The following is a 72,089-nucleotide window of genomic DNA, read 5'->3' as shown; positions in this document are numbered from 1 at the left end:
GATGGCTATTAAATTATGTGCTATCAATTTTAAAAAATTATTTACCTGATGTAATTAGTTTGCCATTTCATTATTTTCAGCCTCTCTAAACTATTAGTTTTAAGTGTTGTGAGCAGCATAAGGTGTGTATGTACATATATACACACAAAAATATAGATTATAAAATGGGTGACAAAATGTATACACACTTTAAGAAAGGAAAAAACTGTATTAAAATTATAATACTCAGTACATACCAGTAACAAGATGAATACAAGCCACGTTGAGTATCTCTTGTAATTGCAGATGTCAAATGTGACGAGTATTACAAATTTAATATAGTTTTTTCCTTCCTTAAGTTGTATATACATTTTTTTGACACTGTTTATAATGTGTGTGTGCACACACATAGTCATCTGCTGCTTAAGGACAGTTTTGAGAAATGTTTTATTAGGTGATTTCATCGTTATTCAAACATCATAGAGTGTACTTAACACAAACCTAGATGGCATGGCCTGTTACACACCTAGGCTATGGGGCATAGCCTATTGCTCCTAGGGTACAAACCTGTACAACATGTTCCTATACTGAATACTGCAGGCAACTGTAACACAGTGGTAAGCATTTGTGTATCTAATCATATCTAAATATATTAACAAAAGGTAACGTGTTATACTACAATGTTAGAATAGCTACATTGTTGTCACTAGTGGGTGATAGGAATTTTTCAGCCTCATTACATTCATGTGAGACTACCATCATAAATAAAGTCCATTGATGACCTGTGGTGTGTGAGTTAGTTTGATTTATTTATATCAGCCTTTTAAACTTTCTTTTTGCAATGCTTTTTCTTTGCTTCTTTTTTTTTTCTTCTTCCCTACATTCTATTGGATAGATCAAGTGTTATTTATTTTCCTCTTTCTTCTTGGTTTGGAAGAATAAAACCCTATTGTATTTCTATTCCATTAGTAGTTACCCTTAAAATTTTAATACTTATGCTTGATTCAATAAGTCTAAAGTTTGTCAACAACTCTACTTTTCTCCTGAAGGATAGAAATGACTTTAGAACACTCAACACCAGTCACCTGCATCTTGTCTGACATGTTTTTGTCCTGTTATTTTTGTTCCTCTTTTGTTTTTATGCTCTTCAAATTAGTCATCACTATGGTTATTACTTTTAGTAGTGGAAGTGTTCTATGCAGTGAGTAGTTGCTCAAGTTTACCTACATAGTTGATATTTCTTTGGAGAGCTTTTTTTTTCTTCTGCTTCTTTCTTTTGGTTTTGATTTCTTCCTTCCTGAAGTACACCCAGTGTAATATTTTCTGAGGGTCTATGAATGGTAACTCAGTCTTTGCCTAAAAATTATTTTTTTGGAATCACAGTTTAGCTAGTTATAAAATTTCTAGACTGTTGATTATTTTCCCTCTACATTTTGAAGATATTTTTCTGTTGTCTTCTGGCCTCAGTTGTAACTACCCTGTTTCCCCGAAAATAAGGCAGTGTCTTATTTTAAGGTGTGCTCCCAAAGATGCGCTAGGTCTTATTTTCAGGGGACGTCTTATCTTTCCTGTAAGTAGGTCTTATTTTCGGAGGATGTCTTATTTTCTGGGAAACAGGGTATTAAATACTGGTCTGTTAACTTAATTCTTGTTCTTTATAGGTAATGTGTATTTTTATCTCTAGTTGCATTGAAGATCTCTTATGCTTTTATTCTGTAGTTTTGTCATATTATACCTAGTGTAGACTCACTTTCATTTCTTATGGTTGAACTCAGTGTGTGTTATGTCTCTCTCACTCTCTCTCTCTCTCTCTCTCGCTTATTTATTTATTTATTTTTTGCTATACTAGTAGCTAAAACTTACTATGTGCTGAACACATGTGTACTCTTCTGAGAACTTTACATATATTAACACATTTAATTCTCACAACAACCCCTTGATAGGTACATTAATATCTCCACTTGATAGAGACAAGACCCAAGGCATAGAAATATTAAGTGATTCACCCAAGTTCGCCTAGGCAGTAGTTGGGATTTGAATGCAGAAGTTTAGCTCCAATTTCTATGGTCACAACTACCATTCAACAGTAGCTTTCTGCAGATTAGTTAAAGGTTGCCCAGACTTTATTCAAAAAACTTTTTATTATAAAAAAGATAAAAAATTCAGATGTTGGTAAGTTCCTAGAAGGGACACAAAAATGTCTGACAGTGCCCAAAGACCCATAGAGGGTTGTCACTCAGAATAAGGTAGGTGGAGAGTGGCCCACAGGACATGCTGACCCAGCATGATATGGGACGCATCACATCTCGGTTATACTTCTCTCTGGGGTAATAAGCCCTGGGTTAGATGTCTCTTCCAAGCCAGGGTGCCCGGCAAGCCCAGAGATGCCATTCTGGAAAGAAAGAAGGATGTGGGAATATCCTGAACTGAGTGAAACCTATAATGCCTGAGAAAACATTGAAATGACTGAGTTTAGTTGGAGTTTACTTGATTATTTTTCTGCCATCACAAGAGGTTGTGTTACAGAAAAATAATGTTCAATAGCTTACCTATTTAAGTCTATGGCCTGTGAAAATCTTGCCCACCCAGCTGAAGAAGCAACATGAGGGAATTGACACTGTGCGGGTCAGTGTCTCTGTAGTCAGAGGGGAAGTGAGCTGGGTTCAGGAAAGACTGGGACTGGAAAGCCCTCGGGGCCTTTTGTTGCACATCTGCTTCTCTCCTCTCTCTCTGAGAACCACTTTTCTCCACTTCATCTGCCAGAATACAGATCCCTAAGTCATGTGACACAGTTCTAGCCACATCCGGACTCTAACATTCTGCATCTTGGCCTCACTCCCCAATACAAGGCCAGAGTTTTTTGAAACAACTAGGTTGTTTTTTTTAGAAACAACTAGTGTATCGGTTTGAGGAGTAGAGAAGGGGTGCAGATGGGAAATGGGAGGCCGAGGGCTCCTTAGTGTTTGCCAAAACCACCTGCCATAACTTCCTACCCCTCTTCCCTTCGTCCTCTGCCGTGGGCCCCAGCAGGGTCTCACCTTTTCCAGTGACCTCCCTCTCACTACTCCTTGAACCCCACTTGACTCAACCTCCAGTGACTACACAGAACCCACCCCTGCTCCAGGAATCTGGTCCACATTAGTACCATATCTGTCTCCCTTCATTCAATAAACGATGGCCGAAGGACCGCTGGCCTGTGCTACAGATGTGACCTCTGTGGATCCATCACCTTGGGTCAGGGCACAGTCCCCAGAGAATTAGAGATGGCTATGAGCTAGGAAGACTCCCTAAAAGATAATGACTTCTCGGTCACTGTGGGGCTGTGTCTCACTTTCCCCATCTACAAAATAAGAGGAATAATGTCTATAATATTCCTACTTTTAAGTTAAGGCAAAGCAAACTAATGTCTATTGACTTCTCTCCCTGTACCAGACATTGTAGGCAGCTAACCAGGTTATCTTAGCACCTCCTAAAAACATCACTAAGAGATGGGCTTTTTAACTTCCATACAGATAAGGAAATTGTTTAAAAGAGTTTAAATCTAGCTAGTAAGTGGCAGGACTCAGATCTGAACCCAGGGCGTCGCCTGTGGCTCAAGGAGTAGGGCGCCGGTCCCATATGCCAGAGGTGGTGGGTTCAAACCCAGCCCCGGCCAAAAAAGAAAAAAAAAAAAAAAAAAAAAAGAATATGACAGATCTGAACCCAGACAGAACCAGTGCTGCAGCTAGGAAACAGCTAGTGTAAGATTGAGATAATGTCTCAGAGCTGTGCATTACATTCTCAGCTATTAATACATTGCCTAAGATAGTATCTTACATGTAGTGAATGCTCAGAATTGTAAGTCTCATTAATAAGAGCACCTTACCCTTCAATTACAGCAGAAGTCTTACCATCACAGAGTGTTTCATTCACATTAATCCACCAGACACCTTTGGGAAGTGGGCAGCCATCTGCTTTAAGAGGTTTCTGCCAAGATTTATTTTATTAAAAATGAAAATGGAGATGAAAACAGCAGCTGATACCTGTTTTAACTGTAATTGACCTTCAGCCACCATTTGGTGCAATGGATTAGGAAGCTTAAAGCTTCCATCCTGCTTCATGGTATGGTGTGAATTTGTCAGCTTAGGAGCCTGTTGTCACAGACTTTAGGATGTATTTATGTACTCTGATCTTCTGACCTCCTGAAGCTAAATATAAATCTTTTCATTGGTACAGAGCTGACACACAAAGCTTAGGCTGTCTGTGAATGTTTGCTGAGTGAGAGATTTGTCAACACCTACTATATTCTCAGATTTGAAAATAATAAACCTCTAGGATATGATCCATGCCTCTGAGAGCAAGCAGTTGAGGAATCAGTCATTAGGGAAATGCAAATCAAAGCCATGAGATACCGCTTCATACTCCCTGGAGTGGCTATAATAATAATAACAAACTCCAGAAAATAACACATGTTGACAAGTGTTCAAAGAAAAATTTTAGACAAATTAAATTGAACAGACTTGGAACAAAGAACTATTTGCAAATGGGGCAAACACCAGAATCAGAATAGGTTCAGAGCAACTCTGGACAGAAAAAGGAAAGTGATGTATAGAAAACGGAAATGAGGTACAGAAATAGCTGTTTTGGCAACAGCTGGGCATTTGCCTTACTTGAACACAATTTGAACAGTTGGCTGCCTGTCATTGGCTGAAACTCTGATTGGTACAAGAGTAGGTTACAATCTGCTTTAACATCCACTTAGGTTACAGTTAAACCTTTGGGTAGACTTTAAAATATGTAAGGAGGCAGCTTTAGGCTAAATTTAATTTAACAGAAGGAAATGGAGAATTTGGAACCTTTGTATATTGCTAGTGAGAATGTAAAATGGTGCAGCTGTTGTGGAAAACAGTCTGGCAGTTCCTCCAAATGTTAAACATAGAATTACCATATGACCCAACAATTCCACTGCTGGGTATATACCCAAAAGAACTGAAAATAGGTGTTCAAACAAGAGGTCACCCACAAATGATCATGGCTGCTCTATTCTCAATAACCAAAAGGTGGAAACAACCTAAATGATAAACAAAAATGTGACATATTTGTACACTGAAATGTCTTCCAGCCATAAAAAGAAATGAAGTACTGATACATGCTACAAAGTAGATGCACCTTACAAACATTATGGTAAAGAAACCAGCCATAAGAGGCCACATATTGTATGATGCCATTTATATATTTAGAATAGGTAAATCCATAGAAACAAAAAGCAAACTAGGGCTCCGTGCTTGTAGCTCAGTGGTTAGGGTGCTGGCCACATACACAGGGGCTGGTGGGTTCGAACCCAGCCCAAGCCTGCTAAAACAACAATGACAAGAACAACAACAAAAATAGCAGGCACTGTGGTGGGCGCCTGTAGTCCCAGCTGCTTGGGAGGCTAAGGCAAGAGAATCACTTAAGCCCAAGAGTTTGAAGTTGTTGCTGTGAGCTGTGACACCTCAGCACTCCACCAAGGGCAACATAGGGAGAATCTATCTCAAAAAAAAAAGCAAACTAGGGCTTTCCAGAGTTTGGGGGAGGGGAGGAAAGGGAGGTGACCGTTTAATGGGGTATGGGGTTTCCATTTAGGGTAATGAAAATGTCCCAGAAGTAGATAACAGTGATGGTTGTCCAACATTGTTAATAAACTAAATATCACTAATGGTAAATTTTATGTTATGTATATTTTACCATAATTAAAAGAAAAACTAAGAACTGACTTTAAAATCATGAGTCAGGTCTAGTTTGGGTGACATTAATTCATGTTCACTTATGGGCATTTGTTGATATCCTTTCTATAATTCAGATTGGCTTGGTGGGTGGTGCACTCAAATTGGTTACAGATAATCAGGTCAAATAAGTGACTTTAAGAATTGTCAGTGAGTTTCTGGTCTGTTTTTATGAGGACTATTACCACAGGTAACATCATATCATTGATCATCCACACTGTGACAATTACAGCCAAGACAAATGCTAAGCCAGAAAGGGCACTAACACAGAAGGCCCAGCCTGTGGTCATCTCTGCTGGAGGAGCATGTCCAGAACTCTCCCACAGGTGTGTATGGCAGATTTAGGAATAAACCTCTCTACAAACATTACCAGCAATTTTCTTATTATTAAGGACATATGAATGAATGGACAACAATGTAATTTGAAAAGTATGTTCTAATATTTCACTGATTTTCTTAAAATTCTTAGCAGAAAATCTTTATAGCTAGGTGAGGTTGCTCACACCTGTAATCCTAGCACTCTGGGAGGCCAAGATGGGTGGATTGCTTGAGCTCAGGAGTTCAAGACTAGTCTGAACAAGAGTGAGACCCCATCTCTACCAAAAATAGAAAAACTAGCAGGTGGGGGGGTGCTCCTGTAGTCCCAGCTACTTGAAAGGCTGAGGCAAGAGGATCACTTGAACCCAAGAGTTTGAGGTTGCTGTGAGTTAAGATGTCACAGCACTCTACCCAGGGTAATAGAGCGAGAATCTGTCTCAAAAAAATAAATCAATAAATAAATAAAAAGGAAAGAAAATCTACCAAAATTCCTACTCCGTCTATAGCTCCAGCCCCTCATCCTGGGAAGTTATGTGGTTCTCTCATTGCATCTCAAAGAAGACTTTTCATTCAGTCTGGCCCGTTCACATTTATGATTTCTGGTTTTGTCTTTACCAAAGCCAATCCTGATGCGTTTTGTGATTAATCTGTTTTAGCTGTGCGGAAACAAGATACCTAAGACCTAACAGCAAAGCCAAGGGATGAGTACCATGATTAGACCAGGAAGCTGGAGTTCCACATGAAAAAAACATGCATTTTCCCCCTCTTTTCAGGTCTGCCTCTTTGAGCCATTCACAGTTTCATTTCCTTTTAGGGAGATTAGCCAGGAAGCAGCAGCTTAGGGTGGATATAGGAAGACAGTGGTCAAAAATACGAGAGAGGAATTTGGGCCCCTGTGGTAAGAAAGGAGTGGCCAAAGGTATAAAGAATTTAGTTTATTGATTCCCCTTCTTTTACACAGAAAATTAGCTGCCTGCATTTATTTATGATATTTAATCTTTCTATCTCTGCCAAAAAGCGCATTTTGGAGAGGATGCTATTTAAATTTCTAAAGCAGTAAATAAGCAGGGTCAAAGATCTAAAACTAGCAAATTGCTATTTCCAGGAAAAGACAATGTGGTTCTGTCCTGCACGTACCAGCCTGTTCATGCTTTTCGTGCCCAGGCCTAACATTGCTTATAGCCATTCTATAAAAGTTCTATCCTGGCTGTGCCAGGTGGCTCACACTTAGGACTAGCACTCTAGGAGGCTAAGGAAGAATGATCACTTTAGCTTAGGAGTTCCAGACAAGTGTGAGCAAGAGCAAGACCTCACCTCTACTAAAAATAGGAAAATTAGCCAGGTGTGGTGGCCCCCACATGTAGTCCCAGCTAGTTAGGAGGCTGAGGAAGGAGGATCACTTGAGCCCAGGAGTTTGGGGGTTGCTGTGAGCCATCACGCCATAGCACTCTAGCCTGGGCAACAGAGTGAGAATCTGTCTCAAAAAAAAGAAAGAAAGAAAAACTATTGGTGTGGTTACCACAGGGAATTATTGAGGAAGGCTGAATTAGGTGGGCCTCAGAGACGTGTAAAGGAAAGCAACATGCCAAGATTTATGTATATATACATAAAAACCATAAACCAAAGCTGTCACCAAAGGGATGAGGATGTCAGTGTGAAAATCCTTGTGATTCTGCCTGGGGGTCCATCAGATGGCCCCTCTTCTAAGAGGTAGAAAGAGAACACATAGATTTGGGAGCTGCTATAAGAAATTTGCCCATCTGGCTATTCTAATTGAATTTGGAAAAGAAATACCACTGGATCCATATACGGATCTTTCAGTGCCCTCACTGCCAAGTATGAGTAGATCATACAAGCCCCTAACACCATTTCACTGCTCTACATTTGGCTATACTTCCTGCTGTGCTTGTTCCCACGACTTCCTTAAATAGGTTATTATGACTCATGTTCAGCTTTCTATACTTTATGACTTCACTCCCTTCCAAGAAATATTTTTTAAATCATGTTTGTCTATCTAAAAGCCTTATAGTTACAAATTCTTTATGTTAGTACCTTGCTCTTATATATGTAGAAAAATTACCCTAACTGTTGAAATAAATACCTTTGGGGATATCTTCTCAGCTGACCCTGCTCTCCTGGCCATGAATGGACACTTGACTTGAGGTGAGCCAATCAGATTGGAGCTAGGATTCAGAGATGGTAGACAGCCTGTTAGCTGGAATGAGGGTTATGAAAACTGATAAGCAAAAGCTGCCATCATGGAAAAATATTCTCATTCTCAACCATATGTGTGGAGAGATCAGAGAATGTGGACATTTAAAGAGAAGAAGGGAATGGATATGCAAAGTAATGAACAGATGAAAAATGATCTGTCCAGAGACAAAGAGAGAGAGTGAAGGAGATGGATGGGAGGAGGAGAGAGAGATTGGAAATTTTAGTTCTTAGCACATTTCTAGCTCCTGATTCTCAGCTCTCGTGAGGCCTACTCCTATCCTTGGGTTCTTTAAGATACTCTGAATTCTTTTTTTAAAAAATTAAGATAATACTCTGAATTCTTTTTTTCTTTTTTTTTGAGACAGAGTCTCAAGCTGTTGTAGAATCGACAGAGTCTCAAGCTGTCTTACCCTGGATAGAGTGCCGTGGCGTCATAGCTCACAGCAACCTCCAACTTGGGCTCAAGCATTCCTCTTGCCTCAGTTTTTCTATTTTTAGTACAGACGGGTGTCTCACTTTTGCTTAGCCTGGTCTCAAACTTGTGAGTGCAAGCAATCCAACCCACCTCAGCCTCCCAGGGTGCTAGGATTATAGACATGAGCCACCCCGCCCAGCCCGATACTCTGAATTCTTATACAAGATTCCCCTGACTTTCCCCTACTTCAAACCAGCTTGAATAAACTCCCATTATTAACACCCAGAAGACCACTGACTGAGACAACTAGAACTTATTTCTGTCTTGCTCTGAGGCCGAAAACAAAATGAACCTTGATTAATGAAATATAGGTACAGATCCAACCCATTTCATTTTACAGATGAACCAGTGGTCCCCAAGGAAGTGAAGTAACTTACCCAGGGTCACACAGTTAAGGAATGATAGAGCCAGAACTAAACCTTAGGTCTTTTGAAGGCCACCCTTGTGACCTTTCCACTAAACAAAGTTGCCTTTTCATGAAAATATTTAGCATCATGCTTGGTGCAGAGAACACCTGCTTCCTATTCTGAATGATGTGGTAGATCAGGGAATCAAGGGGTTCCTCCTCGTCGAACACAGGGCTGGGCAAGGGATCTTTTTAAGGAAAATAATCAGATGGAGAGAAAGAATATAGATCTCTCATTTTTGAGGTCAGAGACATTAAGGATCATATGATCTGATAGCTGCTAGGGGTTGTCTTTTCAGCATGAGAAGATACAACACATAGAACCAGTGCAAGAGATGGAGAAAGACAGGTATCCCCAAAATTTCACTTGGGCATTTAGATTCAGCCATGTCTGCATTTATCCAGCTCCTGAACGTCTACCACCCACTGCATGTCCTTTTCTGCCTGAGCTAATTTGAGGTGACTTTCTAGTATATACAACTGAGTAAGGTACAATAGCAAAGCACTGATAATATTATACATGTTTGCTTCTTATTTTAATATGCTACAGAAAGGCTGTATGTTTGGATCACTATAAACGGATATTATATTGGTTAAAAGTTTAATTCATATGAGTTATTAAGACTAGGAACAATAGTAACAAAGAAATACAATTGTGTGTGTGCTTTTGTTTTCCAAGGAAAAAGAAACTTTGTGTTAAAGAAGTTTTGGCCAGGCGTGGTGGCTCGCCCCTGTAATCCCAGCACTCTGGGAGGCTGAGGTGGATGGATTGCTTGAGCTCCGGAGTTCAAGACTAGCCTAAGCAAGAGCAAGACACTGTCTCTACTAAAAACAAAAAACTAGCCAGGCATAGTGGCAGGTGCCTGTAGTCCCAGCTACTTAGGAGGCTAAGGCAGGAGAGGACAACAGAGTAAGACTTTGTCTCAAAAGAAACAAACAACAAAAAAGAAGTAGTTCTTGGACTTTTTTGTTGGCTATTTTCTGACCCCTTTTATACTCTTAGGACTGAGGACCCAAAAGAACTGTTATTATTTGGGTTGTAAGTATCAATATTTACTATGTTAAAAATAGAAACTGAAAATCTTTTAAAATATTTTGATTCGTTTGAAGATAGCAATGATGAATGCATTGCATGTTACTATAAATAACATCTTAGTATTATTATGAAATAATAAGACTTTGCAAATTCCCTGAAATCTGTTCCAAACAAAAAATGTCAGTTTATTGTGGAATAGGAAAGAGTATAATGGAAGACAAAGCTTGGAAATTGAGTTTTATTTGCCTAGTTTATATTGAATCTTAAAAGTAATTTTATGATGTGTTGAAGTCTTCGAAAAGTTTGCCTAATTTTGGTGGGCCTGTTTCCTTGGTTTACTGATTAATGCCTTTGCCTACATTGTAAAAGGTTACCCATTACTTGCTGTGTAATCTGCCTGGATAGCAAAGATTCTGAATCTTAGACAGAATAATTTCCTGTGCTTTATGTTGACTTTACAATATCCTTGATTATTTAAGGAAGAAAAAGTACAAATGTTTTTTACTTATGAAAGAGCAAAGGAAAAAAAGAAAGAAAGAGCAAAGGTTCTTTTTAATCATGTTACTCTCTTTTTTTCTTTTCTTTTCTTTTTTTTTAAAACAGAGTCTACCCTGGGTAGAGTGTCACGGCAGCATAGCTCACAGCAACCTCAAACCTTTGGGATCAAGCAATTCTCTTGCCTCAGCCTCCCAAGTAGCTGGGACTATAGGTACCCACCAAAATGCCTGGCTGTTTCTTTGTTGCAGTTGTCATTGTTGTTTTAGCTGGCCCAGGCTGGGTTCGAACCACCAGCCTAGGTGTATATGACTGGCACCCTACCCACTGAGCTATGGGCATCGCCCGTTAAAACATTTTTCAGTTGGGCTGCGCCTGTGGCTCAAAGGAGTGGGGCGCTAGCCCCATATACTGGTGGTGGCTCGTTCAAACCTGGCTTCGGGCAAAAACTGCAAAAAAAACAAAAAAATTTTTTAGTTATAAACAAATACATATTCACTAGAGAAAACAAACATACAGAAAATCATGTATAAGAAATTTTAAGGGGGAGACAAGATGGCGGACTGAAGCCAGCTTTCAACAAACGCTCCCGTCCAGAAGGAGAGTTAAGGGACAGGAATTTAGTAAGTATCCTGGTGGACTTGAGCCTCACCAAGAGAGAAGGCTGAAGAACGCACATCAACACCGCTGAGGCAAGTTGTGATCACAAGGACGCAAACAAAAGGTACAAAATCCACCACCAAGCGGACGGGAGTCCCCCTCCCCCATGAGACCGGCTCTAGAGCCCCACAATTGAACAAGCGGGCAGAAATTAAAGGCCCTCCGACTACACTCCACGGGAGAGACCTTCTAAAAACTGGACCTCCCTCCCCTACTGGGGTGCCGTGGCATTCTCCTGCCAGACATAGGGCTGAATAAAACTTTGGGAATCCTTTGCCGGCAACCCTGAATCCCCGGCGCTCCCCTCCCGCCCACTGAGGTCTGGAGGCCTGTCCCCCAGGACTTTGGATCCTTGGGTGATTTCTCAAGGGGAGTGGACAGTCCGCGAGTTGCAACTGGTCAGCATTGACTCTGAGGCGCACCGAGTGAGGAGAGAGCACCGGGCTGAGGGGGAGTCACGCCTCGCGGCACTTCCCTGCAGTGCAGTGCACCAACCCTCCCCGGGCATACGGGGCCCAAGACTGAATCAGACTCTGGCCTCCCCGCTGAGAGCTGAGAACCCCTACTCTCACTCGGGGTCTGAGGGCCTATCCCCCAGGAGTTCGGCTCCTTGGGTGATTTCTCGAGGGGAGTGCACAGTGCCTGAGCTGCGTCAGGTCAGCGCTGACTCTGGGACACGTGAGCGAGGAGAGGGCACTCTGCTGAGGGGAAATCAAGCCTTGGCGGCACTTCCCTGCGGTGCAGTGCAGGAGCCCTCCCCGGACCGTAGTATTGCGTGAAACTGAATGAAACTCTAGCTTTCCCCCACCCCACTCCCAATCGGGGTCTGGGGGCCCATCCCCCAAGAGTTCTGATTCTTGGGGGATCTCTTAAGGGGTGTGGACCCAGCACAAACTGCGGCCGCTCAGTACTGACTCTGGGGCGCGGGACAGAGGAGAAAAGGGTCGCCTGAGTGCCCACACCAGAGCAGCAGTTCCCTGGAGGTAGATCAACAGCCGTTTTTTCTTTAACGGCAGAACGCTCACTTCTGGATATTCTGAGGCCACACCCCCTGTCTCCCTGGGCAACCAGAGGAGGCCACCGGTGACACGGCTCACAAACCCGGAAGCCTCCAGGGCGGGGCCGACCCAGAGAGGTGTTCAGACGCAATTCTCCAGCAGCAAAGACGTTTGAACTCAAAACAGCCCGTCTACTGTAGGCGACGACAGGAACAGAGACAGAACCTCACAAAGTTGTCTGTTCTGTTCTGTTCTGTTAGCAGCATGCATCAGGGACGGGGCTAAGCCTGAGTGAACACCTCCTTCCCATCACCTGCATCAAACACTCAAAGATGTCAGGCCCCATCTCCTCCTGCTAGATAGCGGCAGTCTGCGGGGGCCTGGCAGACTTCCTTGCGATTCAGGCAGGTGCAAACCCCTGGAGTGTCTGTTCACTGCAGGCAACTGGGTTAGCCATCTGCAGAGATACCAGTGACTGGGTCCGACGGAGGGGCAAAGTGGAGAAGGAGACGTCAACCTTCCCAGACTGCTCTGTTTGCTGGGTGGCTCCTCCTGACTCCACGCTGCACTGGGGTGAGCTGTGTCAGAGGAGTCACCAGGCCCCTGTGATCCAGTTCCCAGAGACCTCTTGAACCCTTCCACCCGAGACAAGTGCCGATTGAGACAGTTGATTCGGACCTTTTGAACTGGGCTAATAGACTGAGGACTCTTCAGGCGGTGCCCTGGGTGTGCGATTGTAGGAAGGTTTGATTCTCCTTTTCCAACTGGGGCCAGAGGTGGGCAGGCGGGGTGACTTAATTGCTGATTTTTCCACACAGCTGAGACTTCAAGCCAGAGTAGAAGTTGCAATAGGATCGAACACAAACCAGCTGAAAACAAGACAGAACCACTTTGCTCCACCACACCAGACAGGGCCCCAGTTTCTCAGGCCACAACACTGTACGGGCCCTCGATAAAACCCCAGGGGAAAAACCAAAGGGAGTAAACCATGGGGCGGAATCAGCGGAAAAACTCTGGTAACATGAATAACCAGAATAGATCAACCCCCCCAAGAAAAGATACGGCAGATGTGATTGAAGATCCCATTCATAAACAACTGGCTGAGATGTCAGAAGTCGAATTCAGAATTTGGTTTGCAGACAAGATTAATAAAATGGAATTAGGAATTCGAGGAGAAATTCAAAAATTGTCTCAAGAATTTAACGAATTTAAAGACAAAACCACCAAAGACTTAGACACACTGAAACAAGAACTTACAGCCCTCAAAGATATGAAAAATACAGTAGAATCCCTCAGTAACAGAATGGAGCAAGCAGAAGAAAGGATTTCTGACATTGAAGATAAAGTCTTCGAACGCTCCCAATCTCTCAAAGAGGAAGAGAAATGGAGAGCAAAAACGGATCACTCACTCAGAGAGCTCTCAGATAATTCGAAAAAAAACAACATAAGGGTTATAGGAATTTCGGAGAATGATGAAGTGGCTGCCAAGGACACAGAGGCCCTTCTACATGAAATTATGAAAGAAAATTTTCCAGACATGCCTAGAGAATCTGAAATTCAGATAGCAGACAGCTTCAGAACCCCAGCACGATTCAACCCCAATAAGCCATCTCCCAGACATATCATAATTAGCTTCACTAAAGTTAACATGAAAGAGAAGATTCTCAAAGCAGCCCGGCGAAAGAAAACTATAACGTACAAAGGTAAGAATATTAGAATAACTGCAGATCTCTCTGCTGAAACTTTTCAAGCAAGAAGAGGCTGGTCATCAACTTTTAATCTCCTAAAGCAAAAAAACTTTCAACCCAGGATCTTGTATCCAGCTAAACTGAGTTTCATCTATGATGGAGAAATTAAATACTTCAATGACATTCATATGTTGAAAAAATTTGCCATAAGTAAACCAGCTCTTCAGGATGTTCTCAGACCTATCCTCCACAATGACCAACCCAATCCTATACCACAAAAGTAAACTCACTCAGAAACTTCGGATCAAACTCCAACTTCCACACTGGCGAAAGGATTAAAAATGTCCACTGGACCTTTGAAAAACTCGATACCCAAAATTCCACCAGACTTATCAATACTCTCCATCAATGTGAATGGCTTAAACTGTCCTCTAAAGAGGCATAGGTTAGCTGACTGGATACAAAAACTCAAGCCAGATATTTGTTGCATACAAGAGTCACATCTCAACTTAAAAGACAAATACAGACTCAGGGTGAAAGGATGGTCATCCATATTTCAGGCAAATGGTAATCAGAAAAAAGCAGGTGTTGCAATTTTATTTGCAGATACAGTAGGCTTTAAACCATCAAAAGTAAGGAAGGACAAGAATGGTCACTTCATATTTGTTAAGGGTAATACTCAATATGACGAGATCTCAATTATTAATATCTATGCACCCAACCAGAATGCACCTCAATTTATAAGAGAAACTCTAACAGACATGAGTAACTTGATTTCCTCCAGCTCCATAATTGTTGGAGATTTCAACACTCCCTTGGCAGTGTTGGATCGATCCTCCAGAAAGAAGCTGAGCAAAGAAATCTTAGATTTAAACCTAACCATCCAATATTTAGATTTAGCAGACATCTACAGAACATTTCATCCCAACAAAACTGAATATACATACTTCTCATCAGCCCACGGAACTTACTCCAAAATTGATCACATTTTAGGTCACAAGTCTAACCTCAGTAAATTTAAAGGAATAGAAATTATTCCATGCATCTTCTCGGACCATCATGGAATAAAACTTGAATTGATTAGAGGTTGCTGTGAGCCGTGTGACGCCACAGCACTCTACCCGAAGGCGGTACAGTGAGACTCTGTCTCTACAAAAAAAAAAAAAAAAAAAAAAAAAAACTTGAATTGAGTAACAACAGGAATCTGCATACCCATACAAAAACATGGAAGTTAAATAACCTTATGTTGAATGATAGCTGGGTCAGAGATGAGATTAAGAAAGAAATCACCAATTTTTTGGAACAAAATGACAATGAAGACACAAGCTATCAGAACCTCTGGGACACTGCAAAGGCAGTTCTAAGAGGGAAATTTATAGCACTGCAAGCCTTCCTCAAGAGAACGGAAAGAGAGGAAGTTAACAACTTAATGGGACATCTCACGCAACTGGAAAAGGAAGAACATTCCAACCCCAAACCCAGTAGAAGAAAAGAAATAACCAAAATTAGAGCAGAATTAAATGAAATTGAAAACAAAAGAATAATACAACAGATCAATAAATCAAAAAGCTGGTTTTTTGAAAAGGTCAATAAAATAGATAAACCTCTGGCCAACCTAATCAGGAAAAAAAGAGTAAAATCTCTAATATCATCAATCAGAAACAACAAAGACGAAATAACAACAGACTCATCAGAAATCCAAAAAATCCTTAATGAATATTACAAGAAACTTTATTCTCAGAAATATGAAAATCTGAAGGAAATAGACCGATACTTGGAAGCACGCCACCTTCCAAGACTTAACCAGAATCAAGTGGAAATGTTGAACAGACCCATATCAAGTTCAGAAATAGCATCAACTATACAAAACCTCCCTAAAAAGAAAAGCCCGGGACCAGATGGTTTCACGTCAGAATTCTACCAAACCTTTAAAGAGGAATTAGTACCTATATTACTCAACCTGTTCCAAAATGTAGAAAAAGAAGGAAGACTACCCAACACGTTCTATGAAGCAAATATCACCCTGATCCCCAAACCAGGAAAAGACCCAACAAGAAAAGAAAATTATAGACCAATATCACTAATGAATATAGATGCAAAAATATTCAACAAGATCCTAACAAACAGAATCCAACAACACATCAAACAAATTATACATCATGACCAAGTTGGTTTTATCCCAGGGTCTCAAGGCTGGTTCAATATACGTAAATCTATAAATGTAATTCAGCACATAAACAAATTAAAAAACAAAGACCATATGATTCTCTCAATTGATGCAGAAAAAGCTTTTGATAATATCCAGCATCCCTTCATGATCAGAACACTCAAGAAAATTGGTCTAGAAGGGACTTTTCTTAAACTGATAGAGGCTGTCTACAGCAAACCCACAGCCAATATCATATTGAATGGAGTTAAATTGGAATCATTTCCACTCAGATCAGGAACCAGACAAGGCTGCCCATTGTCTCCATTGCTTTTCAACATTGTAATGGAAGTTTTAGCCACCGCAATTAGGGAAGAAAAGGCGATCAAGGGTATCCATATAGGGTCAGAAGAGATCAAACTCTCGCTCTTCGCAGATGATATGATTGTGTATCTGGAAAACACTAGGGACTCTACTACAAAACTCCTAGAAGTGATCAAGGAATACAGCAGCGTCTCAGGTTACAAAATCAACATACATAAATCGGTAGCCTTTATATACACCAACAACAGTCAAATTGAAAAAGCTGTTAAGGACTCTATCCCATTCACAGTAGTGCCAAAGAAGATGAAATATTTGGGAATTTACCTAACAAAAGACGTGAAAGATCTCTATAAAGAGAACTATGAAACTCTAAGAAAAGAAATAGCTGAAAATGTTAACAAATGGAAAAACATACCATGCTCATGGCTAGGAAGAATCAACATTATCAAAATGTCCATACTACCCAAAGCAATATATAATTTCAACGCACTCCCTATTAAAGCTCCAATGTCATATTTTAAAGATCTTGAAAAAACAATACTTCGTTTTATATGGAATCAGAAAAAACCTCGAATAGCCAAGACATTACTCAGAAATAAAAACAAAACAGGAGGAATCACACTACCAGACCTCAGACTTTACTACAAATCGATAGTGATCAAAACAGCATGGTATTGGCACAAAAACAGAGAAGTAGATATCTGGAATAGAATAGAGAACCAAGAGATGAATCCAGCTACTTACCACTATTTGATTTTTGACAAGCCAATTAAAAACATTCAGTGGGGAAAAGATTCCCTATTTAACAAATGGTGCTGGGTGAACTGGCTGGCAACCTTCAGAAGACTGAAATTGGACCCACACCTTTCACCATTAACTAAGATAGACTCTCATTGGATTAAAGATTTAAACTTAAGACATGAAACTATAAAAATACTAGAGGAGAATGCAGGGAAAACCCTTGAAGAAATTGGTCTGGGTGAGTATTTCATCAGGAGAACCCCCCGGGCAATTGAAGCAGCTTCAAAAATACACTACTGGGACTTGATCAAACTAAAAAGCTTCTGCACAGCTAAGAACACAGTAAGCAGAGCAAGCAGACAGCCCTCAGAATGGGAGAAGATATTTGCAGGGTATAACTCTGACAAAGGTTTAATAACCAGAATCCACAGAGAACTCAAACGCATCAGCAAGAAAAAAACAAGGGATCCCATCGCAGGCTGGGCAAGGGATTTGAAGAGAAACTTCTCTGAAGAAGACAGGCGCACGGCCTTCAGACATATGAAAAAATGCTCATCATCTTTAATCATCAGAGAAATGCAAATCAAAACTACTTTGAGATATCATCTAGCTCCAATGAGACTAGCCTATATCAGAAAATCTCAAGACCAGAGATGTTGGCGTGGATGCGGAGAAAAGGGAACACTTCTGCACTGCTGGTGGGAATGCAAATTAATACATTCCTTTTGGAAAGATATATGGAGAACACTCAGAGATCTAAAAATAGATCTGCCATTCAATCCTGTAATTCCTCTGCTGGGCATATACCCAGAAGACCAAAAATCACAACATAACAAAGATATTTGTACCAGAATGTTTATTGCAGCCCAATTCATAATAGCTAAGTCATGGAAAAAGCCCAAGTGCCCATCGATCCACGAATGGATTAATAAATTGTGGTATATGTATACCATGGAATACTATGCAGCCTTAAAGAAAGATGGAGACTTTACCTCTTTCATGTTTACATGGATGGAGCTGGAACATATTCTTCTTAGTAAAGTATCCCAAGAATGGAAGAAAAAATACCCAATGTACACAGCCCTACTATGAAACTAATTTGGGACTCTCACATGAAAGCTATAACCCAGCTACAACTTAACAATAGGGGGAAGTGGGAAAGGGGGGGCGTGGGTAGAGGGAGGGGAATCGGTGGGATCACACCTGTGGTGCATATTACAGGGGTATTTGCGAAACTTGGTAAATGTAGAATGTAACGGTTTTGGCACAGTAACTGAGATAACGCCGGAAAGGCTATGTTAACCACTGTGATAAAAATGTGTCAAATGGTTTATGAAGTGAGTGTATGATGCCCCATAATCATATCATTATATACAGTTATGATTTAATAAAAAAATTGAAAAAAAAAAAGAAATTTTAAGTCATTTATGATTTTATCAGAAATAACTAGAATAAAATGTTGATGTCTGTTATTTTCATATATATATTTGTTTTAAATATAAAATTTGGAAGTCATTTTTTGTATATATATATATGTTGATTTTAAACATTTCTAATTTTCTATTATAAGACTATAGGTGCGAGCCACAGTGCTTGGCTATTTTTAGACAGTCTTGTTCATGTTCAAGCTGGTCTTGAACTCCTGAGCTCAAGTGATCCGCCCGCCTCAGCCTCTTAGAGTGCTAGGATTACAGGGGTGAGCCACCATGACTGGCCCATCTGAATTAATTTTAAGTGGACAGAAAATCAAGGTATCTTTTACACTTAAAACTATTGCTGAGGGCTGGGTGTGGTGGTTCATTCCTGTAATGCTAGTACTCTGGGAGGCCGAGGCCAGTGGATGGCTAGAGCTCAGGAGTTCAAGACCAGCCTGAGCAATAGTGAGACCCTGTCTCTACTAAAAACAGAAAAACTAGCCAGATGTTGTGGTGGGCACCTATAGTCCCAGCTACTGGGGAAGTTGAGCCCAGGAGTTTGAGGTTGCCATGAGTTACTACACTTTGGCACTTTCCTGGGATATTCTGCTTGAGAGTTTTCAATTGGCCCTTTAAAAAAAAATCAAAAAGTCTTGTTCTGTTACCTTATAAAAGGATGGGTGCTATGTTTCTTTGATGTGTTGCCATTGAGGGAGTTGCATGGAAGAGCTGTCAAATCATTAGAGATGCTCTGCCTTCCTTAGGTTAAATTTGTATAGATAAAATATTGTTGATATAAATATTTTAGAAATGGTATACAGATGTCCCCAACTTAACTACAGTTCAATTTAGCCATTTTTTGGCTTTACAATGGGTTTGTCAGGAGTTAAATGCATTTCTGGCTTATGATATTTTTGACTTACAATGGGTTTATCAGAATGTCAAGGAGCATTCCCTATGATCTGTTTTTAGCCTCAAGGAGAACACTGATCAAAACTCTTATGGAATCATTTTTTTTTTTTATAGTTATCAGAGTCCTGGTAATGCTCGGCCTGATAATACTAAACAAATATAGTAGGTTTGTTTTTTTTGAGACAGAGTCTCACTATGTCACTGTTGATAGAGTGCTGTGGCGTCACAGCTCACAGCAACCTCAAACTCTTGGGCTTAAGTGATTCTCTTCCCTCAGCTTCCCAAATAGCTGAGATTACAGGTGCCTGCCACAATGCCCTGCTATTTTGTTGTTGTTGTTGTCATTGTTGCTTTTAGCAGGCCTGAGCCGGGTTCCAACTCGCCAGTCTTGGTGTATGTGGCTGGTGCCCTCACCACTGAGCTATGAGTGCTGAGCCAAATATAGTGTTCTCAATCCTAATTTCAATCATTATTTACAATGTTGCCTTGGCCCAGTCACAGTCTTATATTTTTAATTTGAATCTAGTAACTTCTAGGCCAGTAGTTTTCACGTGGGGATACACATCAGACTTACCTGTGGAGTTTTATAAAACTAAAATACAAGGCCAGGTGCAGTGGCTCACGCCTGTAATCCTAGCACCCTGGGAGGCCGAGATGAGTGGATTGCCTAAGCTCAGGAGTTTAAGATCAGCCTGAGCAAGAGTGAGACCCCCATCTCTAAAAATAGCTGGGCATTGTGGTAGGTGCTTATGGTCCAAGCTACTCAGGAGGTTGAGGCAAGAGAATCACTTGAGCCCAAGAGTTTGAGGTTGCTGTGAGTTGTGACGCCATAGCACTCTACCAAGAGTGGCAAAGTGAGACTCTGTCTATAAATAAATAAGCAAACAAACAAATAAATAAATAAATAAATAAATAAATAAAATATGTAGGCCTTATTCTTGGATCTCCTCACTTCATATTTTTGATAAGTCTCATGATTATTACTTTACATCTGAAGATTTTTTTTCTCTATAAAACATTATGTTCCTCCATTTTCATAAATCAAGTTTCATTGATGATAAACTTAATTATTATCATTAGAGACTGAATTCATCTTTTTTTTTCCTTTTTTGGAACAGCTTTATTATGTTTTTTTTTCATGCCACAGAAGCAACCACTTTTCTTTTTTGTTTTTTTTTGTAGAGACAGAGTCTCACTTTACCGCCCTTGGGTAGAGTGCCATGACATCACAGGACTCACAACAACCTCCAGCTCTTGGTCTTCCGTGATTCTCTTGCCTCAGCCTCCTGAGCAGCTGGGACTACAGACGCCCGCCACAACGCCCAGCTAGTTTTTGGTTGCAGTTTGGCCGGGGCTGGGTTTGAACCTGCCACCCTCGGTATATGGGGCCGGCGCCCTACTCACTGAGCCACCAGCGCCACCCTTTAATATCTTTTTTTTTTTTTTTTGTAGAGACACAGTCTCACTGTACTGCCCTCAGGTAGAGTGCTGTGGTGTCACACGGCTCACAGCAACCTCTAACTCTTGGGCTTACGCGATTCTCTTGCCTCAGCCTCCCGAGCAGCTGGGACTACAGGTGCCCGCCACAACGCCCAGCTATTTTTTTTGGTGCAGTTTGGCTGGGGCTGGGTTTGAACCTGCCACCCTCGGCATGTGGAGCCGGCGCCCTACTCATTGAGTCACAGGCACCGCCCCACTTTTCTTTACTGATTGCATTACAGTCATTCACCCCTTGTCTGAACTTTCACATTTGAGGATTACGAGTTATAAATTAACCATAGTCATTTAAGTTTCTGCTATCTCCCGATACATCTTGTTTAACTCTGATACTTGCCTGAAGGCTCTGCTATAAGCCACAGGCCAGATTTTGTATCTTTAACCAAGGACAGTCTCAGAGCCTCATAGAAAAGGACTGTATCAGAGAGATTAAAGATGGCCGCTGAGTAACAGCTTCCCTCCAAATGGGAACAGCGAGTCTGGGGAGACAAGACTCCAGGCATCTCTGGCTGGTGGGATCTGCCTATAATCATCCCTTTGAGGATACAGGGAGCCAGCAAGGGACTTCTGGACCCCAAGAGGAGGACAAAAACAGTGGAAAACTGGCAAATGGTTGTGTGTGTTCGATCGACCTAATCACACCGGCAACCGTAAGTACAAGCACCAGTGAGACTGCAAACCGGAAAGGCCTTACCTGTGAACTGTTTCGTTGTTCTTGGACTTGGCACTCAGTTGAACTGCCTTGGGGAGAGCTTGAGCAGGAGTGTGGAGAACTCTGGGCATTGTCTGGGGCCCCAGACTGAGCCACTGAGCTGGGCGCAGGAAGCTATTGTGAGAGAACTGCCCAGGCAAGCTCCGCCCTCAGGGTCTCAGAGCAAGGATTGGGAGGGTCAAAGTAACCTATTGGCTGAGCAGCCTAAAGGCGGGGACTGAGCTGCCTTACAGCCTTAATCCTTAGGGGCAGAGTGAGATGGTTTTGAAACACTGGAGCCTTGGGCTGTTGCCCTAGGTAGAGTGCCGTGACATCACAGCTCATAGCAGCCTCAAACTCCTAGGCTTGGCACTGCCCACACCTCCATAAGAGCTGTGCAGCGACCCCTGACCTGTGAACCGCACCCACCGGGCCTCCACATTCCCTGACCAGGAACTGCGGGAGCCACGCAATCCTGTGTCCTCCCTCTTGTGTCCTCCCAGCTTCCACACTAGCCTGTTCATCTGGACAGGGACTCTGGTAGCTGCGTAACGTTTGGAGCCCTCTCTGCCTCTGCGCAGAACTCTTCTCCTGGCCAGAGACTACTGGAGCCTTGGGCTCTCTGTGCCAAAGTCACTGGGTGCCTGGCACTCCCAGAACCGTGCGCACCAGCCCCAGCCCTGTTGCTGGATCCGGGTGTGTCACAAACCGGAGCTACTTCCTCAACCAGAACTCCCTACCTAGAGCAGCCCCAGAGGAACTACACAGGGTTACTCCCTACAAAGATCCAGCAACAATAGAGTGATCCCGCTGGGGTCTAATCTTGGAGAGACACCTCCCCAACTCTGAGGACAGCCAGAGGCAACGGTGAAAAACAATCATGAGGTGAAATCAACAGAAAAACTCTGGCAATATGAATAATCAGAGTAGATCAACTCCCCCAAGGATCAATGGGGCAGAAATAGCACAAGACCCCATGCACAAACAAATAGCTGAGATGTCAGAAATTGAATTCAGGATCTGGATAGCAAATAAGATTGAATTAGAATTCCAAAAGTTATCTAAAGAATTCAATGGATTCAAAGACCAAATGACCAAAGATTTTGACACATTGAGACAAGAAGTTGAATCCCTCAAAGATCTGAGAAACACAGTAGAATCCCTCAGTAACAGAATGGAGCAAGCAGAAGAAAGGATTTCTGACATTGAAGACAAAGCTTTCAAATGCTCCCAAACCCTCAAAGAAGAAGAGAAATGGAGAGCAAAAACAGACCACTCTCTCAGAGAGCTCTCGGATAATTTGAAGAAAACCAATATTTGTCTTATAGGGATCCCCGAAAGTGATGAAGTGGCTTCACAAGGCACAGAGTCTCTTCTCCATGAGATTATGAAGGAGAACTTTCCAGACATGCCAAGAGATTCCGAAATTCAGAAAGCAGAGAGTTTCAGAACTCCAGCACGACTCAACCCAAATAAGACATCCCCCAGACACATCATGATCAATTTCACTAAAGTTAATATGAAGGAAAAAATTCTGAAAGCTGCCAGACAAAAGAAAACCATTACCTACAAGGGGAAGAATATCAGAATAACTGCAGATCTCTCTGCTGAAACCTTTCAAGCTAGAAGAGGATAGTCATCGACTTTTAATCTCCTAAAACAAAATAACTTTCAACCCAGGATCCTGTACCCAGCTAAACTGAGCTTCATTTATGACAGAGAAATTAAATACTTAAACAACATTCACATGTTGAAAAAATTTGTCACAACTAAACCAGCTCTCCAGGACATTCTTAGACCTATCCTCCATACAGACCAGCGTAATTCTCCACGACAAAAGTAAACCCACCCCCAAAATTTTTGATCAAATTCCAACTTCCACAGTTGCAAAAGGATTAAAAATGTCCACCAGTCTCTCGAAAGGCTTATCAATATTCTCAATTAATGTGAATGGTTTAAATTGTCCTCTAAAGAGGCATAGGTTGGCGGACTGGATACAAAAACTCAAGCCAGATATCTGCTGCATCCAAGAATCGCATCTTACATTAAAAGATAGATATAGACTCAAGGTGAAGGGATGGTCATCTATATGCTAGGCAAATGGAAAGCAGAAAAAAGCAGGCATTGCAATCCTGTTTGCAGACGCAATAAGCTTTAAACCAACCAAAACAATTAAGGATAAGGATGGACATTTCATATTTGTTAAAGGTAATACTCAATATGATGAGATCTCAATTATTAATATTTATGCACCCAACCACAATGCACCTCAATTTATAAGAGAAACTCTAACAGACATGAGCAACTCGATTTCCTCCACTTCCATAGTAGTTGGAGATTTTAACACCCCTTTAGCAGTCCTGGATAGATCCTCCAAAAAGAAGCTAAGCAAAGAAATTTTAGATTTAAACTCAACCATTCAACATCTGGACTTAACAGACATCTACAGAACATTTTATCCCAACAAAACTGAATACACATTCTTCTCATCAGCCCACGGAACATACTTCAAAATCGACCACATCCTAGGCCACAAATCTAACCTCAGCAAATTTAAAAACATAGAAATTATTCCTTGCATTTTCTCAGACCATCATGGAATAAAAGTTGAACTAAATAACAACAGGAACCTTCATACCCATACAAAAACATGGAAGCTAAACAACCTTATGCTGAAGGTTAGATGGGTTATAGACAAGATTAAGAAGGAAATCACCAAATTTTTGGAACAAAACAATAATCAAGACACGAATTACCAGAACCTCTGGGATACTGCAAAGGCAGTCCTAAGAGGGAAATTTATAGCACTGCAAGCCTTCCTCAAGAAAACAGAAAGAGAGGAAGTCAATAACTTAATGGAACATCTCAAGCAACTGGAGAAAGAAGAACACTTCAACCCCAAACGCAGCAGAAGAAAAGAAATAACCAAAATCAAAGCAGAATTAAATGAAATTGAAAACAAAAGAATTATACAACAGATCAATAAATCCAAAAGCTGGTTTTTTGAAAAGATCAATAAAATAGACAAACCTTTGGTCAACCTAACCAGGAAAAAAAGAGTAAAATCTCTAATTTCATCAATCAGAAATGGTAATGATGAAATAACAACAGACCCCTCAGAAATTAAAAAATCCTCAATGAATACTACAAGAAACTCTACTCTCAGAAATATGAAAATCTGAAAGAAATCGACCAATACCTGGAAGCACGCCACCTACCAAGACTTAGCCAGAACGAAGTGGAAATGTTGAACAGGCCTATATCCAGTTCTGAAATAGCATCAACCATACAAAATCTCCCTAAAAAGAAAAGCCTAGGACCAGATGGCTTTACGTCAGAATTCTACCAAACATTTAAAGAAGAACTAGTACGTATACTACTAAACCTCTTCCAAAATATAGAAAAAGAAGGAATATTACCCAACACATTCTACGAAGCAAACATCACCTTCATCCCCAAACCAGGGAAAGACCCAACAAGAAAAGAAAATTATAGACCAATATCACTAATGAACATTGATGCTAGAATACTCAATAAGATCCTAACAAACAGAATCCAACAACACATCAAAAAAATTATACACCACAACCAAGTGGGATTTATCCCAGGGTCTCGAGGCTGGTTCAATATACATAAATCTATAAATGTAATTCAACACATAAACAAACTTAAAAATAAAGACCATATGATTCTTTCAATTGATGCAGAAAAAGCTTTTGATAATATCCAGCATCCCTTCATGATCAGAGCACTTAAGAAAATTGGTATAGAAGGGACATTTCTTAAACTAATAGAGGCCATCTACAGCAAACCCCCAGCCAATATTGTATTGAATGGAGTTAAATCAAAATAATTTCCACTTAGATCAGAAACCAGGCAAGGTTGCCCATTGTCTCCATTGCTCTTTAACATTGTAATGGAAGTTTTAGCCATTGCAATTAGGGAAGAAAGGGCAATCAAGGGTATCCACATGGGGTCAGAAGAGATCAAACTTTCACTCTTCGCAGATGATGTATGATTGTATATCTGGAAAACACTAGGGATTCTACTACAAAACTTTTAGAGGTGATCAAGGAATATAGCAATGTCTCAGGCTACAAAATCAACACCCATAAATCTGTAGCCTTTATATATACCAATAACCAAGCCGAACAAACAGTCAAGGACTCTATTCCTTTCACAGTAGTGCCAAAGAAGATGAAATATTTGGGAGTATACCTAACAAAGGACATGAAAGATCTCTACAAAGAGAACTATGAAACCTGAAGAAAAGAAATAGCTGAAGATGTTAACAAATGGAAAAGCATACCATGCTCATGGCTGGGAAGACTCAACATTGTTAAAATGTCTATACTATCCAAAGCAATATATAATTTTAATGCAATTCCTATTAAAGCTCCATTGTCATACTTTAAAGATCTTGAAAAACTAATACTTCGTTTTATATGGAATCAGAAAAAAACCTCGAATAGCCAAAACATTACTGAGCAATAATAACAAAGCAGGAGGAATCACGCTACCAGACCTGAGACTGTACTATAAATCCATAGTGATCAAAACAGCATGGTACTGGCACAAAAGCAGAGAAGTAGATGTCTGGAACAGAATAGAGAACCAAGAGATGGATCCAGCTACTTACCGTTATTTGATCTTTGAGAAGGCAATTAAAAACATTCAGTAGGGCAAAGATACCCTATTTAACAAGTGGTGCTGGGTGAATTGGCTGGCAACCTGTAGAAGATTGAAACTGCACCCACACCTTTCACCATTAACTAAGATAGACTCTCCCTGGATATAAGATTTAAATTTAAGACATGAAACTATAAAAATACTTGAAGAAAGTGCAGGGAAAACTCTTGAAGGAATTGGCCTGGGTGAATATTTTATGAGGAGGACTCCCCAGGCAATTGAAGCAGTATCAAAAATACACTACTGGGACCTGATCAAACCAAAAAGCTTCTGTACAGCCAAGAACATAGTGAGTAAAGCAAGCAGACAGCCCTCAGAATGGGAGAAAATATTTGCAGGTTTTACCTCCGATAAAGGTCTAATAACCAGAATCCACAGAGAACTCAAACATATTAATAAGAAAAGAACACGTGACCCCATCTCAGGGTGGGCAAGGGACTTGAAGAGAAACTTCTCTAAAGAAGACTGACGCACAATCTACAAACACATGAGAAAAAGCTCATCATCCTTAATCATCAGAGAAATGCAAATCAAAACTACTCTGAGATATCACCTAACCCCAGTAAGAGTAACCCACATAATAAAATCCCAAAACCATAAATATTGAAGTGGATGTGGAGGAAAGGGCATACTTCTACACTGCTGGTGGGAATGCCCACTAATACGTTCCTCCTGGAAGGATGTTTGGAGAACACTTAGAGTCCTAAAAATAGACCTGCCATTTGATCCTATAATTCCTTTACTAGGTTTATACCCAGAGGACCAAAAGTCACAATATAACAAAGACATCTGTACCAGAATGTGTATTGCAGCCCAATTCATAATTGCTAAGTCATGGAAGAAGCCCAAGTGCCCATCGACCCACGAATGGACTAGCAAATTGTGGTACATGTATACCATGGAATACTATGCAGCCTTAAAGAAAGATGGAGACTTTACCTCTTTCATGTTTACATGGATGGAGTTCGAACATATTCTTCTTAGCAAAGTATCTCAGGAATGGAAGAAAAAGTATCCAATGTACTCAGCCCTACTATGAAGCTAAATTATAGCTTTCACACGAAGACTATAACCCAACTATAGCACAAGACTATGGGGAAAGGGCCAAGGAAGGGGAAGGGAGGGGGGAGGTTTTGGTGGAGGAGGGTAATGGGTGGGGCCACATCTATGGTGCATCTTAGAATGGGTACAGGAGATTGCACTAATGTACACAGCTATGATTTAACAATAAAAAAAAGAAAAAGAAAAGGACTGTATCAGATACTCAAACTACTGACACCTTAAAACATAGTGTTGAATGTAGCCTTCTGAGCTGGCATGTCTTTAGGTAACTTTAAGACCAGATCAGTGGATTGACTTGATATTTCCAGGACTTCTTTTACCCCAGAGGACCACTAACGCAAGGTCCTTGGAGCAAGAGTTAATGACCCAAGACTAAATGAACTGAGGAGGGAAATTTCATTGTGTGTGTTTTTTTAAATGTTGTTAGTTTTCTTTTTCTTTTTTCTTTTTTTTTTAGAGACAGAGTCTCACTTTGTCACCCTCGGTAGAGTCCTGTGGCATCACAGCTCACAGCAACCTCCAATTCCTGGGCTTAGGCAATTCTCTTGCCTCAGCCTCCCAAGTAGCTGGGACTACAGGCACCCACCGCAACACCTGGCTATTTTTTTGTTGCAGTTTGGGACTGCAACAAAAATGGTATGGCCAGGCTTGAACCTGCCACCCCCAGTTTATGGGGCCGGTGCCCTACTCCTTGAGCCACAGGCGCCACCCTGATCCTTCTTACTTTTTATGACAATGGAGTCATTATAAACATTCAATAGGAATCTGTTATCCTTCTTACTGGGATATAATTGAATGAATCATTTGTAGAACTAGCACCTCACCTTGAGTGTACTTTTGGAGAATGATGCTTATTTCATCAGATTTGACCAGCCAGTTTTAAGAAGCTGAAGTTGACTTTACTCAGGGAGCAGTGCTTACAAAGCCCTGTGGGGAAAACTGGCTGGTGTCTGATTTATTGCCCTCATAGGAGGCCGGTAATGTTACTTCCTCTTGGGCTAGGAAACTTAAATTGGGGGGAATTGAAGATGAAAGAAATGTACCCAGATTGATAGGTCCAGTAAAATTTGACAGTTAAAGTTTCTTAGTCACAGGATAGCAAATCTTTTAAAAGATCATCCTGGGCTGGGTGTGGTGTCTCATGCCTGTAATCCTAGCACTCTGGAAGGCCGAGGCATGTGGATTGCCTAAGCTCAGGAAGTTCAAGACCAGCCTAAGCCAGAGTGAGACCTCATCTTTAAAAATAGCCAGGCATTGGGCGGCGCCTTTGGCTCAGTGAGTAGGGCGCGGGCCCCATATGCCGAGGGTGGTGGGTTCAAACCCAGCTCCAGCCAAACTGCCTCCAAAAAAAAAAAAGCTGGGCGTTGTGGCGGCGCCTGTAGTCCCAGCTGCTCGGGAGGCTGAGGCAAGAGAATCGCATAAGCCCAAGAGCTGGAGGTTGCTGTGAGCGTGTGACGTCATGGCACTCTACCCGAGGGCAGTACAGTGAGACTCTGTCTCTACAAAAAAAAAAAAAAAATAGCCAGGCATTGTGGTAGGTGCTTATAGTCCCAGCTACTTGGGAGGCTGAGGCAAGAGAATTGCTTAAACCCCAGAGTTTGAGGTTGATGTGAGCTGTGATGCAATGGCACTCTACCAAGGACAACAAAGCAAAATGGTGATGTGACCATGTCTGGACTTACTGTGAAATGTGACTTCCGCAGAAAAACATGACCAAACATCAAAACTAAAGCAACATTTATAAGTTTTATAACTAGGAGCAAATGAGCTGCATATACTTTAATGTATTTTAAAATCTTTGTGTTTTAAATATTCCAGAAAATCTGTTGCTGTCAATATGAACATTATATGATATATAAAAGTGAGTTAAAATTTGCTTTTGTAAATAAAGCGTTTTGGTTTGTTTTCAAAAAAACAAACAAACCAACAAAAAACCCAACAAGATCATCCTGGAATTCCTTATGAAAACTTCTGGACAAAAGATTCTGTAATTTGATCAACACTATCTGAACCTGGATTTTGCAAGTTAAGCTTCAGAATAATCTTTCTTAGAGATTGTTATGATCACAAAAGGAGAAGGACACTGGGGGGGGGGGGGGGAATTGCGAAACACTTTGAAAGAGACCAAAAGGTTACCGGATATCTTCAATGGAAAACTATGCATTGTTTTGAAGCACACACTTCCAAGTTTTCTGATTCTATAAAGTATGTGCCTTTCATTATCTTTAATTATATAGAAAACTTACAGTAATGTAAATAGTTGTTGTCCATAGGAAAAAAAATTGTATTCAGTGAACTGCGATCAATTATTGTCCTGTGGATATCTGTACGTCCACTTCCAGCATTCCTGATTCAACTATGAAGTATAGTGCCTTGAATTCTCTTAATCTTACTAATTCCCTTAATTGAGTTAAATAAAATTTTTGATGTTTCATTTTGTATTTGTTATGTCATGATTTTACCTTTTAAGAAAAGTATTCTTTATCAGATATTTTTGTACTATTATTATTAAAATATCATATATTTTCCCATTTCTTTGCTTTCACACTTCCTCTGTTATAATTGGTATATCTCTTATAAACAGCATCTAGATGAGTTTTGTTTGATTTGTTCTATCTGACAATCTTTGTTTTCATCTTTGGGTGAAGGTCCACATTGATTCCCACATTCCTGGTGTTTATGATTACACTTAATCAGAATTATTTATTCTATCTTACTTTATGCATTTTTTATTTTCTTTTCTTCTCTTTCCTTCTTCTTGAGACAGAGTCTCACTTTGTCCTTCAGTAGAGTGTCATGGCTTTATAGCTCACAGCAACCTCAAACTCTCAGACTCAAGCCATTCTATTGCCTTGGCCTCCCGAGTAGCTGGGACTACAGGAGCCCGCCACAACGCCCAGCTGTTTTTAGAGATGGGGTCTTGTTGTTGCTCAGGCTGATCTTGATCTCCTAAGCTCGGGCAATCCACTGCCCTTGGTCTCCCAGAGTGCTAGGATTATAGGCATGAGCCACTGCACTCAGCCTAGAAACTTTCCCCTAAACACAGTGAAGACTGCACAACTCTTTTCCTTTTACTTCTAAACCATGGCTCAAGGCTATGACACAAGAAAGGGGGTTCAGCCCAGGACGGTGGCTCACACCTGTAATCTTACCACTCTGGGAGGCCAAGGCAGGCAGAATGCTTGAGCTCAGGAGTTCAAGACCAGCCTAAGAAAGGGTGCAACCCTCTCTCTACTAAAAATAGAAAAACTAGCTAGGCATGGTGGTGCATGCCTGTAGTTAGTCTCAGCTACTTGGGAGGCTAAGGCAGGAGGATCTCTTAAGCCTAGGAGTTTGAGGTTGCTGTAAGCTATGATACCACAGCACGCTAGCCTGAGGTAACAGAGTGAGACTCTGTCTCAAAAAAAGGGGAGAGGGGGTTTCAGGAGCTCTTGGTATCCCTTCCCCTGCTGGCTAAACAAAAAAACACTTACCTGAAGTTCTGGAATGACCGCTGCACTGTACACGGGGCCTGACTCCATCCCGACATGGGATGGCTCGCAGGACTCGCCCTCAGCAGGAGAAAGGCAGGATGAAGATTTATGGTCTTCTTATCTAAACTGGTGACTTTTACAGTTGTTTTAAAGAAACCAATGTTCAAATGACTTCTGTAGATAAATCCCCCAGGATGAATTTCAGCTGCTTTATGTGAGCACCGTAGTTAATAAGAATGACAAAAACAGACCTAGTATAAGACTTTTCTCCCTAAATCTATATGGTTCTCAAGAGGGGACAATTTTGCTCACCAGGGAACATTTGGCAATGTCTGAAGACATTTTTGGTTGTCACAGTGGAGACAGGGCAGGGGAAAGAGAGATTCTAGCAGGTAGCATCTAGCAGATAGATGCCAAGGATGCTCCTAAACTTCTTATAATGTATAGGAAAGCCCCACAGCAAAGAATCACTACACTGCTGTAAATACTTAGAGAAAATGAGATTTGCATTCATCTGTGACCAATACTTGCCATGCTATAACCCTCATGTCATTCCTTAATTTTATTTTTAAAATTCATCAGCTGGTCTTCCCACAAATCATTCCTAAGAAGCAGATTAAGAGTAATAGAATGTATAGAACTCCAAAGAATTTCTCCTTATTTTAGCCTTTCCAAGGAAACTGACAGTATCTGTTCAATTCATTGTGAAATTGCTTCACATCCAGAGTTCTATTTTTCATCATCAGAATTTTTCATTTTCTTTTTTGAGACAGAGTCTCACTCTGTCACCCTGGGTAGAGTGCCATGGCATCATAGCTCACAGCAACCTCAAACTTTTGGGCTTAAGTGATCTTCTTGCCTCAGCCTCTGGAGTAGTTGGGACTACAGGCACCCACCACTATGCCCACCTAGTTTTTCTAATTTTAGTAAAGATGGAGGTCTCACTTTTGCTCAGGTGGTCTCGAACTCCTGGGCTTAAGTAATCCCCCCACTTGGGCCTTTCAGTGTGCTAGGATTACAGGTGTGAGCCACAGTGCCCAGCCTAGAATTTTTCATTTTCTGGCAACAGGTATTTGATAAATAAATATAACTTTGTCCCAGGCACAGTGGCTCATGCACTCTGGAAGGCCTAGGTGAGTGGATTGCCTGAACTCAGGAGTTTGAGACCAGCCTGAGTAAGAGCAAGACCTGCCTCTGGGGGCAGTGGCAGGCACCTGTATTGCCATGTACCGTCTGCTAATCCTTGATGGCAAAAACTAGGCTGTGTGCACCTTCATCTGGTACCCAGTAAATGTTCATAAATGTTCACAGAACTGACTTGTTTTAAAGGAATATAGGAAGTTACAAAGTAGAGAAATTGTTACTACAAGCATTAACCTAGTTAAGGACGACTCCCAATAGGAAAAAGATCAGAAAAGTCTCAGTCCAAGATGCCTTGGGGCTGAGCACCATGTTAACCTCTTCCTCCACCAAGAAATTAAAGGGAATGTCTACTTTCACTATAGGAATGAAGTTTTGGTTCATTAAGGAGAGTCAAGAGAAAAGAATTCCTATTGCATAAATGTGCAAAGTGGAAAACTTTCCAGCATCATATCTATTCCATTGACTAAAGAGTATGTTGTTCAATGGTTTCATCGTGTGGGGAGTGTCCCTTGGCTCATCTGCCAGCTCTTTGAGGGTGGAGACACATGTTACTCATATTTATATCCCCAGGGCTAGCACCATGCCTGATTCAGAGGTCACACTTAAAAGAATGTTATAACGCGTCTCTACTTGCAGTATTCAAGTCCTGCAGGCGGGGACTCTTAAGACATTTTCTGTAATCCAGTAATGCCTGTCCCGTATCCAGCAACCAATGAGCAATCAACAGGTGCAATCGCTGGGCCATTATTGTTTGAAAATGTACTTTCTCCTCTTCCAAAACAGCAGTTGACCATTTTAGGTTATGGAATATGAATTCAAGCTGGGTAATAGTGAAGCTAGTCGTATGATGCTTACTTCTAAGAAATATTCAGCTTTATGTAACGCGAAACACAAACACACACATCCCTTCCTCTCCAAATGGACATTAATATTACTGTCTGGTAAATGCATTAAAGGGAGACATTCCCTTACATCAACTGGAGGACAGAACTTTGATTTCTGCAAAAATAAAAATTCTCTTTTCCTTAGACTTTTCTTAGCTTTTCCACTGCTAGCCTTAGACAAGGTCCAAGTTATTGCAGTTTTGTCGCCTCCATTGCCTTTCAAACGCACTCGGGAGAAAGCTAACTCCACATAATCGCTGCCCCGGTGTTAGGAGCCCACAATGTTTCGCGGAAACCTTCAGAGCCGCTGATTTCGGACCCGCGCTGTGACGTCACCGGCCTCGCAGGCCGCGGCGCAGGCCTCCGGCTCCGGTGATTGGCTGGGGTCCATGACGTCACGGTCCGAGGCGGCCCTGCGCCTGGCTGGGCCTCGGAAAGCTCCGGGTTGGTTTGAAAATAAAAGGGGACAGGAGCGAAGGAGAACGTCGAGAGATCTGCGGAGGTGCCGGCCGCCCCTTCCGCCGCAGCGTTGTCCCCCTTTGCCGCGCCAGCCTTGCAAGTGGCCCGAAAGGGGGCGGGGGAAGGCGGGGCAGGGGCGGAGCCGCGGGCGCGGCGCCGCGCTGTCCCCGGCCGCCGCCCGCTGGGGTTACACACCGCGTGTAAACAGTACCCCCGGGCACCAGCCCAGGCACCGCGAGGGAGCGGAGCTGCCCGGCCCGCCGCCCGCCGGGAGCCAGCGCCGAGCCTAGCCGAGCGCCCTGCGCCGCGCGGCCCGCCCGGGAGGAGGGCGCCGAGGAGCGAGGAGGGCGGGCGGCGGGCGGGAGGCGGAGGGGGCGGGAGCGGGCGGCGAGCGCCGAGCGCCGAGGCTGAGGGAGCGGCGGGCGCGGCGGGCCACGATGGATTTCCAGCAGCTGGCCGACGTTGCGGAGAAATGGTGCTCCAACACGCCCTTCGAGCTCATCGCCACCGAGGAGACTGAGCGCAGGATGGATTTCTACGCCGACCCTGGTGTCTCCTTCTACGTGCTGTGTCCGGACAACGGCTGCGGCGACAATTTTGTGAGTGCCTGGGGGAGGGACTGCGGGAGCAGACGGGAGTGTGGACGCCGCGGCCGCGTCCGGGAGCCGGAGCTCCCGCGTGGTGGGGAGGCTGTGGGCACCAAGGGGAGGGGGCGTAACCCTCTCGTCGCCGCACGCCGGGTGCTCCTGGTTCCGCCGGGGAAGCCCCCGGGCTCGGCGCGGCGGTGTCTGCGCCCAGATCGGGCCTTGTGAACCCTTAGGATCCGGGGAGCAAGGTTGAGTTGGGAGGTGTGGTGTCCCTCTGGGGTCCGCCCCTTACCCTTCTGCGGTGCTGTTTCGAGAACACTATCCTGCGGCCGGTGCTTGATGACTAGCTTGGAGCATCTCGGAGGTGTCCTCCCGCATCACACCAGCCCAGGTTGGTGCTCACTGACCCTGCCGTAGGATCCAAAGTCCGGAGCTTCCTACACCCAGGCGTCCGGTCCGGGTGAGGAATCCCGCTCCCCTCCCAATGCTCAGACACAACTCATCGAATTGCCCCTCCTGGAGGAGCCCAGCTTCCCCGACCCTGTGTTATTCACTGCGCTGCCCGTTTAGACACAAAGCTGTGTCCACACTAGCGGTGCCCGATCTCCTGGACCTTCTTTGCGGAATTACACCCCGGATCTTAAAAACGCACGCGCGCGTGCGCATACTTCCCAACACACACACACACACACACACACACACACACAGGCACGCCTATCCCTCTTTCCCCCTGTGCTCCCATTGCTCTTTTCTGAGCTGCAAGTGAGATGTGTGTGGCCAGGTGGGTCCTGTCCGGCGGAGGCGGTGGCCGAGGTCCTGCCGGAGATCATCGGCTTTTCCAGATAAGGGGAATCTCCCCACCCCTGGCACTGAGGGACCGAGACCTGGAACTGAGGTGTCCAGACCTTCCACTTTGCATCCTGCACCCACTTGGGCTCTTGACAACGGCAGTTTAGGAAGAGGATGCGGAGGGCAGGGCAGACATCCAAACTGGAGTCAGGATGAGGATGGCCCTCCATGAAGTGTTTATAAGGACGGGGAATAAATAATGGTCCCCAAATGTAAGATGGAGGCGGCTGTGGACGCGGGTTACCGTGTGGTCTCCGGCCTGAGCCTGGGGCTGGCACTGCTGCCGCCCCATGGACTGAGGTGAGGCGGTGCGGAGGCGTGGCCTGGTGCAGGCTCCTCAGGTGGGGGGAGACAAAGCTGGGCCCGTGGTCCCGGCAGCCGTATGCGCCTGACTGTCCACTGGAAGTTCGTGAAGGAGTTAGACAGCAAGACAGCCTTTCTTGGTCCAGGAGAGGTGAAGACTTGTGCACGCCTGGCCAATAAAAATAAACCATGTGCCTCCTACCACCCCGACCTGGTGGAGGGGAAGAAGACATCTGGGCCCAGGTGCAGGGTACCCTAGAAGAGGGATGGCCTTGGATGACAGCCAGATTTGAGTTTTGGCTCTGTGACTTTTGTCGGACGTCTTCCCTGAGCTCAGTTTCTACATCCAAAAAAACGGGCATAATAATATCAGCACCTAGGTGGGTTCGTGTAGATAAAAGCATGTAACAGTCCCTGACCCATAGCAAAGGCCCCACACATCAGAGACTTGGGGTCACCCAGAGTTTAGAGCTTGCCTCATCTTTATAAGAGCCATAGTTTTCTCACCTGTGAAATGGGGTTCATCAGAATGCCTCCATCACCGGAACCTTTCTTTTTTTTGAGGCAGAATCTCACTGTGTCACCCTCTGTACAGTACTGCGGCCTCACAGCTCACAGCAACCCCAAACTCTTGAGCTTAATCGATTTTCTTGCCTCAGCTTCCCAAGTAGCTGGGACTATAGGCGCCCACCACAACACCCAGCTATTTTCTTGTTGCAGTTGTCATTGTTGTTATGGCAGGCCTGGTCAGGTTCAAACCCACCAGCCCCATTGTATGTAGCCAGCGCCCTAACCACTGAGCTATGGCTGAGCCCCTCAGAGACTACTTAATGAACTGTTAATACCGGTGAGCTCATCTTCACTGTAGTTAAAAATAGGGGGAAGTTCCCTTTGTTACTGGAAGGAGTGGGGAGCTTTGAAAAGGGATCCACTCCAGTACAAAAGTGTGAGAAAGCCCCTGGGATATAGGGAAGGAACACCAGAATCCAGCTAACTAGTTTGATTAGGGTCCCTTTCAGTTTTGTCTTCCTTAGTCTGCTAGTGTCTTTTCCCCCTCTTTTTTGTGTAAAGTAGGGCAAGAGTCATGCATAGTTCTAGATTTGATGGAGGAGAATCCTACACAGACTTCCTGCTGTGACTGCAGGAGAGATCCCCAGAGAAATGACTTCAAAGAGAATAAGTGGGCTAAAGAAGACGCAGGCTCTTGTCTTGACTTTGTATATCAAACCATCATTTAGAGCCATCATTTATATCAGGCCTTTATTTTAAATATTTTCCCACCTGCAGGAAGAAAATGCTTCAGAGTGTTCAACTGTTCATTCACTGACAATTTAGAAGGAATAGATAGGAAGATAGATGAGGTGAGGAGGGCTGGATGTAGGGGCTTATGCCTATAATCCTAGCACTCTGGGAGACTGACATGGGTGGAGTGCTTGAGATTAGAGTTCAAGACCAGCATTAGCAAGAGTAAGACCCTGTCTCTAAAAATAGCCAGGCACTATGGCAGGCACCTATAGTCCCAGCTACTTGGGAGGCTGAAGCAAGAGGATCTCTTGAGTCCAAGAGTTTGAGTTTGATGTGAGTTATGAAGCCAGGGCACTTGCACTCTACTGAGGATGACAAAGTGAGACTCTGTCTCAAAAAAAAAGAAAAAAAGAAAAGAAAAGAAAAAAGATGGGATGATGGAATAATTACTTGCATAGAATGGAACTTTCTCAGATTTCCTGGAGGCAATATCATATAAGATGTCAGACGAGGGAATTTTCTTAGCTAAATTTCTTGAATCTCTCCCAGGCCAGGTTGTCAAGCTGCTGTTTGCCTCCAGTAAGTGTCCTCTGTCAGTTCATTGCCTTTTCCCAGGAAATTAGGTTAAGCATAAGAAAAAATTTGAGATGAGTGGAATTCTGTTATTTGAGGTGTTTATTAACAAGATGACTATCTGCTGGATGTGGTGGCTCACGCCTGTGATCCTAGCATCCTGGGAGGGTGAGGTAGGCGGATTGCTTGAGCTCAGGAGAAGGAAACCAGCCTGAGCAAAAGTGAGACCCCCATCTCTACTAAAAATAGAAAAACTAGCCAGGCATTGTACCTGGCTAGTGGTGGGTACCTATGGTCCCAGTTACCCAGGAGGCTGAGGAAAGAGGATCATTTGAACCCCAGAGTTTGAAGTTGCTGTGAGCTATGACAGCACAGTACTCTACCTAGGGCAACAGAGTGAGACTCTGTCTCAAAAACAAAACAAACAAAAAATGAAACCAATAAGAATATTTCTGCATAGCATTTCTGAATTTATGAAGTGTGTTCATATCATTCATTCAACAAACATTTACTGAATGTTTACTCTGTACCAGGCAAGAGCTATCTAGAATACAAGTAGGATCTCTGTTCTCACCCTCCAAGTGCCAGTTTACCTAGGTAGGAGGGAGGGTGGTGTAAAGGTTAGGCACACAGGCCCTAGAGTCAGACTACATGGGTTTGCACCCTAGCTCCTTGTTACTGCATACCTTGGTAAGGTTATTTAATTCCTCTAGGCCACAGTTTCTAAATCTGTAAAATGGGGAACATAGTATTAGTACTTCCCTTGCATTCCACAATGGCTATTTGAGGTTCGAGAATACTACCTAACGTGGGGAGGATGATGTTATACTAGGGACTCCCCGACAGGGTTGAGAACGATGGCTAACTTGTACTAAGTGTTCAATCAATGATAGCTCATCTTACTGTTTTTATCTCTCTGTAGGTCATCTAGTTGCTCAAGCCAAAAAAGTAAGGGACATCCTTAATTCTACTATATCACTTTCTGAAACCAATTCTTCAAAATTCTTTTACCTCCAAAAGATACATACATATTCAGTGTCCGCTTGTTTTTCTCCACCCCTCATGCTGTCACACTAGTCTAAGGTACTATCATTTTTTTCATCACTCCTTGCTTGTAACTCCCATCCCATTCTAAATCAGACTCCACTTAGTAGTCATGTTACCACTACTCTCCATCTTGCCTAAACTGACTTCCCACCATTTTTATAATATAATTGAACCTAAATTCTTGCCCTGCCCTCAATCCCCCACATGCTTTGCCTTCCTGCCATACTGGCCTTTCTAATTCTCAGACAAGCCAGCTCATTTCTGCCTCAGGCCTTTGCACTTTCTTTCTTTTTTTTTTTTTGGAGACAGAATCTCCCTTAGTTGCCCTGGGGTTGAGCATCATAGTATCATAGCTCACAGCAACCTCAAAGTCTTGGGCTTAAGCGAGCCCCTTGTCTCAGCCTCCCAAGTAGCTGGGATGACAGGTGCCCGCCACAACACCTGGCTATTTTTAGAGATGGGGTCTTGCTTTTGCTTAGGCTAGTCTCAAACTCAGTTCAGGCAGTCCACCTGCCTAGGCTTCCCAGAGTGTTAGGATTACCGGCGTGAGCCACTGTGCCCAGCCCACCTTTGTACTTTCTAATTTCTCTGCCTAGAATATTCCTGCCCCAGATCTTTATGTGGCTGGTTCTTTTAAGCCATTAAGGCTCAGAAGAAACTCTACTAACCATGTTTTCTCTCCTCACCCTCTTTTATCAAACACTTGTGGTACTTGATATTTTCCTTTTTGTTTTCTGCCTCCCCCACGAGACTATGAGGACAGGGACATTGTCTATGTTATCACTGTATCCCAGCACTTGTAACTGTGCCAGAACACGAGGGGTGCTCAATACATAGTCATAAGAATGAATGAGTGAATTATAATCTAGTAGAAACTAAAAGACAGATGTTAAATTTTAAGAATTCAACTTTGAGTTCGGCGCCCGTAGCTCAGTGGTTAGGGCGCCGGCCACATACACTGGGGCTGGCAGGTTCAAACCCAGCCTGAGTCAGCTAACCAACAATGATAACTGCAACAAAAAAAAATAGCCAGGCATTGTGGCAGGTGCCTGTAGTCCCAGCTAGTTGGGAGGCTGAGGCAAGAAATTCACTTAAGCCCAAGAGTTTGAGGTTGCTGTGAGCTGTGACACCACAGTACTCTACCAAGGGCAACATAGACTCTGTCTCAAAAAAAAAAAAAATTCAACATTGAATGACAATAATAACTACCACTTATGTTTACTTTCCTATGTATCAGATACTGTTCCTACATATCAAACACTGCATATATGAATTCATTTAGTCTTAGTAATCTTTCAAGGAAGTCTCTAAAATTATTCCTGTTTTACAAATGAGGAAGCTGAGGCATAGCAAGGTTTATTAACTTTCCTACCAGCTCTACTATATGGTAGAGAAACTTGAAGCATAGTGCTATACTGAATACATAATATCACAGGAGTGACAGCAGGGGACCCAACCCTGACAGGGTACAGGGGGCTTCTTATTGGGCCTCGCAAAAATTCAGTATGGTAGGTATAATTATCCCCATTTTATAGGCAAAGAACCTGAGGCTCAGTAAGTTTAAGGGATTCATCCAGGACTATACCCCTAAGAAGTGACAGAGCCAGGACTTGACCACAAGCCCAGAGGCCTGTCCTGTCTACTATGTAGAATGACCCCAGGCAGGAACAGTCCAGTAGCTCCAAGGGCCTAGGAACAGACTTCTTTTGATTTTCCCTCCACTTTGGTCTCCCTGGGGCGCTCAGACACTCTTTCTTAGTTTTGTTCACAGGCCATGCTGTCCATGCTGTCCCTTTCCACATGACCTCCCTAACTAGGACTGCTTCTTGTGGATGGCCCTGGTCAGGACCTGGGATAAAACAAAGTTGCCAGTGTGTGGAGGGAGTTCAGGGAACCCTCTCCCCACCTTGGCTCTACAGGCATGACAGGAAGGGCTCCTGGCCCTGTTGTGGGGGGGCCAAAAGCTCTCCCCTTTTCTGCCAGCTTGGGAGATCCTGAGGGCTAGGTCAAGCCTGGAATGGGGTGTCAGAAGCTACTCATGTGCCAGATGGACAGAGGGCACTCCTGGGTCTAGGAACACCAGCTGCATTTTTTCCTTGTCCTGGACCAGGAGGAATGGACTGTCTGAACAAAGAGCACCACCTGCCTCCTGCAGCCTGGACGCCAGTGATTAAGGGAGGGAGGAATTCTTACCGTCCTGCCTTTCTTTCCTGTCAGCCCATCAGAGGCATATTTGGATCTAACATTTTGTATAGCTTAATCCCTCTTCAATACAGAAACAAAGATAACAATCATTATACAGAAAAAAGGCTTTACTTATGGAAGGACTGTGTGGTCTAATTTTCTATGTGTTTATATATTTTCCCCCATATATACCTATGTAAATGTACGTATACATAAATAATATTTTCCTGAGCATGGCTTTATTCTAAACTAAGTGACCAAATAACCTTTTCATTTTGAAGAAAGTAAATATTACTTCAGGTTGAGTCATGTTTATATGGTGGTATAGTGGAGAGAAAGCACCTTCTTGCCTGACTTAAACTGTACCCTCAGTTTCCTCACCAGTCAGATGGGGCTAATTATGTTGTAGTATAATTCTGAGGGGCAGATGAGGAGGAATGTATGTGAATGAGCATGTGGACTATACGGCACAGATGATTTCAGGGGAAAAGATACGTTTTTTGTATATTCTTGGATGGTAAACCTGAGTTCAGACAGATTGGAATAAACATTTATTGGGTCCCTGCTGAAGAACAGGCACTCTGCAGGTTGTCCCCTGTAATCTTTACGACTGCCCTGTGATTAAAGTTATTTTCTGTGCCTTACACATGAACGCACTGAGGCTCAGGTTAACCATCTCACATGGAGTGTGTTTGAACAAATGTGCACCTCTGCTGACATTCTACTGTGCCCATTGTTCCCTGTGTGATCACAGGCAAATTATGCAGCCTTTCTGAGCCTCAGTTTCCACGCTGGTGGAACAGATCAATGGTACACAAAGAGCAGGCTGGCTGTAGGCTTAGCCAACCATGTTCTTCCCCCGTTGCACATAAACAGTGAGGCATGATGTGGTGGTATCTTTTATCTTCTGCAGTCTGTTCTGAGAACAGGAATCAGTTTGGGAATTAAGCTGTACTGTACCAATTCAAAATGGACTTCCCAGTACTGAGAGTGGCAGGAAACCCCACTTTAGTACTACAGTGAGAGAGAGGCCTGGAGCAAGGGCCCCAAAGGGCCTCAGATTACTGTGTCCAAGGAGGGAAGCGGAGGTGTGTCCTTAACTCCCCAGCCATCTCCAGCCTGCTTCACAGGGAAGCCCAGCAGCATGTCACAAATAGCAGGAGCACAGATTTTACCCCCCCCCCAAATTTTTATAGGATTGAATTGATTATCTAATACTGTACTTTTTGATAAATTTGATATTCTCACCTATACTCTAAAAAACAGGTGCTTGTCTTCCCATTTGCAGGCAATATGATTATATTGTCTTAAACTGGGCACGTTTTTATAATAAACTCTGGCATGACTTCATCAAAAGAAGGCCTATATGCAAATCAAAACTCATACTAGGGATTTCTGTAGGAAAGAGTAGGCCATTCAGTGTAGGTACAGTGAGGCCCAGTTGGTTGTAGTCAGAGATGGCAACTGTTTAAGTTCTTCTGGAGAGATTTTCAAATGTCAGGCCACCCCTTCTTTCCCCTTCAAATGTGTAGTTAGCCCAAGTTCTGCCTCTGCCTATGGTTCTCAAAGTGTGTTCTGGGAACCAGCCACCTAAGCCTCCCCAAACTCCATTGCATCAGAAACTATGGGGGAGGGATCTAGCACTCTGTGTTGTAATAAGCCTCGGGGTGATTCCCATGCACCCCTAACCTCCAGACTCCTGCTTCCCTCTACTTCCTGCAGCCTCTCTTAGCCATTTCTCCTCTGGTCACTGGGAGGTCTGCTGTCTGCCCTTTCCTAACTACTAACTTTTTCTATTGGAAAGTCAACACATTCTGTACTCAAATCTGTATTTGCCAGGGCATTGCATTGTTCAGAGCTAGAGGTTCTCTGATTCCTGATATAGTTTTTTCCTGGCCAAAGTGGGTGTTTGGTGACACATGCTTAAAATATTTTCCAAGTTGAAGTTATGGCCACGCCCAGTGGCACAGGACTCTGGGTCTTCAGTGCCTGTCTGTGCAGGACTATATCCCAGATCTTGTTTTTAGAAACTTCAGCCCTATCCCCAGATAGTCTCCCTGCACCCCTATGCTTTTGGAATGAGCTCCCACATTTTCCTAACACTCCTGGCCCCAGCCCCTTGCTTGTCAGTTCTCCTGAAGAGCTGGTCTGTTTTATCTGTGGACACTACCTTGAAGGACTGATTGTGCCCCTTAGAAAGCTCTAGCACCCAATCCTTGTCCCTTCTGTAGCAAGTGGCCAAGCCCTTATACCTCACCGTGTTTGGCCTAGTCTCACTCTTGGTTTTATCTTATTAAATTTTCCTTCCATAATTTTTTCTTTTTCTTTTTTGAGATAGAGTCTCACTCTGTTGCCCCAGGCTAGACTGTTGTGGTGTCATAGCTCACAGCAACCTCAAACTCCTTGACTCAATCAATTCTCTTGCCTCAGACTCAAGTAGCTGGGACAACTGGTGTCTGCAACAATGTCTGGCTAATTTTTCTATATTTTTTAGTAGAGATGGGAGTCTCACTCTTGCTCAGGCTAGTTTCAAACTCCTGAGCTCAAGCAATCCTCCCTTTTTGGCCTCCCAGAGTGTTAGGATTACAGGCGTGAGCCACTGCACTCAGCCTCAGTTATTTTTCTTTTGTCCTTTTCTTCCCTCTAACTGCAGATTAATTTTTTAAGTCATCTTGTCTTGTATTCTATGACTCTTTGCCATCTGTCTTAATTAATTTTGGAAGGAAGCAGTTTAAATAAAATTGAATTCTTTTTATTATGAGATACAATGAGCAGGTAGTAAATGATATCTTTTCAGTGGCCATGCACATCTAGGTCTGTCTGACTCCAAACCCTGTGTTCCTTCATTTTATCACATGGACAGGGATGTAGTTAAAATGTTTTTGTTTTGTTTTAATGCACAAAACCAACAAAACTGGGAATCTGAGGTGAGATGGGCAGCCAAGTGAAGAAAATTCAGACAGAAGGCCTTTTAGTGGGTGTTAAGTCTTCCTTCTCCAATATAGAGTCATAAATGAACAACTCTGAAAGTGGAGTAATGGAAATCGTGGCACAGTCTCTTCGTGGAATAGCAAATTACCTAGGCCAGGTTCAGTAACTCATGCCAGAAATCCCGGTGCTTTGGAAGGCCAAGGCAGGAGGATTGCTAGAGGCCAGGAGTTTGAGGTTGCAGTGAGCTATGATTGTACCACCGAGCTCCAGCCTAGGCAACAGAGCAAGACTCTGTCTTCTTAAATAAACAAACAAGTAAATAAACAAACTGATTACCAAGCAGTGGTGGATATGTTACAATTCTGCTATTGTTTCAGTGATATGCTTTTCTCAGCTTACTTTGTAAATTAAAGCCCATATGTGCTTTTAAAAAAAGGTAGATATAGAAGTTTTTCACAGCTATCCTTCTGAATTAACCTCATCCTTGCTACCTTGGGTAGTGCTCTCAGAGAAGTCACTTTGGGTATCTGATTTACTGTGTAAATCATGTGACCTTGTGACAGGGGGAAAGCTCAGCACCTCTATTCCTCTCCATCTTGCAGCTGCAAAAGGGGAAAAAAGATGCTTATGTCATCCATTTATGACTGTCCATAGTACAGTCCACTGTGCCAGGCACTTAACTTCTCACTTGTTTTCTCACCTTCCCCAGTCTGCAGAAGGCAGGCTTAAGGATTTTTGTTGTGTGATGCTAGATGTTAATCTCATCTTTAACTCGGATAATAATTTAAATAAGTTGGAACGTTTATGCATTTGAGTATGAAAATAGATGCTAAACAGAACTTACTAAAGTAGGACTTTGTTGTTTTTGTAGAATCTCCACTGATTAAAATCACATGAGATAATGGATATAAAATTTCTTTGTACTACTATACTTTTGTACAACATATGAAACTGTTACATAAACAACATTTCAGTGGCTTGACCATTTTAAGGGTCTCTAATTAACAGGGAAGAGCATTTGAGCTATGCATCTGTGAATCTGAGCACCTGGATGTTGTCTTTATTAGCTGAAGAAGGAAGCCACTCGAGAGGTCTGCTGGAATGAGGGTAACAGATGTCGGAAATGGACCTAGGAAGCAGATAATTGGAGTATAAAGATGGCATGTTGACACCTAGTTATTCTCACTTGGATTTGAGCAGTATTTTAAGTCAATCGGGATCTAGTTCTTGGAAATGCTGTCTGAGAAGGTAGATGAAACATATTTATTGAGTGATAGGCGGTACTTTTCTGGGCGGTGCCTCCCTAGTTTGTATTACTAGAAGGCAAGTGTGCTCTTGGCATGGACCATTTCTCCAAATAGATCTCATCGTCTGCTGCCTAGCCACTGCGGCTTGCTCTTACCTGCCAGATGCCTTCCTCTCTCCCAGGCCTCCACACTTTTTGCCTGTGTGGAGCTATCATCAGTTGATCCCCCTGAACAGTAATTCTTGGTATCTGATGGACACCCTGAGGTTCTCTTGGTATCCTGGTACCCTAGCTCAGATATGCAGAGCAGGGTCTTCTTCACTGAGATCACTCAAGCGTGTGTCTTGGACTTGTTCCAGATCTTTGAACATGTATGGGAGAGGCAAGCCTAGTTTTAAAGATTTGTGAAAACAGATATCCTTGTATGGAAAAAAGCCTCACCCAATTTTAAGGAAAAAAATAAAACCTAAATCCAGTCTCTTCTTAGTAGGTGTTACATTGTGAAGTGATTGATGCTTGGGTAAGATGCCCTCTCAAAGCCTTCTCAGAGGCTCGGCGCCGGGGGCTCAGTAAGTATGGTGCCAGCCACATACACTGAAGCTGGTGGGTTCAAGCCCAGCCCCGGCCTGCTAAAACAACAATGACAACTGCAACCAAAACATAGTCGGGCATTGTAGCAGGTGCCTGTAGTCTCAACTACTTGAGAGGCTAAAGCAAGAGAATCACTTGGGCCCAAGAGTTTGAGGGTGCTGTGAACTGTGACATCACAGCACTCTACCCAGGGCGACACAATGAGACTGTCTCAAAAAAAAGCATTCTGAGAGAGGAAAAGCAAAGCCTTTGTTTCCTGATGACTCAGTGATAAACTTGCAGGTTCCCTGAAGTTCATTTCATTTAAAAGTAAATTTATCATCACCCCTACTTACAGGCTGGTCTGGGTAAAGAATGCCTTATTCCAAGTTAATGCTTACAAACTATGCTTAATTAATACTTCAGACATAACTGAAGGCAAAATTAAGGATGTTGAAGGCAAAGGCGCTGGCTTCTCCTCCCTCCTGTCTAAAAACCACTCTTAGCCTGCACAAGAAGGTAGGCAATGGAGATGCTGGGTGACCATTATCCACCCCATTGCCCTCTTTGCTTTCTACGAGCAGATCCAATGGCAACCAGAGAAGGTGAATTTACAGACTCAAAAGCTGGGTGGGGGGTTTCTGTGCATTGATCCCCTTGGGTGCAAACAGTGGAGAATGAGTGTATGGATTTTACTTTAGGATGGGAGGCCTTCTTCAAACTCATGTAATTTTTAAAATAAAACGTGCTGGGCTTTCTGTATCTCACACTGCGTGTTGTGACGTGTGTGTCTTTGTTTTCTCCCTCCCCACCTGGGACGTGCAGCACGTGTGGAGTGAGAGTGAGGACTGCCTGCCTTTCTTGCAGCTCGCACAGGATTACATCTCCTCCTGCGGCAAGAAGACTCTCCACGAAGTCCTGGAAAAAGTCTTCAAGTCTTTCAGACCTGTAGGTGTCCCTCTGCCTTGCAGAGACAGCTTGTTTTCTACAGTGACTGTGCTTTGAATACTAGGGGTGGTGGGGAAGGTGGGCCTAACCTGGGATGACGAATTGTTTTTCTCTAGTCTGCCCTGTGGCTTTTAGATATAGCAGCCAGTGTGGGGAGACTGAGGGAGGGAGGAGGGGGACGGGTGTAACACAGCTGTTAGTTGAGGGGATGATGGTTATTTCTAGCATCTCTTGAGTTGAGTTGAGAATCCTTGGTAGTGGGGAAAGCATACATCCTTCATGAGACAACTGAATGTTCCTGTTCTCATTCAGGAGACTTAAAACCAAAATGCCTGGCAGCGGTATGAAGATTCTATTGTAATAGTTGGGCCTAATTTGGGGGTTGCCATAAAGCTATATAAAGTGGGTATGGTAAAGGATGAAACTGGATACTAGGTCTATTTTTTTTCTCTTTTAAAAAAGTCTCTTATAGAGAGCTTGCTTTGTTTTTTTCCCTTTTGGGGTTTAAGAATCTATATTTCTATGACTAGCTGACAGCCTGTTTTCATTCTAGCTAATAAACCTGTAAAGTGAATACTCACCCTTATTTCAAAGATTACCTCTTTCCCTCCATCTTCATTGGAAGATAAGGTCAGGTTACCAATGTCACAACACTTCCCTCAAGCTCAATTCCCTACCCACTGTAAATACATGTTCAGTGGTATTTGCTAGAATGTGTAAGCATATTTATTATTTTTCACATTTTTTAAAATGTTACCTAGTTGTCTGCTGGAGTTCTGAAGTCTGTCTTTTGTCTCTTTGGACATAGGCCGTGTCTAATATTCCACTCTATAAGTCTGTCGTGTTGTTTTTTTGTTTCTGCTGATTCTCATGCCTAGTATCTTGTTTCTTTATCTGTGTGTACGGGTTATTGTATTTGAAATTTTACATATAGGAATAAGTTGAGGCTTAAGATGGCAGTAACTTCTTTCAGAGAGAATTTTTGCTTGCTTCTGCCAGGATGTTGGGGCCCTAGCAGCCTTAGATCACCTTAAAACAACTGCAGGCTTGTGTGGCCCTCCAAGCTGGGGGATGAGAAGCCAGGTTGCCAATCTGGTCTCTTTTAGTTCATCCTTAGGAAGGTATGGACTTTGGGAGCCAAGCCTAAAGGGGGCACTGTGTATCATAGCCTGCTTCTATAGAAGACCTGGGGCTTTGACGTTGGTCCCTGTCCTCTTAGAGCAGGCCAAGAAAGTAGTAGGTCTCTAGCTGCTGCCTCCAGGTCAGCACATGCCCTTGGGAGAAAGCAGCTTTCTGTGTTAGGCTTGCCTTTCCTGATTCTAATAGTTAAGGAGATATTTTTCATATTTAATCCACCTTTTTTAGTAGTTCTCATTTAGTCCACCACTTTAAGAAACAGAATTTCAGTTGTATTTGTCACTCTGATTCATATCATTTGTCCATCCAGTTCATTTTTTGTTTGTTAATTATTTTATTTTATTTTTTGAGCAAGAGTCTCACTTTGTCTCCCTCAGTAGAGTGCCCTGGCATCATAGCTCACAGCAACCTCAGACTCTTGGGCTCAAGCATTCCTCTTGTCTCAGCCTCTGAGTAGCTATGACTACAGGCCCCCACCATAACACCTGGCTATTTTTTTTTAGAGACGGGATCTTGCTCTTGCTCAGGCTAGTCTCAAACCCATCAACTCAGGCAGTCCACCCACCTCAGCCTCCCGGAGTGGTAGGATTACAGCCGTAAGCCACTGTGCCTGGCCTTGTGTTAATTTTTTTCAATTTTAGATTAATGTGAGGGTATAGATGGTTAGGTTACATTGTTTGCATCTGTTAGGTAGAGTCCAAGTTGTACTTGTGCCATATACCCCTACACTGTGCCTGTTAGGCAAGAGCATACCAGTCCTTGTTTGTTAATTTTCTAAGCCTATTTGGATATATATTTGACTTAAAGATATTTATTGAATACTACTAGGCACGTGATACTTTTTACTGCCTCGTTCCTAGCACTTGAACCAAGCATATGAACAGCTTAGATCTCACAGAGCTTAGATTCCAGTGGGGAGGAGACAGCTGAAGGGGAGGGAGGTTGGGAGTAGTGAGAAGTGAGTTTGGGGGTACCAGGGCACCTACAGTCACAGAAGGACCTGGACTCTTACTTGGGAGAAATGGGGAGGGGTTGGGCAGAAAAAGGATGTGGCTGACTTCTCAGTCAGAGGCTCTCTTGGTTGTCTATGTTGAGAGTAAAAGGCTGGAAGGGGAAGGTGACCAGGAGGGAGACCAGCTAGGAGGCCAATGTGACATCCAGGCTGGAGAGCACGAATACCTTGGATGGGGACAGTCACAGTAGAGGTGGACTGAAGGGGTCACAGTCTGGTAATGTCTGTCTGGAAAGGAGACCCAGCTGAACTTGCTGGTAGATCACAAGTGTGATGTGAGAAGAAGAGAGAGACAAGATGACCCCTCACTTTCTCAATGAGTAGTGGAGAATGGTGTGGTCATTTATGGAGACAGGGGAGGCTGCAGGAGAAGCGTGGGGAAGCCCCGAACAGAGCTCAGTTTGGGACCTGTCAATGTTTCAGATGCCTATTAGACATCCAGGTGGCGATATCAAATTGGGCAAAATTTTTTAAAAAATGGATTCTTCCAAATCTTAATTACAAAAAATATCTATCTGCCAATGATATTCACTTTATAGCTGTTTTTCTTCACAGGGGTCCACTCATTAGCCTACACTCATGTTTTTTTACGGGGCTCTTGTCTACGGTGGCAAGCAGAATGCCTGCCGAATTGGCTTACCTGGAGGACGCAAGCTGCAGCCAGAATTCGTTTTGTCATTTTTCTTTACCAAGTCTATCATATTTTGGCAACCAGGCAGCCACATATAAATGAGAGAAAAATGCTATGCCAGAAAAATTCCAGATGCATGGCTGAAAGCAGTTGGATCGGTTGAGGATTTTCATTCAGATAGAGCTGCTGTGTGTTATGGAGGCATACAGATCTGATGCAATGTTGCCGGCTTCCAGGTTTCATTTTTCTTTTTTTTTTTTTTTTTGAGGTAGAGTCTCATTTTGTGCAATAGGTAGAGTGGCATGATGTCATAGTTCACAGTGACCTCAAACTCTTGGACTCAGGTGATCCTCCTGCCTCAGCCTCCCAAGTAGCTGGGACTACAATGCCTGGCTAATTTTTCTATTTTTAATAGAGATAGAGTCTCACTCTTATTCAGGCTGGTCTTGAACTCCTGAGCTCAGGCAGTCCACCTGCCTCAGCCTCCCAGAGTGGTAGGATCACCATTGTGCCCAGCCCAGGTTTTATTTCTAAAGTGGAGCTATACATTGTGAGAAGCAACGGTGCTCCTGAGGGGAGCGGGCCTTGGCAGGAGCAGTGCCCCTTGGTGGGGAACTTTCTGTGCTGGGCACCCTCTGGCTGGGTCTTTTTGCCCTGCAGGTAAGGTCAGCAGGAGGCATGTCCTCGGGGCTGGTGAAGGTGAAGTGTGTGCTGGCTCTGGGCTTCTCCCAGGCAGGATGTGCCTCAGATTGGATGAGGAGTGTCACAAACCCAAGTAAAGGACTGTGGAGATCAGTGGGAAAACTTTCACACTCTCCTTCTCCACTGAACAGGGCATTTCTTCCCAGTGGTGCCATTTATCTAAAACAATATTTGTGTTCTATAAGGGGGCTTTGAATTTAGAAATAAGACATAGGGAATGGTTTTGTTGCTGTTGCTACAGTTGTGGTATTTGTTGAAGAAACCCTTACCCAAATGCTGAAAATTGGCAATGGTCTCCTCCATCCATGCAGCTGCTTTGTGTGTAGAGTGGGGCAGTCTGGGAGGAATGTTTCTGTCTTGCCTCAGAACAGCCCCATCCTTGGCTTTGAACCCCTGTTTTCCCTTGGCTGCCCCATGCCCAGCCTCTGCCTGTGCAGTCTCTCCCAAGAGATAAGCACCTGTCTGTTGACAGCCTTCTGTGGCCTTTTGGACATCAGTCAAGCAAATTCAATTAACTTTGCTGAGGCCCTTCTGCATCCAGGATCCAAGAGTAGAGTCTCCGCTGGCCTTGCTGACGGTGGTGCCTGCAGGGCAGAGCTCATGGTCGACACACAGACTCTGCAGCTGTGCACTTTCCTGGTCTTCCTTGTCCGCCCTGCTGAAACGACATCTCAGTTAAAGTTCTCCTTCCCCACCAAGGACTCTGTTGCTGGGTTTGAAAAGGAAAAAAAAAATTCTTTTTTTCTTTTTACTCCTCTTACTCTTCTGTATTTCCACTGTTTCTTCATCACATTTTCAACAAAATAAATCAGTCTTTGGCTGTTACCAGAGCAGGAGGTGGGGGCAGGGCGCAGAAAGCCGAGGTCTTGAACTCAAGGCACCGACTTTCTGGTAGGAGAGACAGCCAACATAACTGAATAGAGAAACTTCACAGTACAAGAAAGAACATTTGGGCAGCGCCTGTGGCTCAATGGGTAGGGCGCCGGTCCCATGTACCAAGGGTGGCAGGTTCAAACCTGGCCCTGGCCAAACTGCAAAAAAAAAATAGCCGGGCGTTGTGGCAGGCGCCTGTAGTCCCAGCTGCTCGGGAGGCTGAGCAAGAGAATCGCCTAAGCCCAGGAGGAGGTTGCTGTGAGCAGTATGATGCCATGGCAATCTACCTGAAGGCGATAAAGTGAGATTCTGTCTCTACAGAAAAAAAAAAAAAAAAAGAAAGAACATTTATTGGGTCCAGCCCCTCTCTGCTAGATGCTGTACGGGATAAGTGAAGGAGTCCCATTCCCTGCTCTGCCTATTCCACTTTGCTGGTTCTTTGGGGAACTATATCTGAGAGGATATATTCTCCTAACCCAGTTATATGAGAGCAGAATACTACAACGCTAAAGAACCCAAGCTATGTGGGTAGGCTGCCTGGATTCAAATCTCAATTCTGCCACTTGCTGGCTGTGTGGCCTTAGACAAGGCCTCTCTGTTTCTCAGTTTCCCCATTTGCAAAATTCAGAAACTAATGACAATAGTTATCTTAGAGTTACAACGAAGATTATATAATGTAATTTTTGTTGGGTACTCAGTGTAACCTATTATCCATGGTAAACACTAAATAAATATTAGTATCGATAAAGACAGGGTGAGGATAAAATACAGTTGGGATGTGAACAAGACTTAGAAACCGTTTTGTGGGAAGATTAGTTTTGGTGGACAGAGAAAACAATTTGCTAAGTGATTTCAGCATGCTAACAAGCATCTGATGAGGCCAGGGATTTTAAAAGGCATTGGAGGGGTAAGTCATAAGTTTATCAACACTGCTTTTGGCAAAATAATATTCATTGAGTTCCTAATCCACACAACATGCTGTGTTAGATGCTAGGGCTGTGAGAAGAACCAGTGGATGCCCTTGTCCTCCCACAGCAGCATCTGACCAAAGAGCCTCAGCATTATGGGTATCCACTATTTTCTTCTTTTCCGTATTTTCTAAGTTTTCTATAACGATCACATAATCAGAAAATAGGTTATGTTTTTTAGAGAAGCTATATCATTTACAATCTATGAGAAGTGCTAGGATATCATCATCAGTGGGCTCCTTGAGGAGCAGAGCCAGGCCGTGCTTCCTGAGGACTTGGGGCTTGAAGAATAGCAGGACTTCAGCATGCCCAGAGCAGGAGGAGGGCTGGCCGAGAAGGGCCTATGTTGGCTGCCTTAAGTCAAATTCCTTAGAAAGGTCCCAGGTGGGGGAAAGTGGATCACCCTGCCCTGGCTTGCTCCAGTAAGTCCCTCAGCCTCAGTGTCCTGTCTTTTAAATGGGGTTATTACCATTCCACTGTCTTCATGGATGCCTGGGGAGCTTTGGATTCAGACTGAGAACACAAGGGACCATCTAAGTTCAAAGACACCATGCTTAGGGTAGTCTCATTTCTGGTGTTAGGAGATGTTTATTGAATGAGTAGATGACTCTGAGTGTGGCCACCATCTTCCCTTAACTGACCCACACTCAGCTCCACTTTGGCAGCTTCCTATTTTGCTAATGATGACCTCTCAGGTATGACGTGTACCTAGTTTTATTTTTCTTGCCACTAGCATGTCATACCCAAGTGGATTGTGTATGAAAATGACAATGCCAGGCAGGCTGTGGTTGTCTAGGAGCAGGTATTACTACCCGTCATGGCTTTGTAGACACCCATCAGCAGCTTTGGTAAATGTGAATTGGACAGTCGTTGGAGCCCTGTATTTTTCTTATTTCAGTGACCCTCAGTTGACAGTTGCTGGTCATTATGTAATTGTATGAATCTAAATAATGGTGATCATGCCATTCGTTTTTCCCCCCTCAACGTTTACATGTTTTTTATTTAGTGACAACTGGCAGACTTAGTCCTGGTTTAAAAAACAGTGTATGAGAGAAGAACTAGCCTACTATTTCCAAGTTAGCTACAAAACTTCAAACTTTGCCCTTTCAAATTCTCTCAGAGGTTTGTGAGCATGACAAGGAGTCAGTCCTTTCCTGGAGCGTCACTGCCCTCGCGGGCAGTATGGATGGGCCGGCAGCAGTGTCCTCTTGCTGTCACAGTCTGGTGTGCTGTGCTGGTTGGTGCCACTTTGATGGCCCAACCTGCGGTAGGTCCTGTGGTCACTGTGGCTTCTTAAACTTCTTGGGTTTGCTGTGTAACTCCGCATTTCTTTTCTCAAAAGGCAGAAAAATTTTGCTGAAAAATTTCCTAATTCTGCCTCACCAGCATGAATAAAATGGATATTTCTGATTTGTCACTAATGGTTGGGGAACCAGGGATTAAATCCCACATGAAAATCCTTTGTGATCCAGAAAAAGTCCAGTTCTTGTTTCTTGTCGTCTACTTATGGGAAGCTGCCCCAGTGGGTCAGAAAGTCTGATGAAAAAAGATTGTGCACATATCTGGGTTTTCATAATGAACATTAAATGTTGGCAATTTTGGTTTATTTTTTGCTTTTGCTTTTTGCTCATGTCATGAGCATACAAACTTTCTCTTTTTTAGAAAGCGCAATGACCCCCAAAATTAAGAGCGCAACTGCTGCTCTTGCCCATCTGGGTCCCACATCCTTTTTGCCACCTTTTTCCTGTAGTGTTGAGAAGACAGACTGAGTGTCCAGAAACCCATCACAGGTTTCTTATTACCACCAGCATCATGATCTTTAAGATAAGTGGTGTCAAATATCTCAAATGCTGAGATCTGGCTAAAGTGGCTTCGGGATTAGCAGTATCCCCATCACCTGGGAGCTTGTTAGAAATGCGGAATTAAGTTCCCCTGAGACCCACTGAATCAGACTCTGCATTTTAGGTAAATCTGAGTGAATCATATATACGTACACAGGGGAAGGACGAGGGGAGGCCCTAGAAGGAGTACTCAGGGGCCTCTGAAGCAACAGGGCACTCATTAGGTAAACCAAAGCCATAGGTGACTGATTTCTTTTATAAAAACACTGCAGCCCATTGTGCAGTTTGAGGGTCCCTTTTAAGATGGCAGATGTTCAATGCCAGCTGAATATGGCCCAGGTAGTTCATATCTTTGTCCAAAAGACCTGGACTGGGTCCTATAGATAACTAATACTGTCTTGGATCTGAAGAAATTTTTGAAGGTTGGTGGCTCTGCCTTTCAAGCAAAACCCTGTTTGGATGGATGTGCCCTAGCATTTCTTCTGTGATCATACTTGTCCAAAGGGAGGCTTGTGGACAGTGAGACCATGGAAACATTAACGTTCTTGCTTGGCATGAGCACAAACTTTTTTTTTTCTGTCAACTGAAAAAATTTCACTGAAATAGGAATGAATGATTGTGTCAGGAATAATTTACGTCTACCAGTCACTCCAGGGTTTTTGGCCCATCTCCTTTTCCGTGTGAGGATGTGTGGGTGCAGCAGAAGCAGGGGCTGCCGCGTCCCTACCAGCCTGTCTGTGCTCCTGTGTCTGCTAGATCTTCTTGCCTGCTGAAAATTTGGACCGAGAAGTTAAACGTAGACTTGCCCACAATAGGTGGGGATGCTAAATTACCACATATCTGTATGTTATCCCTTGGAATTCCAGGCAAATTCTAATTCTGGTGCTTGCTATGCATGGTTCCAAATTGTACCTACTCATAAACACAGACATCAGTGTCACACATGTATTTTTAAAAGGTATAGTCTCAGAAGAAAACCTTGAAACCTACAGCTAATAGAAGGAGCATGGGAGTCTCCTGGCTCAGCAGGTGCTTAGGTGAGTGATGTCTGTTGTCGGATGATCCATGTTTGAATCCTGGCTCTGCCACTGACTGGGAAAGTTCTGGGCAAGATGCTTAGCCTCTCTAGGTCTTAAGGTAACCAGGCATGATGATAATACCTATCACACAGTGTTACTGCAAGGGCCAAAGGAATTAATGTGTGTAGAGCTGCCTCACAGAGAGTAATTGAATAATAGTAACTATTATTAAATCCAAAGCATGATGAATCGTTTGGTTAGTGCAGTGCTGAATGCAAGCCTGAGGATCAGACTGAAGTGACCAATGGCTGGAGTTTCAGCTCGTCTTGCTCTCTGCTGTTCTGATTCATGGGACCACCTCCCCATGAATTCATGGGGTTGGTCCCCATGAATCGGTACAGCAGAGCCACCAACCTTCAAAAATTAAGCACAGCAGGTACAAGAGGGAGCAGCCTGGGCTGGAGGCAGTTTATGGAGGCAGCAGTAACTGTCTGCGTCATCAAACTGTGCTTTAAATAGGAGAAGTGAGAAGACATAGCTAGATACGTTTACGGAAGGCTCAACAGTCTGCAGAGCACGGCCTCTGTCACTTTCTCACTTCATCTCCACAATTACTGTGTGAGGTGGAGCAGGCATCGTGTTCCCACTTTACAGAGGAGAACACTGAGGTACAGCAGAAGCAGGGACTTGGCAGAGGCCCCCAGCTAACTAGAGCCCTGGCTTTTGGACCACAGTCCTGATGTGTATTCTGCATGGCCTCTTGATGAATCTGCAGACCCTGCACTAAGGTGCCATAAAAGTCCCAAAGACCACAGAGCACTGCTTCTCCTTCTCCCTTCTGCAAGGGCAGGGGGTGAGCCCTCTTGGAAAAGCAGTCAGAACACTTCTGGCCTTAGGGAATGGCCTTCCCCACGGCTGATGCACTAGGACCTATACCTAGGTGCTTTGGATTCCCATCTAAGGTAGGGAGCTGGAGATAGAGGAGTGTGGTAGCCAGCTGGATCCCCTTCCATAGGCCCCCTGAAGTGCAGAGCGGAAGGGTGTTTGGTGCTACCCATGGTCTGGGGTAACACATGTCACCTTGCAGAATCATGGAGAAGAACCATCCACGGCATGGCTCTTGAGGACGAGGATGGTGTACGTACATAGATGCTGGCCTTGGCTGTGCCCTCTTTACCCATAGCTGCCACTGCAGATCAACTCTGACATTTCCCACTGAGCCTCAGCATCTTCTTGAAGCTGCAGGCAGCCACCACCTGCCAGATCTGTCACATGAGAGGGAGCCCATCGGCCATTTCTCTTTTAAGTGATATCCTTTCATTACAACAGTGACATCTATTGTTGAATGTCTCCATCTTCTTTTGGTGTTTAGGAGATTCTAGAGTCCCTGGTGGTTACCAACTATTTAAATGTTACCACTCATTTGACTGTCACCTTGCTGTGTCATCCAGCTTTTCAAATAAAAATTGACCACCAAAATAGTAGTCACCATCAAAGTTCATTGTGACCAGCCATCGTTTTCTCTCTTTTTGGAGACAAACTTTGCCTTTTATTCCATACACCAAAATCTGGAAAGGAGTCAGTAGCAAGAAAAAGAGGCTTCCCTGTTCTCCCAAGCACACCCAGGATCTCTGCCTTGTCTGGATGGACGAGCTAAGACCCACTCTCCTCACCCTTCCCCCCTACGGTAGCAGCGTCTCTGAGGCAGCTGCACCTGCCGAGCTCTAAGGAAAGCACATGTCTGCAGTGGGCTGTGTGCACCTTGGCAGGCCACATGCAGAGTGTGACCAACAATGCTTAGCTGATGGTTTTGTCCTAAGTGGGAGGGACTGGAAGGGAAAAGGAGGCAGTGCAAAGAAACAGAATGACAGAATGTCCAGTCCTACTGTTCCTGTCGGTTAGTGTTTGGGTCATTAGGGTTGCTCAGTCAAGTTGCCTGCTCCTCTGTAAAGGTGTCCTTTGGCCATGAGCAGACTGTAGCTCTTGTGCAGGAACTGTGAAATGGAAGCCTGGTTATCTCAGGCCCAGAAGTGCCAGGGGCTGTGGCTTCCTACCTGCCTGAGAGGGTGCTTTTCATATTGATCAGGCCTAGCAAACAGCACTCCATCTCTAGCCAAAGACCAGTGGTGCTTCAAAAAAAATGTTTTTGTGAATTTATTGTGAGCTTCTCTGATAATAATCATACAGCATTTGGAAAATTAAAAAAAAATAAAAAAATAAATTAACCCATAATCCTACAGTCTAAAAAAAAACCCTCTTAAAATTTGGATGTATTTCATTGAATCCTTTTTCTATGCATATATTATATATATACATTTTAAGAAAATATATATTATAATCAAAATGCAATTTTATTCTGTTCTTATTATACTTCCATGCAGATTTTTGTATCATTAAATTATTCAAAAATGTTATTTCAAGTACATGTATAGGATTCCATCTTACAGATACACCATAATTTTTTTTTTATTAATAGTTTATTTATCACTCATATTCATAGCTCAGGAACATGGGTCAGTGACAAACGTCTATGTAAATCAGCCCAAAGACATTCTTTATATTCCAAAATCACTTTACACTCTGAAAGACACCAGCCTTCCTCATCTCCTCAAAATCTTTCATAGAATCGTGATTTCTGTAGAAATCTGCATATGCCTTCTTTCTTGGTTCAGCCACAGCATACTTATAGAAAGCTGCAACCCCCAGGGATACAACAAATGCTCCCAACAATATGAATCCGCAGGCGCCTGGCCAAGAGGCCACGCATCTGGGGTTTGGCCAAAGCACTGGAAGCCATGGTAGTCACTGTCCTTGATGGGTATGCCAATCTCAACGCGTACTTCCCGGCTGAGGGACACACGACCTGCCCAGGTACACCATAATTTATTTAACCATTTGGTTGTTGAATCTTTTAGTTGTCTCACATTTTTAGAAATGTGCTACAAATAATAATATTATGTGTTTTTAAGAGAGAAAATAGAGAATAGACTTTTGACATCTCCATGAGACAGAACTCTTCATCTTGTATGACTGCTAATGTCCCAGAAGTGTGTGCATGCACACAGGTGTTACATCTCTGCACATATGTGGTATGTGATGCCATGTTTTGATATTTAAAAATAGAGACTCCCCAGGCTCCCCAATAAAACCAACTAACATTTCTAGGTTTAGAAAAATAATTGTGGGAATAGTTGACTCTTCCAGGACACATGTGGCTTCTGAGTCAAGTCCTACTAAGTGCAATTTGATTTGGATCGCATGCCTTTGGTCATCATCTTACCTGTGGTCCATTTGGCCTTCACAGTTGCTTCTCTCTTGTTCTCTCTTTATAGTTGCTGGGGCTTCCGGATGCAGATGATGATGCATTTGAAGAATACAGTGCAGATGTGGAAGAGGAGGAGCCAGAGGCGGACCACCCCCAGATGGGGGTCAGTCAGCAGTAAACCTCCAAGGGCTCTCACTGGAGAAGGAGAGTGAGCCCTGTGGTACCTAGGTGGGGTTGCGTGCTCCTGGGTTAGCATTTTGCATTAGTACTCTGAAACAGGACTTCTAGCTCCCAGCATCCAAATTAAAATGAAATACCTTTTTAATGACCACTAAATGTCTGTGATGAGCTGTGCTCAGAAGTGACCTGAATTTCACTCCTGCTTCATTGGGGTTTCTATGGAGTTGTCTTGGTAGCCTTTGCCATTTTGAATTTAGAGTCCATTTTTTGGCTGACTATTCTCTCTTGAGTTTATTTTGGAGAATTAGCATTCACTGACTCGAATGTAGAAAACTTTGAATGTATTAAGAATATGCGTTGAGTCCTCACAGGTGCCCTTACTGAGGGAAAGCGTGGCAGAGAAGACATGCAGTCTGCACTTTTTATGTACTTTTTAAGTGTCTGTAAGTGAAAGGTTTTGCTAATAAAGCATGAGTTTTAATATCTAGTCATTAAACTGCACAAGTGCAAATACAAGGGCAGAAAAGGATAATTACTTAGCTTTGGATTAAGAGGGTAGGAGAGGTGGAGAAGCTTTTAAGTGTTTTGCCATTACTAAAGTACCTGGGTATGTAGCAACTGGTTCATGGTTAGGTATAAATGTTACTTGCTTGTTCAATTGTTTCAAAATGTGCTAATTCCAAAGCCACATTTAAAGTCTAATCATGGAAATATAAATGGGTGAAGACATAAATTACTGATTTCTTTAAAATGTTTATAAACCATCCTATATATGAAATGAAACATTTACCTTCTCTCTTTATAATGAGATGGCAACTTGTCAAATCATGAAAACATCCAGAATCCAAGTGCCACTTAATATTTGAAGCCATACATAAATTTTAAAGGAAAATAAACCAGGATAAAAAGTTTTAAAAAATATGATAGAATCCTTCTATACTTTCTTAATCTTTTATTTAAAAAAAAAACTCAAGAAAAGGATTCCATTGTGTAATTTATTAAAAAATTATAATCAAGTACTTTCAGGGACCCAATTCCAGTAAATTTTTAAAGGCATGTGAAAGGTATCTTTTAATCATGGATTAGCGTGGTTAAAAAAGAGGACATCTTAATGATCAAGATACTCAGACAACACACAGGAACAACTTGCACAATCGGAAATATGACTGGCTGTCATCATTTAGCCAAAAAATACATACTGGGGAAATCCTTTATAATGCTAACTTGGAATTATCTGAAACATTCATTTTCTTGGAACCTTCAACATCTCTGGTTCTTAATAACTTAGGATGTGGAATGCCTCCTTTATAATACTTGACTAAACCTACCATCTGGGGTGGGAATGTTTTAAATACACACACACATGCCGGTTAGGTTGTCAAAGTTCTGATTCTGAATTTTAAAAACAGCAGCAGCAGCAGCAGAGGCCACAGAACTTAGGAAGTCTTGTGTATCTCCAGGCATGTGGGTCTAAACCTGATCGTCTCAACATTTTCTGTTTCATTGATCAGTGGTGTGCGAAGTTTGGCTGCTCGTGGTAACACAGTGTACTGCAGTTTTAGGTCATCGGGTAAAATAATGCCACAGTGGTTTCCATCTGTGCTTCAGTACCCATATCTTTTCTTTTCTTAGAAAAACATCTTAAAGGTTAATTTCAAGTAAAATGACTTTCCTTCTGGGTAGCCTATTAGCAAAACAAAACTTAGTATTTGGATGGAGTGAGCATATTCCACTCTTTGTAGCCCTGCCTATGTTCTAACCTGCTCTGTTTATGAACAAAGGTCCTTGTGAGCTGTAGGTTATGTAGGTATCACCCAGGTTTGGTAACCTCCGTTTTAACACAGTAGCCTTCAAGAGTGACTTCTGCAAATGAAATGAAGATGCTTGGCTAGCTTGCTCCATTCTGAAGGTAAACTGGAATTTTATACAGTTTTATAGGCTTAAAACCTAAATTTACATATGTTTGGAAATTGAATAGATATTGTTGATAACATAAAGTGTATTTTATTGAAAAGGTGTTTAGACTTTGACCAAATACATGTCGGTATTATGTTAATGTTCTCTGTTTATAAAAATTGAACTGAGATAGACTCAGTCATTCAGTGGGCTGATGAGAATTCTGGTCTTTGTTCTGCCCTAGGGGTAGGGTATAGAGAAGGTTACTTATTTTCCATGGCAGAACCCCAGAAGGCTTTAACAAATCAGATTGTTTGCCCCCAAAACTTCCTTTTCCCTGCTTGCCTGCATATGTCCCCAGTGCTGGTACACATGTGCAGAGCTTCACCTGGAGGGTGGTGAGGCCAGGCAGCCTGTGGTTTCTGCTGTAGAGATGGTCCCATGGTGAACATGTTCCTGACCTTTCCTACGTACAAACACACTCACCACGAGGCAGCAGCAGTGTGGTGGGAGGACCATCCCTGGGACGTAGGAAGGACATGTGGGTTCTAGTATCGACTCTGTGTGACCTGGATAAGTCACTTAACCAGTTTGTGAACAAAAGGTGTTTGCCCTTCCAGCTGTAAACGCTGCCCTCCATTCCTGCCCCATGACGTGTGTGTGAGTCAGGGAAGCTCTTAGGGACACGAGAAGGAAATACATCTGGGATCTTGCCATGATGCTGCCCTTAGGATACTGGCCCTAGAACTACCTTAGGATGTGTTGGGCTGTAAATGTCCTAAAGCCCAGGACCCATTACTGCAGGGCTGATGAAATTCTATTCCTTAGAGGAGAGGGTGAAGTGAGGCCCAGGAAATGGCTTTGTCTCAACTGTATATGCTCTGCCTGCAAGAGGCACAGCTTTTCCTTGTCCCCTGGCAGACTGGGGCTTTGGAACTGGTCTGTGTTTAACCTAACTGAGAGGAGGAGATTTGCATGAACAATAGCTGGAAGAGAGTGAAAGATGAGTGCTATTACTTTCTTGCCGTGTCATCCAGTAGGGAGAAAAGTGACAGTGAAAGTCAAATATGAGAGAGAATGCTTGGGGGAGTGCTTGATTGCCCACTGGTCACTGTGGACCAGGTGTGAAATTGGAGCTCATGCCTATGATAACAGTACAAAAAAAACACCATCCCGGGTTTGAGGGAATCATGGAGACATTTTTTGTATAGTTACCTGGGCACTTTGCTCTGCCTGATAATCTCGAGCAGACTTCAGGGAATCAGAGTGAACTGCAGAGCCAGGGAAGGAGGTGAGACCCCACACAGCACCTGTCGCCACTGTCCCCACTGTGTCCCTCACGTCTCCCAGCCCCATTGCAGCACATGGTACATTTTGTTTTTCCACGGCCGGAACACGAAAAGTCTCTTACATAAGGATTCTCCTTGTGTCCTGGTGCCAGAATTAGGTTTCCTGTGTACTTAAATGAAAACCTCTCTTCTAGGAGTTGCTATCATTTTTCATGTATAAACAGAAACCATTCTCTAGCACAATATGTCTCTGAATATTGTTTCTCTTTCATAAGAGCACAAAGTATATGGACCTAGGGGAGCTGTAATCCCAGGGATCATCAGAATTTGTGTTTTAGGAATATGCCTTGCATGTTAAAATTCACAAGTTGGGAAGCTGTGATAGGAATAAATCTGATTTCCCACAGAGAGAGGCACAAAGGAATAGGCAGGACTTAATTTGGGGTGTGGAGAAATGAATAAGGCAGAATGAGAGAGTCAGGGTCTGACAGTTGTCACATGAGATACAGGAAACTGTTTTCATGGCTTTCTTCACTAGAGACCTTCTGTCCTCAAAGGGACTGACCATATTGAGAGGCAGAGCCTTGTGTTGGCAATGGCTTTGCGACTTTAAAAATGCTCCCCAGCCGAGGAGACAGCAAGGGTCCTCCTAATCTGGGGGAGTTCTTTCCCTCCATAAAACCAGCTACCAGCCAGAGAAGCCTGTCTCCCCAAAGTGCAGACAGATTTAAGAGGGACCCCAGTTACCTGGCAGATAAACCGTGGAGCCACACTCAGGTCTCAGAGGTGGCTGGGAGGAGAGTATGGTTAAGAATTTGCCCTCAGGCTAGAGGGTAGAGCTCTCCTCCTCCACAGTTCTTCAAGTGTGTAGAAAGAGCACAAATAAAATTCAAGTGGGTCTCAGGCCCCTTTTCCTTGTAGTGAGCGTTAACTCCAAAGAGATCCCATTGCCAATTGCTTAGTCTTCAGAGAAGCCTAAACATTTTTTGGAATTAAAAACTAAAATCCTCTTTTATAAAGACCAAGTCAGTTATCCTGGTTATGTGATAACAGATATGACACAGAAAGCTGAAGCCTTTTACATTTTATAGAGTAATTCTAAAACTTGCCAGAATGCCAGTAGCCTGTGGTGTCCCTGGTAAAATATCTATAGCTCCTGCTCACCAGGAAAATTGTTAAATAATACATCGTCTTTTATATTTTTATTTAGATTTGGATTACAAAAATACAGTACCTATGAGCATTTCATGTTAGAAACCCCATTTAAAGCACTCTTAAGGTTGAATAGGCACAAGCAGTTAAAAGTGTGTGCCAGGCCACATAAAAATAAACATTTAATTTGCTTAGAACTGTATTCAAGTTGTTTGGTACCAGAGAGAAAGCTACCAGTTAGTTATTTGTAAACTGCCTTTTCCTGTTTGGTTTTTTTGTTTTTGTTCTTTAGATTCACTTTCTCCTAATATTTAGGCAGATGAAGGTGCAGTGCTGTGCTCTGTGCAAAGGTCAGCTTTTGCTTTTTTTTTGAGACAGAGTCTCACTTTGTCGCCCTTGGTAGAGTGGCGTCTTAGCTCACAGCAACCTCAAACTCTTGGGCTCAAGTGATCCTCTTGCCTCAGCCTCCCAAGTAGCTGGGACTGTTAAGGGGCCCGCCACAGTGCCCAGCTATTTTTAGAGATGGGGTCTTGCTCTTGCTCAGGCTGGTCTCCAACCCTTGAGCTCAAGCGATCCACCTGCCTCAGCCTCCCAGATGCTGGGATTACAGGCGTGAGCCCCTGCGCTCAGCCCAAAATGTCAGCTTTTAAGAGGAGGAAGTAAGTCTAGTGCTCGGACTGAAGTAACTATCTGTGATGCAGTCTTAATTTGTGTATGAAGAGCAAATTTTAGCCATCTACACAAGAAGCAAAAGCAAGGAACAGTTGTCGGGGTTTTTTTAGGCAAGAAATGTTTCGTGTAGGGTATGTGTGCTTTCTTTGCCTTCATATTTCCTTTCAAAGAAATCTCTTGTAAATTACAAAACTGTGAAATGGGTTGCCAAAAATTGTTGCCCTTTGTTAGATGCTTTAAACAGTGTAAATTCTAGATTAAACCCACCTACACCTGCACCCGCCCAGAGGGAGGGCCTAATTCACATTGGAATTATCATAAGCTTGCTATTAAAGAGCCTTCCAAACTCTGGTGGTGTTGGCCTCTTTTTTTACTGTCTCCAGGATGTATGGTCCTAAAGGACACCCAACATGATTTGTAAATGAGAAACAGGGACCGTGTGGAGAGTGGGAGATGGGGGAGAGAGCGTGAAACACTGTCCTGGATCCAAAAGGTAACGATTTATGTGTTTGGAGGCATTAACATGTCCATTCTGATTTCTTAACCAGTACTTAATAATTTTCCACTCTTCCCTTGAACTGGCACTTCAATTTGGTATGTGACAATCCTATTTTTTTTAACCTAGTTAGGAATCTTTTGGGCACCAGTGAGAAATGTGTATTCCCTGGTCCTTCTGTAATGACATGACACCACTCCCTTACCACTTTCTTTCTGGTTGTTGCTATTTACTGACAATGGCATTTAAATAAATCTCAAAGTTAGTGGTAAGTTCCATTATTTGATTAAGAGTAAGTTTCGTTCTCCAAATGAATGGATCTCCATAGATTAAATTAAATTTGAGATTGGCTTAATAGACACAGCATAGAGGCTTCTGGTGTATTTTAGGTAGCTTAATTTGTGGTTCTTTGTTTTCCATGTGGCTATTGTCAGAGATTATACTCAGGTGGCGGGCCTGTGTAAGCATTCCAGACTCCCTGGTCTAACATAGCAGAGGGTGGTACACACAAAGCTTAAGTAGGAGAATTCCTTTCTTCTACTGTTACCCCATCACTCTCACTGATAGGGTTTATAAAGTGCAGATTGTTCCCTTTATCTAAGAGCAGGGACCTGTGTTAGAAATACCCACATTTCTCCTTTGCAGTTAATCATTCTGAAATCATTTGGCTGGGGGGAAAGGTTCTAGCCCAGAGGTATCCCTGGCTACTGGGTGACCTTAGGCATGTCCCCTCTGGCCACCCACCCCCAGTTTTGGTTTTCTCATCTGCAAAAATAAAGAGAAGGGGATTCATTCCCGAGCTCCCTTTGGGCACTAGCACTATGGGAAGGTCCCTTGTCTTGGCCAGTGGGATTGTTAGGGAGGGTGGGAACTACAGTTATAAGGGAAACACTGTCTCACAAAACCAGGCTGTGTGGCTAGAATTGGCAAAACCGTATGCCTCTGATTTTGAACCTATTTTCCCTAGGACCCCTTTTAGAAATGAAGACCCTCCTTCTCCCCAGTGGGTGTGTATTAGCCCAAGTGCCAGCATCCCTGAATGCTTTCTGCTGCTTTCCTGGAGCTCCCTTCTCTTTGTGAGCAATAATAAGGAATCAGAAGCTAGAACAAAATAGGAATATGTGGCGTGTTTTGCTTAGGGATGTAATAAAACAATCTCATTTTTTAAGAAGTGAGCTGTATTTCCAGAGGGAAGTCAGGCTGAGCGGGACGCCACACTGGCCTGTGCTCATTGTACACGCCTGTGAGTAGAAGTACAGCAAAGATAAACAAAACAAACTGTAAACCCACTACCTAGTATTTGAACCCTGTACCCAGGTTGGACCAAGTGGACTTGCTGTACGTGTGCTAGAGTGTCTGAAGGATAGTTTTGCCGAGTGCACTGCTGAACTGGGCCAAACAAACACGTCTCTGGGCAACCTTTGGCCCTCTGGTATTTTGGAAACTCAAGAAATGCATCCTGAGATGCTGGCACTGTAGAACTGTAACAGGCAAAACACTTGGAAATACTTTATCTCTGACCCACCTTTTTCCCTTTGGGGAGTGAAAAACAATGACATTTATTCATACGTAATAATGTCTGCAAACTGCAGTTAGACAGCCAGAGAACAAGGTGGGCATTTCCTCTGAGGAAACATTTAAAGTTGCAGAGATATTTTCTCCACCTTATTTTCTAGGGAAATAAGGCAAGCAGTGTGGGATGTAAAAACCAGTAGTAAAATCAAGTTGGTCCTTAGGGATGCTTTTTAATTGGAAGCCTCTAGAGGTCAGCACCACATAAAGAAAGGCCTTCTGAGTCCTGGGTAGCCACGGCACCCATCTCCTGGTGGAGCTTTTGGGAAAGGGAGGTTCACATAGATATTCAGGATGGGGAAAGAGGTGTGAAGAGCCCAAGTGTGTGTGGGAGAGGACAATGTGGAGCCCTTTTCTTTATCTGTAAACCCTAATGTTTGACTTGTTTTTTTTTTCTTCTGCTCACCCACCTTTCTCTGCTGCTCCCACACCTTGTATCACACATTGTCAGCTTGATAAACATGACTTACTGACCAATCAATAAAGTGTGGCATTTAGCTCACACTGAGAAGGGCTGGGGAAATGCCAAAGATGTGGTGGAAGGCACATGGCATCTTGTTTGGTGCAAGGTGAAAAGAAAGGCTGCTCTGTAGGCTGGAGCCTTTTGAAGTATTTCTTAGCCCGTGGGCTTTATGAAAGGGTGCCAGGGGCTGTACTGTAACCACAGGTATCTATTGAGAATCAAAATCTGGCTCCCTGAGGGTGAGGTGGGGAAGGATTTGAGCATCTTTTGGGAGACATTTGGAAGCCCTAAAAAATTGGTACATTCCTAGGGATCCCTAGGGTACATGAACCAAGGACACTGTGCAGTGATGGCCACAGGTTTTACAGACCCTGAGTTCAAATCCAGAACCAGCAGCGGCCTTAGGAGTCCACAGAGGCCCCCAGAGCTGCCCTTGGTTTTCCTTCAGCTCAACAAAGCTCAGGAAGGGAAACCATGTAAAGGCTTTCCTCCCTTCTCTTTCCATTGCCCCTTCTGTGCAGTTTTTACTGAACCTGAGGAAGGCTTTAACCCATGACACAAACAGTACTGAAGACTGTCCTTTGTGGGTGATTTGGATGAGCCGAGGATCCCAGGCTCCTTTCACTTGCTAAGAAGGGGTTTCAGTAGAAAGGACAACACACGTGTCCCAGGCACAATGGAAGTCCCATCTCCCTGGAAAAACATCTTAACTCTTGGCAATTTACGTTTCACTAGCACCATTAGATTTTGAAATGATAGTTTTTAATCCTGGCTAGTGGAGACTATAATTTTCATGTATGGAATAACCTGATGACTTTTCAATAATTTTATTATGAAGCCAACAGTGTTACATAAATATGCACAAGTTGTGTATGCTATTACATACAAAAATTTATTTTAACAAACTTCTCTGTAGTCCTTGCCAAGTACCATGTACTGTACTAAGTTCCTTTTTTTGTAGAGACCGAGTCTTACTTTATTTCCCTCGGTAGAGTGATGGGACATCACAACTCACAGCAACCTCCAGCTGGGACCACGGGTGCCCACCACAACGCCTGGCTATTTTTTGTTGCAGTTTGGCTGGGAACGGGTTTGAACCCGCCACCCTCGGTATATGGGGCCGGCGCCCGACCCACTGAGCCACAGGCACGGCCCTGTACTAAGTTTCTTTTAACTCAGCTAATCCTCTTAATGGTCTTATAGTATAGATATTATGATTAATATCTGCCTTTACAGATGAGGAAACTGAGGCACAGAGAAGTTAAGGAATTCTCACAAGATCACACAGCTATTAAGTGCTACAGTTGGGATTCAAACCCAGGCAGTTTGGCTTCAGAGTGCTCTGAACTACTCTGTTCTGAATAAAGAACGTCACGAGAGTTATTCTTATTCTTAATGAAATCTCTGGTTCTTTTCACACAACACTACAGAGGCCCTGCCCTTAAACGTCATGTCGTGAATGCTGCTCACGTATGTGGTTGCCCCAGCACAGGATGGAATGCCGAGAATGTCTCTTCAGCTCTGCCTTCCCCCTGATCAGGTCAGCAAGGTGAGTGGATTAGGATGATAATAGATACTTTCCTGGGCAGCACCTGTGGCTCAAAGGAGTAGGACGCTGGCTCCATATACTGGAGGTGGCGGGTTCAAACCCAGCCCTGGCCAAAAACTGCAAAAAAAAAAAAATAGATACTTCCCCCCCCAAGTATCCACGCAAACATTTATGAAAGTGGCTGGAAGAGCCAGGGCAACAGGTTTTATAACATCAGAGGATCTTCAGGCAGGGGCAAGGCAGCGGAAAAAACCAGTTTGCCTCCCTTTCTGCATCTAGATCTTGTCCCCTGAACAGCCTTTTACAAGGGCATTACAGGCCTTTCTAAGTGTCCCCCTCCTCACAATAAAGGGAATTTTACCCAAACTTTCTCTGAAACAACCAGCAGTAGAAATTCACTCTTTAGTCAGGGTGAGGTCTGAGAGCAAGAAAAAAGCTCTCCTGGTGCACTGACACCTGATGAAGTTTAGATGTGGCACCGTCCCACACCAAGGACTTGGGTCTCAATCCACGCCCCCGCCCCAGCCATCCAAGTGCATTTCACTCGGATGCGGCCTCCAACCCTTCCCCTCCCCACCTCCACACCACGGCAGCACTGCACAGGCATCCTCAGCACCCCTGCCACTGTGACTACCATGCTCGTCTTACAACATTCTGCAGAAGGCATGAGTGGAAATTGGAGACTACGCACACTTGGTTTGCTTTTGAGCTCACCTGCTGGTTTGGATCATCCCTGCTACTGTTTTGCCCCCATTAACATAGGAAAAGAAAGGGCACCCAAATCAGTATCACATAGGAAATGTTGCCGCCCCAAATCTGTTTTTCTTCTAAGATTCCTGAGTGTAGTCACACAGTTCTCTAGTGCCTGGGGCCCTCCAGGTCCTGCTGGGGATTTGTATTCTGAATGGAGCACAAGTGAGAGAGAGGAACGCAGAAAAGGTGAGTCAAAAGCAAGCCTTTGGCAACACAGACACTCCAGGGAGCATAAAGCACACATTTCCTTTGGAAAGAGGAGGGGTTAGTGGGTGTCACAAGGTGATAAAGAAACGGTGGTTTTCTGGGTCTGACATTTGCTTCCCAAATGAATTTGGTCTTTCAGATTTTTAGTTTCTTTTACTCAGAAATGTTAAGGGGCACTTTGAGCCCGGGGCTGCAAAGGGCTAAAAAAAATATAAACTGATAAAAGGATCCACTCTTAGAATGTTCCGGAAAGTCTGCATTTAAAAAATTTTGACTTTAGTATTCCCTGTTATCAGAAATAGAAATCTAGTAACTGAAAGGCCGTGAAATATACAGTCTCCCCTCAGATCTCACTGTGCAGCGGGATTTTGTCTTGGATGCTGCACCAGTTAGGTGCGTGTCCCTGGGTGTGGCTTTCTCGCCCTCCCCCATCCTCTGCTCTCTCACCTTGCCTGACCTGGACCACTTTGTAATTCAGAGTTCATCATCTGAAGTGAATATGGGGTGTCATCAAATCCTTTAGGAGACAACGTGATTACTTCAAAAGTATGTCCTTCGTATTTGCCAGTGGCCTTGGTTTTCAACCTGTACTCAGAAAAATCCCTGTATGAAAAGTGACCCTGATTCAATCTGCTCAGTTTGCCAGCTGGCTTGTATGTGGCAGTTCTGGCAGGGCTTGGAGGGAACCCTGGACCCTAACCTTAGCAGTTCTTTCTTTCCTCCCTGGTAGGAGTGTGTGGAAGAGTGAGGAGGAGGGTGATGAAACAATAGGGCAAGGGATGAATGAAGTCATCTATTGACTCATGTCAGTTTCTTTGGTGTTTTATGGAGATTTTAGCTCCAGCGCCCTTGCCAATCTGTTTAAGAGGATGGAAGCATATGGCGCTCACCTGGCCATGTTTTCTGGGAGGAGGACAAGAAGCAGTTTTAACTGTTCCTTGCTGCTCTTTCAGCTTGGTATAAGCAGAGTTGACCAGACCCTCACCAGGGCTGTTAGCAGGTTTGCTCCCTTTCTCCCACCTTCCTGCCTGTTCTTCCCGCTAGCTTAAAACCGAGATGTGGCTGAGAAGTGGGTTGTGCTTGGCAGTAGAGCTAAACTTTCCTGGTCTCCTTTGATTTCCCCTTCCTTCACAGACTCCATTTCTGGCCCTGGCCAGCTCCTAAATAGCTCCTGTAATTGGTTACAGGAGGGACTGAGTGAGATAGTGAGTGATTTGATTCTGGAAACAAACCAGTGTCCTCCTCATGGTGGGTGGGAAGAATTTTCTCTGCATACTCCTCATAAGCTTTTGAAAGAAATCTGTCATCCAGAAGCAAGCCAAAAATGTCATCTAGGTCGATGCTAATGAACTCATCAAATCCAACTGCAGAGTCTGGTCTCTTTAGAACTCTGGCCAAGCCTTTGCTTAGTGCATAAAAGCGTATTCTCTGGGGTGCATTTCAAACCCTGCTCTGACCCCATATTCTTATACTCTGGGAGAGCACAAACAAAACTGGCTACATGTTCTTGAAAACTTCAATCTGGAAGCCAATGCTGGTGACTATAGATAGGATTATGATAAAAGAAAACAAATGCTGACTCAACTATGCTTCTTGCCGCTGAGAGTTGGTCTCCCTGGAGGACACCTGCCTGCCCAGTGCCTGGGAAGAGCTTTCCAGATGTGGAGGGACCAGGGTAACTGCTGGGAAATACAGTGACTTTGGTCTGCTATTCCATTGTCAAAATAATGGCACTTGTATAAATCCTCTAGAAATAGAATTTTTCATCTGGCACCACAGTATGCTACACTTCGGAGCAGTGATGTCACCAAGGAGGCAGAAACTAGAGATTTCATCCTCTGGGGCAAGCAGGATGACTAATTCTGTTTCCCGACCTCAGAACATTTGCTGATGTCATCCATCTTCCCCAAACCACACCAGCCTGAGGGGGAGAACAGAGTAAGTCGACAGTCAAAAATTTACAATTCTCGAACATCTACTTTGGGGATTCCCAGTCCTCCTCAGTTGTTCCCAAGTGTCCTACGGGTAGTCCTCTGGGGCTGCTGACTCACATGCTTCACGAGCGTGTCGTTTGTGGCATCTGGTGTTCTCTTTCACGCACTGTCCCACAACTGTCTCTGGGGTCGCTGCAGAGCCCCAGCGCCACTGACACACACAGTGGCCATCCACCCAACCAGCTCACTCTGGGCCGCCGCCCACCAGGGTCTGCCCAGGCCTGCAGGTGTGAGGTGGTGAGGCCCTGGGTGTGGGCCTGGGTGTTGTAGCCAGTCGTTGCCAATGCCGGTCATTGTCAGTTTTCAGCTCTTTCATTTATTCTTCTTTTATTCCAGCCACTCACCAAAGAAACATAAATCCATAAAGGTGGGCTTCACTCTGAGTGACAGACTCAGGATCACTTTTTCATACATCCTTGTCATTGTCCCCTGAAAACTCAGTTTGTGAGCCTGACATGTCTTCTTGAGATGAGTTCTGCCCGTGGAGGCTCCTCAGCCCTTCCTATAAGGAAGATCCCGCCTGACCTACCAGAAAGGACATCAGCCGGGAACTGTCATGCTCCCAAACAGGGTGGGTAACTCCTTTGGGTGACCTCAGGTGCTGAGTGGAGATGGTTTAGCCAGGGCAGAGGAAGGCTAAGGTCCTGGGTGACTTTATGTCTCTCCTCCTATATGGCAAGTACTTTGATGAGGATGTTGTGGGTAAGGTGAGTCTCCACATCTGTAAAAGCTGTTATGTTAAGAGTTGACCATTAGCCAGGCGTGGTGGCTCACACCTGGAATCCCAGAGCTCTGGGAGGCTGAGGGGGGTGAATTGCTTGAGCTCAGGAGTTTGAGACCTGCCTGAGCAAAAGCGAGATCCCATCTCTACTAAAAATAGAAAAAATAGCTGCATGTTGTGGAGGGTGCCTGTATTCCCAGCTAAGCTCCTCAGAAGGCTGAGGCAGGAGGGTCCCTTGAGCCCAAAAGTTTGAAGTTGCTGTGAGCTATGACGCCACTCCACACAGGGCAACAGAGTAAGACTCTGTCTCAAAGAAAGAAAAAGAAGTTTGCCATTAAAAAGTAATTTCTGTGACCTTCAGGGTAACAGCCCAGGCAACCAATCAAAACTGTGGAGCAGCAAATCTCAAACTTGAAGGTCCGTGTGAGGGGCCTCTGAAACATGCAAATTGTCGGGCTACACCATAGTGGACTGCTGCACAAGGGACCCTGTGTGTTTACCAGTCCCCATAATCCCTGGAGGGCCTTCTCATAGTTCTGATGCTGGTGGTCTGTGGATCACTGTTTGAGAAACCCTGGGGTTGAGCTGGCCTCCAGCCTACCATGTCAAGAGGTGTCAGGATTTGTCACAAGGTGACAGTGCCAGATGTTGGGCAAAATTACCTTCAGGATCCTGATAACATTTTTTTCCACAAAAGAAAAAGTCCTTGTAGAGATGCCACAATTATCTCCATTAACATCTTGAAAGAGAAGCCACCCTTTTAAGCTCACACAAGGGCAGAACTGGGAGTAGAAGCTGCTTGTGCCTGACTCCAAAGCATAGTTAGTATCTCTCTTCACAGGCTGTCCCATCACCTCCGAAGCACTTGGGAAATAATTGTGAACAGAGGCTGAATTATGTTTGGCAACAGTGTCTTATTATGTCTAAAAACTACAACTCTACCCTCAGCACATCTATTGGCCCCCAAAGGAAAAAAAAAATGGAAATATCACAAGAGGACCAGCAAGCCGTTTGAAATCAGAAGAATTCCTGAGATTCACTGTGCTTTCCATGATACGATTGTAGCATTGGATTGGCCCGTTCAAGATAAATAGTAACAAGATAACACTTCCATTATCTAAGCGTGTCATCCTATACTCATTTCTTTGTTTTTGTCTCCCTGTGTCACTGGACCACAGACTGCATGAGGGCAGTCCTGATCTTCACTGATCCCCAGTGCTTAGGACAGGGCTGGCTTTCAAGAAACCTGTGCAGGATGAGTGAATGAGGGGTGTGGAGAGGAGAAAGGCAATATTACTCCTCCTGCCTGGGGATGTGGGGTCTGCTGGGCTCTCCGACGGGCATGCACTCATTCATCCATGTGCTGCAAGTCAGAACATATGAGAACCAGCCCGAGAGCTGCCTGCCTGTATCCGCAGGCCTCCAGGAGTTGGAAGTGTTGGGAAGTCTCCAGGCTTCTTGGGCATATCAAGGAATAGCAACATGGGTAGAAGGCACAGATCTCTGTGTTCCCACCCCACGATCCCTGTAGGGCCTTCTACAAGTGTAATCACAACTTTAGAAAGACTGAAAGCAGACACATCTTCATGGGAAGGCAAGAGGGGGTGCTGTGGTCCCTCTGCTTTCTGTGTTATTTTCATCCTAGGGTAGAGGCTTTTCAGAATCAGAGCACTTTCTGGAGGCTGGTGCTGCTCTCTAAGGCTGCCTGCTGGGAAGACTCAGAAACTGCCTAATTCCAGCAGGATGTCCTGGGAGAAAAAATGCT

At 43.5% G+C, this 72,089-nt stretch overlaps 1 protein-coding gene across 2 annotated transcripts; it reads left to right on the top strand.

Moving 5' to 3' along the window:
• The first annotated feature begins 33,442 nt into the window (after nt 1-33,442).
• On the top strand, nt 33,443-62,915 carry MTURN (maturin, neural progenitor differentiation regulator homolog). 2 transcript variants are annotated; one of them, XM_053553556.1, is made up of 3 exons: nt 33,443-34,048; nt 45,852-45,932; nt 57,448-62,915. In XM_053553556.1, exons 1-3 carry the CDS (start codon nt 33,887-33,889, stop codon nt 57,556-57,558), a joined length of 354 nt encoding a protein of 117 aa, XP_053409531.1. In that variant the 5' UTR covers nt 33,443-33,886; the 3' UTR covers nt 57,559-62,915. The 2 variants fall into 2 exon arrangements, with proteins under 2 accessions (XP_053409531.1, XP_053409530.1); XM_053553555.1 differs by having other exon boundaries at nt 33,457-34,048; nt 45,810-45,932.
• Nucleotides 62,916-72,089: the final 9,174 nt, after the last annotated feature.

Source organism: Nycticebus coucang, chromosome 11 (genome assembly GCF_027406575.1).
Source record: "Nycticebus coucang isolate mNycCou1 chromosome 11, mNycCou1.pri, whole genome shotgun sequence".
Lineage (NCBI taxonomy): Eukaryota > Metazoa > Chordata > Mammalia > Primates > Lorisidae > Nycticebus > Nycticebus coucang.
Note: the sequence above shows the minus strand (reverse complement) of the source record. Positions and strands in the feature narration are given on the sequence as shown.

What these genes read in the sequence shown, in the direction of transcription:
- MTURN (XM_053553555.1), top strand. Translation starts at nt 33,887, where the DNA reads ATGGATTTCCAGCAGCTGGCCGACGTTGCGGAGAAATGGTGCTCCAAC. An exon ending in ACGGCTGCGGCGACAATTTT is followed by an intron (nt 34,049 to 45,809) that starts GTGAGTGCCTGG and finishes TGGGACGTGCAG; the next exon opens with CACGTGTGGAGTGAGAGTGA. An exon ending in TCTTCAAGTCTTTCAGACCT is followed by an intron (nt 45,933 to 57,447) that starts GTAGGTGTCCCT and finishes CTCTCTTTATAG; the next exon opens with TTGCTGGGGCTTCCGGATGC.